At 39.4% G+C, this 71,114-nt stretch overlaps 4 protein-coding genes across 5 annotated transcripts; 1 reads left to right on the top strand and 3 right to left on the bottom strand.

The window, feature by feature from the left end:
* Nucleotides 1-21,148: 21,148 nt before the first annotated feature.
* Nucleotides 21,149-29,052, bottom strand: brms1lb (BRMS1 like transcriptional repressor b). Its single transcript, XM_053336922.1, has 10 exons — nucleotides 28,883-29,052; nucleotides 28,501-28,591; nucleotides 26,339-26,466; nucleotides 25,933-26,012; nucleotides 25,626-25,722; nucleotides 24,294-24,383; nucleotides 24,097-24,161; nucleotides 23,951-23,990; nucleotides 23,488-23,617; nucleotides 21,149-21,905 (listed from the first exon to the last, which is right to left on the bottom strand). Exons 1-10 carry the CDS (start codon nucleotides 29,016-29,018, stop codon nucleotides 21,788-21,790), a joined length of 975 nt encoding a protein of 324 aa, XP_053192897.1. The 5' UTR covers nucleotides 29,019-29,052; the 3' UTR covers nucleotides 21,149-21,787.
* A 10,539-nt stretch (nucleotides 29,053-39,591) lies between these two features.
* On the top strand, nucleotides 39,592-42,064 carry nfkbiaa (nuclear factor of kappa light polypeptide gene enhancer in B-cells inhibitor, alpha a). Its single transcript, XM_053336541.1, has 6 exons — nucleotides 39,592-39,870; nucleotides 40,475-40,580; nucleotides 40,718-40,925; nucleotides 41,046-41,134; nucleotides 41,253-41,513; nucleotides 41,640-42,064. The coding sequence occupies exons 1-6, from the start codon at nucleotides 39,638-39,640 to the stop codon at nucleotides 41,667-41,669; spliced, it is 927 nt and encodes a 308-aa protein (XP_053192516.1). The 5' UTR covers nucleotides 39,592-39,637; the 3' UTR covers nucleotides 41,670-42,064.
* A 1,711-nt stretch (nucleotides 42,065-43,775) lies between these two features.
* On the bottom strand, nucleotides 43,776-48,091 carry LOC128376731 (proteasome subunit alpha type-6). The gene is made up of 7 exons (XM_053336545.1): nucleotides 47,939-48,091; nucleotides 46,618-46,712; nucleotides 46,066-46,147; nucleotides 45,228-45,383; nucleotides 44,587-44,765; nucleotides 44,276-44,370; nucleotides 43,776-43,977 (listed from the first exon to the last, which is right to left on the bottom strand). Exons 1-7 carry the CDS (start codon nucleotides 48,012-48,014, stop codon nucleotides 43,920-43,922), a joined length of 741 nt encoding a protein of 246 aa, XP_053192520.1. The 5' UTR covers nucleotides 48,015-48,091; the 3' UTR covers nucleotides 43,776-43,919.
* A 20,051-nt stretch (nucleotides 48,092-68,142) lies between these two features.
* LOC128377237 (protein FAM177A1-like) lies at nucleotides 68,143-70,513 on the bottom strand. 2 transcript variants are annotated; one of them, XM_053337154.1, is made up of 5 exons: nucleotides 70,445-70,513; nucleotides 69,975-70,193; nucleotides 69,763-69,829; nucleotides 68,483-68,580; nucleotides 68,143-68,385 (listed from the first exon to the last, which is right to left on the bottom strand). In XM_053337154.1, the coding sequence occupies exons 1-5, from the start codon at nucleotides 70,511-70,513 to the stop codon at nucleotides 68,173-68,175; spliced, it is 666 nt and encodes a 221-aa protein (XP_053193129.1). In that variant the 3' UTR covers nucleotides 68,143-68,172. The 2 variants fall into 2 exon arrangements, with proteins under 2 accessions (XP_053193129.1, XP_053193130.1); XM_053337155.1 differs by having other exon boundaries at nucleotides 69,981-70,193.
* Nucleotides 70,514-71,114: the final 601 nt, after the last annotated feature.

The raw sequence follows: 71,114 nt of genomic DNA, 5'->3' as shown, positions 1-71,114 counted from the left end.
CAATCCAAAGAGACAGGAAAGAGATGCAGGGAGAGAGAGAAAAAAGTGGGAATGAAGAAGGGGAGAGGAAGGGAGGGGAAAAGTGAGGCAGAGGGATGGAAGAAGGAGGAGGAGGAGAGAGAAAGCGCTGAGCTGGGATCCTCCTGCTAGGGATTTCCTCCCTCTGATGTATTTCCCCCCCTCTTTTTTTTTCTTTACCGCAACGTAATCTTTCCTGGGCCTATTGCATATTCCCCTGCCAATACCCGAGCACTGCACACCGCTACCTTTACTCCAAACACTACTGCTGCTGCTGCTGCTGAGCCATGTCTTGCCCTGTCCTGCCCCGTCTGCACAACAGTTCACTGCCAAGCCCTGCAGATTGGCACCAACCTGACACTGGGGAGAGGGATGACAGGGAGGGGGGGGGGCAGAGAAGGAGATATAAAAGGGCAAGAGAGAAGGGGGGAAAGGGAGGGTGGGAGTGAAAAGGGGGCCAGTCTTGCAGATGCAATGCAGAGGCAATACGATGCAAATGCAACACAATGCAGTGGTGCCGGCATAGGCATTGCAGATGAGACAAGGCAAGGACATCCAAGAGAAGGGTGCTACTCCAAGCCCCCTGGGGCAAAAGTGATGGTGTTTGAAATGCACCGCTGACCTTGATGGACGTATACTATGAATTAGTACACAATGGAAATGTGCAACAGTAGATGCAAATGAAAGTGAGAACGGCCAGAGCCTGTCCTCTCGTGTCCCAGACGGCAGATTTGTTTGACACAGCACCAAATTTCAACTTCTACCCCTCCCTCTCTCCCTCCCTCCCTCTCTGTAAGCACACACAAACACACATTCACAGACTCGCACACACACAACCCATAACAATCTACACACACGTGCCCCACTGTTCAATTATTCATTACCAATATACACCCCGTCTGAACAAAACACAAACGGCTCAAATGTACCTTGACACAAAAGAAGTCATTACTACGAATAGGCTTGGGTTTAGGTAATGTAGACATGGCAATCTAATGCTGACGCAGTTTGAGTAATGCGATTTTCAAAAGCAATCTTGTTTCGACTCTTGTCAGGCTGTGTACAGTCAGTCACAACGCCGAACCCCCTCCCCTCCCTCAGCGAACAAGTCTGGAGAATGTTCCTTTAAATGTTAACGTCCTCCTTTTTTTTTGATTTAATAATTCAATAAAGCTAAACTTAAAATGGTCTGCGTTCTCTCAGGACTACCAGGAACAATTCAATTATCCTGACAACGTGTTGTGACAGCCTGGTTTATGCTTAGATCCTTTATTTGTTCGTCATGTTTGTATAACCCCCTCAGCCCCCAACCACCTCTCTCTGTCTTTCTCTCTACCTCTCTCTGCCAGGTCTTCCTGCATTGACAGTATATTTGAATGCCAAGAAAGCTGAGTCAACTAGCCGACTCAGACCTTTTCTGTCCTGCTGTGACGAGCCGCGGGCCACATTTTGTGCTGTGGGGAGAGAAAAAACAAAAACTGCTGTCAAGGGGTAGTTGGAAGAGACAGTGGGGAGAAATGTGATGGGAATGGAGAGGCTCTGCATTTGTATAATATTATATGTGAAAGGTGCTGACAGGCGACAGTGTGGGTAGGGCAGAGCGTTCGTTCCCAGGATGGGTCGGTCAGCCAACCGTCAGCGCGGGCTAATCCAGGCATGTGTTGATTGACAGAGGGCAGACAGTCAGCAAGTGACAAAGCCTTGTTCTCCACATCACACAGAGGCTTTTCTACACAATAGCATCACTCTGCATGAATATGAGAAACCTCAGGCCTAGAGGAATAATAGGGAGTGACTATTTGCAGGTGAGAATATGGCCTCAAATAAGACCAAAAATCAACGTGGGCATGTTTACATTAATGGTAGTGCTTCTAAAAACAGCAACCGTGCAGTAAATCGAAATACAACACAATGATAAAGATGAAGCCAGTGGTCTCCAACCTTTTCAGCTTTTGACATCTTAGACAAAGCAGTGTGTAGTCAGGGTCACATTTCAGATGTCTTCAGCTCCACCAAGTAGTGATTTTTCCCCTTCATTTCAATAATTGTTCAAATGATCCAATATTTCACCAAAAATCAAAGATTACAGAAAAAGTCCAGAAACTGAAAACAGATTTGTGTATCAGAACTTTTCTTCTTTCTTCTCCCATTAATCATCTCATGACCCCTCAGATTTGTCTGGTGACCCTTTGGAGAGGCCTGACCCCTAGTTTGAAAACCACTGGACTAAACTAGCTAACGGTAAATAAAGTCGTTCAAACTAATGATGTCATAGATAATAATATATCAATCACAGGAACCAAACCACTACTTTTACTGCAATACTTTAACTACATTTTGCTGCTAATACTTTAGTATTAAGTATGATTTTTCATGCAGGATTTTTACATAGAGTACGTGTGCATACATACAACCACAGAGACAAGACTGGAAAGCAGCAGTGTCCTCTCCGCTGTGTCCACCCACACAGAGGCCTAGTCACCAGGTGGGCGGCTGGCAGTCCACTTTCATTGGCCAGCTTAGGCCGTCTGTCCACTGGAAACAGCAAGGAGGATGGTTTTCCCAGCCAAAAGAAGATGATTTCCATCTCCTCACCCCCTACACACATAAACGTACCCCTGCTGCAGATGAGCAGGGGCTGATTCAGAGCAGAGAATTACCTTGATATAAATAGTTATGCCATCATCCGCCTTTCGTAAGCCTTTGCTGAGGATTTAAAGTGATGGTTAAGATTTTTCAGAAAAGTGAGTCACAGTGAGCTTGGGAGGCCTGTGAGACTCATTCTTACATTGTTCAAGCGAATGGAAACTAACGCAGTTAATGTAAATGGTCAAAGTCAATCTGGTCACGCAAAGGCAGCATTAAAGACCCTCTCCCATGAGAACCAAGTTTTAAAGCTTGCTAATGTGTCCATGTGGTGTTTTTCATATGTTACAAGTCATATCAGGAGTGGAAATAAGAAGACAATGCCATGGCTGAACATTTCCGCTTTAAAACTGCAGACTACCAAGGACAGTCTCAAAAACACAGTTCATTCAGGCAGGATTTCCCATGTCACAGATCAGAGGAAGCAATCATTTATAATTAAAGATAATTATATGCAGTCTACTTCCTCAGGTTTTCCCCGACAGCTGATTCCGATCTGCACGGAAGAGTTTGAACCCAACGAATTGAAAAGCAGAGTCAGACATATTGGTGTTCAGCTAAGTTTCCTTCAGGAGAAAAACACAACAGTTCCTCATCTCCCACTAAACACTCAGCTTCAGTCGAATCAGATCTATTTTGTTGTCCAGTAAGTGAAAGTTGACCAGAAAGAGCTATAGGTCGGGTTAGCTTTAGCTTGGCTAACAGACAAGCCCACTAACCCCTCTTCTGCTTCCATTGTAGTCTGCTACGCTAGTCTGCTACGCTAGTCTGCTCCCATAAGGCCTCAGGAGCTAACTGCTAACTGCTAACTGCCTCTCTAAGATTTGGTGGATGTGAGAGGGGCAAGCTTCTTGGCATAGTTGCACTGGTCATGTTATCTGCATACTTATTCACATTAGGAGGGGAGTCCCCAACACTATCTATGCCATAAGCAGGAGCTACAGGCCGCTGCACTGTTGCCACCTGCCATAAATATATTTAGCATTTCATAGAATCTGGAATTTTTGATGAGGAAGAAGGGGAAGAGGTAATTTTAAGGATTTGAATTGAATAACGATATCAGACACACATTATTGTTCAAAGCAGAGTGTCTTTTAATACATGTCTGGAGAGGATCTTTAAAACACTTCGTTAAGTGGTTCACATCATATTAAGCAAGTGCTAGTGGTTGGACTGAGAATGATTTAATCAGACTTTTTTTTTTACCACTCTGAACACTCCTTTGAAAAGTTAAAAAGCATCAGTAAAACACACCACCACACACGAGATGAAATGCATGTATAAGGTTACATAAACACACATTCTCTCCAAAGCACTATGTAACACACTGTACACTTCAGAATTCATCGCCACGTCTAGATTTGCTTTGTTAAATTGCCGTTTATGAATTTGTTACTTAAGTGAAATGTTTGTTTGTTTCTTTTGTTGTCATTTTAAAAATACATCATATACTGTGGTTTGAGCAGCCTAATGAATGTGTGGGGCAAAGTGATTCTGTCTCTTTTGCTGTCTAGACTAAAGAAAACCAAACAGTCTCCATTTAAGCTATTTAATCAGTTTAGGTCTTTCAATGTCTTCTTTTAACTTTAACTGACTAAGGGTTAGGGTTAGGATTAGGGATTTTGTCATTATTTAATACATGTCTATTATTTTCAAAGACTGAAAATAACTGATTCACTTTATTAACAAAGATTTTATTCAAAAGGTCAATTTTCAGGTCAATTTTGTACCATAGATAACTCAATACTTTATATTTTAAATAACTGTCGATTCAGCAACAGTGGTCATTAAACCCTCGCTGACAGTACAGTGCCTCGTGCTGAGCAGAGTCAGTCACTTCTTCCATCTCTTTCCTCGCCCTCACTCTCTCTCTCATTCCACTTTCTCTCTAATTACTGCCTAGCAAACTAATGAGGAGGACTCGTTTGTTAAATACAAACAGCAGCCTGGCCCTTAATTAACAGCCTCTCTGGCATGTTTTTTGAAAACACTGTGGCAGAGAGTAGAGCATGTAATAAAGGCCCTGTCCTAGCTGACATTGAGACAAATAAAGGCCATGCCACTGAACATCAAAATGGTGGAGAATATTGTAGTGTATGAGTAGACTATGTGTGTGTGTGTGTGTGTGTGTGTGTGTGTGTGAATGTGAGACCTCTTCATGCTCATTACTCTGTATAATACATCATCATTTTCTGGAAAGTGAGAACAACATTCTGCACATAAAAGCATTAAAAAGTCAGCAAATTAATGATTAAAACAGCTATTTCTAGGTTATCCAATAAGCTCCTTACATCCTCAACTTCATTAAATATTGAAACATGAAGAGATAATTCCAGTCTAGTACAACCTCGGTCTTATTTACATAGTCTTGGCCATCATTTCTGTTGGTTGTGATAACTCTATATTAGATATAGTAGGCATAGAGTAGATGTTGTAATCTGGGAGCACAGAGACATTACCAACAATTCTGCTAGATTACCGACACCACAGAAGTTAAACCTGAAAGTGAGAGCGTTGTCATAGTGATTTATGTGGTTTCACCCATAGGTCATATAAAATATCTCAAATGAGAACAGTCTATAGTGCAAACATTAAGATCATAAATGGACTTTTAATGGCTATGTTTATATGGACACTAATATTCCACTAATAATCAGGAGTGGTGACAATCAATATTAATATATGACCTAATAACCTTATAAATGAATATAATTACAGCATCATTTACTGGGCGTCTTTGCTTTTTCTTCCAAATTAGTTTGGCAGAACTGGGAGTTTGTTTAGAGCAGAATTAATTGATTGATTGATTGATTGATTGATTATTGGTAGGGTACAGCAGATTAATCAGAGCCTTTTTGATGAAAACAGCAACTTGTTACAAATGGAAACTCTACTGATGAGGTAATTGAGACTGATTGAAAACAGTAAAGATGTGGGCTGTAAAACCAAGACAATAAGCTGGAAGATGCCACAGTGCGTCATCAAGATGAAGGGAACGAGAGACTCAGGTGATAATGGACAAACATACAGAGAAGTATCTACCATCAACACTTTTACATTTTGACATGTAGTCATTTAATCCATTTTTAATGAGTGCAGCTTTAAACCTGTATAATTTTTTTATGATGTTTCAGCATTCCCGGATGTTAGCACTAGACTTTGTGATTTCAATGTTATTATTACTAACACAAAAATAAGAACCAAGGATTGTATTTATCCTTTCAGGCTAGTCAATACAGCTGAATCAGATAAGGAACAGAGCGGGAGGAGTTATTATTAAAATGACTGCTTTTAGTATAGCAAGAATTTTTACTGATGCCAACTACACCATGTTATTCTTTGACATTTCTTCACACACACATACACACAACAAGCGATACAAAATCATCAAAGCGTGCTTTATCATGCTTTTTTTATAGCCCAAGGAAAACTGGGTGGCAATAAAGCTGCTGCATTTAGTGTCGAGAGTCCAATCTGAGCGGACAAAGGTCTGGACCAATGAAGCCAGTCCAGTGCTAATGTGGGGTCAAATTCTAAACACACATAGATACAGCTTATTGAACCTAAAAATATCCTTTTATTCTACATTCCTCCGGGTTATGGAGAGTTGCATTAATAATCCACATCTCACTTGTCTCTCACATCCACCCTGATCTTCCCCTACACATCATGACTGTTTACTAAATGCCACTCAGCTGAGTGCCTGGCATATGTGAGGGAAGGGGACAAATGCACTTCATCCATGGTTACCACGGAGACCTGTGTGGACTTTCGAGATGAAAACCTGAGACGACGGTAGTGGCCTGCTGAAACTCGCCACCATCGGCTGAGTCGTCTTTAGTTTCCGCCGCAGCACCTATAGTCAGGCTCTTAGACAAGGGCCAATCACAGCAGCTTAGTGGCGCCGGCTGGCGAATGACAGACGGCCAAGGATCAATTGGTCAGGTGAGGGCAGCGGTCCACTGAAGTCACAAAAAACAATATTTGAGGACGTTGAATGGACTGCTAATGAGACACTGGACCCTAAATGATAACAGAGTGTTTATGAGAGGTCACCTGAGATGGCTGCTGAATAATAGAGGGGCTGCAGCCTGATGAGGGCAGGTGAACTCACCACACTGTGGTTAGAGCTCAGCTCAGGGCCGCAGCAGTGACAGGCCAACATTTTAGAGACTTACACTTGGCCTCAGGAGAGGGGTAACAAGTGAGAGGGGCAAATAAAGGCCAATAGACACAGTGCCCGGGGTCAATGAGAGGCTCCCGGCAGGACCAGGGTCACTGATACAGAGCAGAGATAATGAGACCCATCAGTAAATGACAGCAGTGAGGATTGTGTATCAAACCTCAATACTTTGTGGTATCGACTAATATTCGTTCATAGCATTGAGTATCGAAAACTTCATGGGAGAAATGTTTATACAGCTCCTCTTATTTAGAGAACATTTAAAGTTTATTCATTTGTTATTAGAAAAAACGATATATCTATTTTAAGAATATAAGAATGAAGGACTTATCTATTAGTATTTATTAGCTACTGGAAATTATTCATCAACAATTTTGATAATTAACTTTTTGTATAAAACATCGCCAGCATTGTCTTGTTCATATGCCAACTTTAGCTCAGGCTCAAAAACACAGTAAAGTCAAAATACGGCTTTAACCCTTAAGAAATTCTAATGCACTTTTTCTTTATTTAACTATTTTTTCTTGATTCCTGATAGGTGTTATGCTTTTTTCTTTGTTTTTTTAGACAGTATGTATAATAGGAGACCCAAGAAAAAGACAGCACCAGTTCATGGCTGCAAATAGAGTGCTCTTATTCAACAGGTAAAATACCAAGATAAACTTTTTGATTATAACTAGAATCAGTCATTTTGGCCATTTCTGTGAATCAGACTATAAAATGCTGCCATGTGGAAAAGTTACTAATTTTAACACTGTGGAAATGGTAGCTGTATGTAGTGCTGTTAAAATGTATAACAGTCATTCTATGTATAATATTGCCCATGTACGTTAGTTGTGGTACATGGTTTTGGATTAACGTGTCTAACTAGCACATATAGGTTGAATACTTAGGTGCAGACATACTTTTAGCCACATACTGTAGGTTTAGAATAGTCTATGTATTTAAATTAACAGTAATAGTAAAGGTGAGTAACACAAAAACTAGATAACTTTAATATTTTATTTACTCATTAAGCAAAAATAATCATAATAATAGATAATCAACATTCACTCTCAACTCTATGCAAGCACGCTCCACACAGAAAGGTTTGATTCCAGGACCGTCTTGCCTTTTATATGCGTTTTATCAGTCCTGATGCTCCTGTTAGCCCGATGAAACATTAATGAGGCCAGGTGTACTCTTAGTAAACCCACTGCAAAATCCTGCACTCACTCATACGCACCATTTTGGAAGTGCTCACTCATATTATTATTATGACATAATAAGGCGTAGTTGTACAGTTATAATCGCCTCAGAAGCGGAGCAAATTTGTGGCTATAAAAAGCCTATTGGAATGATTTGGACTTGAAAATGATTGGATGAGGGTGGTCCATTAGGGCCTCCTCTCACTTTTCTGTGCATCTCCCTGCTCCTGTAGTCTCGCTCTCTCACTCTCTAACCCATTAAAGGGATGCATCCATTTCACAATAAAAGCCCCCTTTTTTTCCTAGCCTTCCACAGACCCTTGCATTAGTTCGCTGACAGATAAAGGGAACAGAACGTTTCCTTATAAAGAGACGCATCAGCCTATTCATTTCCACTTTAAACATGTATGTGGATGGATGGATGGGTCAGGTAGAACGGCCTGCGCTTTGCTCTGAGGATGCTCTGTCTTTATATATGTTCCAGTGCGCAGTCTGCAGGGCTTAACACGCACCCCTAGGCATCACTGAGGCTCAATGAAGCCAGCACATAAAGACAGAGCGAGCCTGCTCCACTGCTTGCCCTCCTTCTGAGGGTTACATAAGAAAAGAAGATGCAGGCATACCGGCGCAGTTGCAGCCGGAGGTGAAAGTAGGCCTGTTAAGCCAAAGGGGCGATAGGTTTGTGTTTGTGTGTGTATGTTATAGAGGACTATGTGAGGTGAGAAAAAAAAAAAAGAAAAAAATAAACAGCCAGAAGCAGTGGGCAAGGCTGAGGCAAATGGAGTCACTGCTGGACAGGAAATTCTATTTACTTATTCATAAATAGAGAGCTCGAGGGCTGGTTTTCAACACATTCACATGGTGAGTGTTGTTCAGCTTTGTTGGGCTGTGTGCACATTTTTAAAATGTAAAGCAGAGATGGAACTTGTGATATGTAGATCACACAATTACCAGTGTCCATGTCTCCTCTGTGTCGCTAAGTGATTTTGACAGACAGAAACACGAGTACAGACATGTATGCAAAAAAGCTTCAGCACAGTCTTGAGTGACATGACGACCCTGCGGCTCTCCCAGATGCCAAAAGGTGAATTTGCAATGAAACATTAATTCACGTCAGCAGTGCACACAAGCCCCCCCCCCCCTCCTAACCACAACCCTCCAACCCCTCCTTTCCCTCCCCTGTGGACCAACACAAGGCTTTTACCAAAGACATGAGGAACTCATGAATATTCATGTTGCCAGCTCTGCTGGAGACGCAACAGAATTCGCTGAGATCAGCACTGAGAAATCCCCATTGTGCGAAAACACACAAGTACACTCGTGCTATAGAGTATGCATGCGTGGTGGGACTCTCTCTCTCTCTCTGTCTCCTTCTCCGTCTTCCTCTGACATCCTGCCCGCCCACGCATATCCAAATGTCGAAACACATGCACAAACTCGGAACCCCCTACATGCTTTCATGTTTACATGGTCTGACCGGTGAATACAGTGGTTCACATCTTCACTTTCCCTTCATGGGGTCCTTAGTTCAACTACTCTGACAAAACTGAGTATGTTGTAATTCAGCATCTATCCAGCATATGACTTGTGTAAATGTTCAGCACAGTCAGTGAGTTTGTGTTGGGTTATTTGTGATGAATCCATATCTGGGCCGCTTGTTTTCTCTCACATTATTAGCCTATCAACCAACCCATCAACCATGCTAGAATTGTAATGACGCTGACCCCTGCAAAACCTAATAAATTGATTTGGAAAGGCATTGCAGCACTTTGGCAATTTCACACTATGTTCCCTCTTGTGTTCATGAGTCAGTGCTTCTCATCATGTCCTTGGATGGCTCTGACCACGTGTTCAACACCTGCCTTTAAACTCTGCAGCGAGTTGCTACTGTAGCTTCAACAGTACACAGACAGACTCTTGATAATAAATGGAGATGACAGCCAATCTGATGTCAGCTTTGGAGAGCTGTAACGAGGCTAAGCCTATAGGCCCAGACATTGACAAGTACCCTCGTGTTACTGCTGTACTCTGTGATCCCCTGGCAGCGTTGCTCAGCTCACAGCTGTGCATTTCATGTGGAGTAATAAGTGAAATATGGGTGACACAGGTGCAAGTGGAACTCAATTTTAGAAATCAATGACGCATTGTGTAGGTTTCATTTACAGTAATGGCTTTATCTAAAAGGTCTTTGTAATAGCATCAGAGGGCACATTCAACATTTTAACTAGACAGGAATTAAGTAAAAGTGTACTTCCTATTACTGAATCATATAGGAAGAATGCAAGCTTTTACACCAGCTGTTCTTAATACTTATAAGTGTGACAGGATGCATGGACTTTATACATTTTCAGCTACAGTGGCAGCAAGAGCAACACAGTAGCTATGTAACAACAGAGCTGAACCAATAGATCGATCAGTTGGCAACTATTAATAAACAAGGCTATGTTTCTACAGCTAAGCAAGTGGCTCTGTGAGGTTGCACTTTGAGTAACATGCTAACATTGTCACAATGACAATGCTACCATCCATTATGTTTAACAAAAATCATGGTTACCATGTTCACCATCTTATTTAGCATGCAAACAGATGCAGGCTAGCACTAAACACAGTTACATGTTGGTGAGAATTGAAATGTTAATGGATCACCAAAATGACTGCATCCTCAGGGAACATTCATGGCAATCAATCCAATACTTTTTGAGAGATTTTACAAAAAAAAATAAAGATGTCAATGTTGTGGTGGTGTTAGTGGTAAAGTAAGGGGATCACCAAAATCAGAGGCAATCATCTTCTGTGGATCATGAAAGTCTGTACAAAACAGTGACGCAATCCATCTAATATTTGTTGAAATACTTTGGGTCTGGACCAAAATGTTGAGCTCACCGAACAACTTTGCCATCCACAGAGCCAAGATACTAGCATGGTTTTCACTATTTTGACAGTTAAAGTACCAAACACTTTTCACTGAATTAACTGACCCAAGAAACAATCATTATTGATAGCACCTTTGCATGATTGATGAGCAAACAGAGAAAGGAGTATACCCCCCCCCCCAAAAAAAAATCACTTCACAAACAGATGGAAAAGGACATCAGTGCTCCCAAACATTGCAGCAACTAACTACAGTATACATTCTGTTACAAAATACTTGCTACAAATAACTTTCACTGAGGAGACACCTCATCTTAAATGCTCAGATACAAAGATAAATAAAGAAGCATTGTCATATATAAAAAGGATGAGTTACCTGTGGTGACCAGTCAAAGGCCAACTGAGGACAACTTCATTGGAAAACATGCAAAATGGTGGGCGGTACGATTCTGAGCCAGAGCATTTCTTCACTGCATCTCTGTGGGCAATGCATGAAATGTGTCAAATGGGGCAATAGTTTGAGTCAAGAAAGAAATGTACTGTTATGAGGAATATGGGACACTGTTAACTCACAAAGACAATGCACATTTATATATATATGTACAATACATCTATTACTTAACATATTGTTTCATTTTAATTGCATTCAACACAAGGTGTAATATCATGGGTAGACGCTACATAGCTGGTTGCTGTACATTCCTATGAAAACCAAAAACACAAGTCTCTAAAGAGAGAGAAAAAAAAGAAAAGGATCACACACGTCATATGCCATTTGCTCAGTTGGTAATAAAAGATCTGACGGTAGAGCTTTATTAAAATTGGAACATCACCTGAATATTTCAAAATGCTAAACCTATCTATAGTAACATGAGGTGAACTCTCAGTGCTTTAAGCATATTGAACTTGGGTGGTCTCCTGTTCTCAGTGTCTCTCAGGTCTGTTCCTTTCTATGCCATATTTTTAGCCGGTGAATTGTCCTCAACCAATTTTTGAAAGCAAAATACCCCAATAAAACATTGCATCTACAAGCTGCTGTTTATAATTGCTGTTGTTTGCCGAGAAATACGAAGGCGATTATGGGAAGGCAAAACTAGCACATGTAAGAGAGCCCAATTAAATGATTCATGTATCTACTAAAAACATAGCGACAACTTAGGAGTAAAAGAGAGTGAATGTGTGAAAGAGAAAACCTTCAGTAAGAAGAAAGTGATGTAACATTTAAGAGGCAGAGAAGGCACAACAGCAACAGAAGAGACCCAGACTGTACTTTAAAATGTGGGATCATCCCCTGATGGGTCTCAGATTCCCGTCTGCTTTTCTCTCTGCACTCAGCCCAACAGCAGTTTCACCTCTTCAACTCTCCCCCAAGTTTAAGGGAATTAAGGACGCTTCAGCTCAGCTAAATGCAGAGCATCCCATGGGCCTCGACTATCAGTCGCCCATTTTGTCCTGAAGATTCCTTCAAAGAGGTAACCAGTTAAGAATGTGCTCTGATCTGACATGATGATAATAATACCATATTAAGTAATTTCATTATCATTTAATAGTCTCAGAGATATAATTGTATTAATGGTGATACAAAATAAGAAGATTTTGAGTTAAGTAATGGCTAAAGATGGTTAATCAATTTACTAGCTATTCACTTCGGAGACAGCTGGATTCATGGGATCTTGACATCACAAGATCATGCGAGAATCTATCTGGTTTAGCATTTGTATCTGAATCACTGCCGGTTCCTGGCTTGCGGTTTTCCAAACATTTTCCGTGGATGACTTCTCACATGGTTCTATGTAACAAGCCATCTGGTAACAAAACAGGCTTTTTTGCAGCTCTGTGAGGCTGTACTTAGGCACTGAGTACTAATTTTGCAGATTTTTGGTCATAAACTGAAGTATTCAAAAAGTTAAAATGTTTCTGTGCTGGCGTGAAAAAATAAGGGGTTAACTAATCTTACTTAAGTTCATCATGAAGGGAACATTAATGTCTGTACCAGAGTGAATGGCAGTTGTTCCTATAGCTGTGACATTTCACTCAAAGCACGACTGAATGTGAACCTCATGATGGTTCTATCATAAGTTGGCATTACTAAAGCTACTGAAGCTGTAACACTGATACATGTCCCAAACTACATTCATTACGATGGTGTCAATTAATGTTTCTCATCAACTAATGACTTGAACACTACTTTATGTACAGTGAGGAGCAGTGAGTAAAAAGAAAAAGAATAGAAATGTTGCATAATGTGGATAAAAAAAACAGGAAACACATTAAAACAGGAACATTAATACATGTTGCGTAAAATCAGATTGTAAAAAATAGGGGAATAGAAAAAGACATCCAGCCAAAATAAAAAAGATGACACTGATTTAGTGAGTCTACAGCAGAAGCTCCACAACCCAGGAGACCCAATGATTAAAGCACAATATCTCCTTTATCCTCGAGTCTAGACTGACAGACGTGATGATTCTGTGTTATTCTTTGTGAATATGGCTGACTGGGTACAGCAAAACTACACCTTTACAAGGCCTACAGTATATGACATAACTTCACATAAAGTGTTCACAATGTAAAATACCTGAAGGGATCTCATATTCAGTAAGTGTATTTATGAATGAGGGGAAGAGAGAGAAAGAAGTGCATTAAGTGATATCATTGTGACCCATCAGAGTAAAGTGTTGGGTAAAAGCACCCTGAGGCAGCAATCTTTGCCGTCTTTAGACATGGTTCATTTCAAACGTTGCTCGAGTCCCTTCCCCCTCTTTTACTTGCATCCCAGTGGCCACTGCTGTCCATCAAAAGACCTGTGTGAGTGTGTGTGTGTATGCATGTGTGTCTCTTACAGTGGGATTGATTATCACTACCAACACTGTTTGTCTAATTTTGTAAGAGATCAGACTTTATTGATCCCCATAAGGGAAGTTCACATTAAATCAGTACATGAAACAGACTGGAATCATACATGAACATATGTAATAAACAATAAAATAATAAAATCAATATATTTAAAAACCTTTTTTTAAGTACAAAGCTAGCTGTTTGTAGCCATGTGTACTTCACACTCTTGTACATAAAGGGAATCCCATTATGTTTGTGTGGATGCTTATTTATGTAGGTGTGTGTGCATGTACATGTTCATATGTTTGTCCACACACACACACACACTCCAAAGGCCAAGCAGGTCACCGAGCAGTAAACCACCCCGGCCCGTCAAGCAGCAGAGAACAGTCTCATTAAGGCTGGCCTATCTCCAGCCTCTCCATTCCCTTTTTTCTCTATCCAAACACTGAGAAAAAACAAGCTTTGTAAGTTGTCAAAGGGTGCCACTTAAGGTTTTTTTTTTACGCCTGGAAATAAGTAATGCAAGGAAATTCCTCTGAGGAAATATTTTCACAAACCCAGAAGATGAAACAGAGAGAAACAGAGTACCTGTCTGTGCGATGTGCTCTGTCAGCATCCTGTCAACAGCACACAGCCAATTAGGACTGCAGCCAAATGGCTGGGTGAGCTTTCTGTTTCTCACTCCACTGATTCTGCGTCCAACACGAACATACACACCCTGATATGCACATACACACATGCAGTAAACAAGGCCGACACACATTCAAGTGTAGGCTACTGTACGTCCAAGTGAAACATGTATATATATGCCACCGTTTACACAAACACGCATACAGTCTATGCACATGATTTTATACAGTAACAAATACAACCTACATCCGGTGAGAAAGGAAGCCTGTATCTAAATTATGATGTAGGAGAATCACCCTGACTTCCAAAGTCTCTGTAGTCTCTTATCCTGTCGTTAATGCCAGTTGGCCATTTGGCTACATTTCCATATTCAGCCTGCACTAAGCACATGAGGCTGAGCCTGAGAGAGGCGGATAAGGTGTGTATTTTCATCTGTTTGGGGAGATGATGGCGAACTTGATACCCTCCCTATGTAAAATCATAGCAACAGTGCTGCCTCTGGCCGGGAAGCCCATCCAGACACACAGACAGAGAAGGACATTAACACACATCCGTTCTTATACACATCCACACACAAAAACATTGCCCCAGTCTGCTACTGCCATGCTACAGAGGTTCCCGGGGCTACTTTGCATATCAGATCTGACATAATGAGGAGATACTGTATGGTGTCTGAGGACAGTGGGTGTGGAGGTGGAAGGTGATACTGCCACCTCATCTAGGCAGCTAAATAAACCTGACACATACAGGCCTGGCAGGCTGTTGGAGCTCTTTAGTTTCAAGCTATCAAGTCAAAAAGAGTTATAACTCCAGAAATCAATTTTCACAGCTCAGTTATAGAATAGGGGTCAAGTCTAAAGGGAGTTTAAGGTCAGAACGTTTAAAATAAGTTTGCCTTCAAGTTATTAAAGGCAAAAGGTCTGTGTTTAAGAGTTCTACTGTCCTAGTAGTGACAATTCACAAACATGTTTAAATATAATTACTATCTGCTGTCAAACAGGCTGTGGATACTCTAGCACTTTGCAATGTGTTACTTCTGCTATTTTTCATCACCACACATTTAATTACTCATTCCACACTCAAATGAAAGATACACATTACAACCCAATGGACACTGACCCTCGATCAGTTTGACCACTTGTCTTTATGGATCTCCACATTGAAAATCTGCATGAAGACAAGTAGAACTCACTAGGTCCAAGGTGAGTGAGCATTTAACTCACACTGCTCACCTTATTGCCAAAAGGCCAAAGTAGGGCCTTTTGGCAATAAGGTGAGCAGTGTGAGTTAAATGCTTCACCCCACCTGTCCCTGCTCCTGGAAGAGCTGAAAAATTTAGCAACATGAAATCTGGTCTGAGTCCCTGGTAAAGTCTGCTCAACAGCAAGAACATAATGTCACTCAAAGATCATTTACACCACTACCTCCAATGGGTTAAACTTGTGTAGGGCTTCAACCATGATGTTCAACTGAACATGGCTGTCAATGCCATTGCACTCCATTGTAGAATGTACACAAACTGTCAAAGCGGTCCTTGTATGCCAACAAAGGTTTGCAAGATGGGCTTGCACAGACAATGGGTCAGCCAACCCTGTCCACAAAGCAGAAAAAGTGCTGCAAAGTGATTATCATGCAAAATCTCACACAAGGCATGTTGCTGCTTTGCGTTTATCTGTACTCTATAGGGTTGAGCATGAGTGAAGGTAGTTCGACTCAGGTCTTCTCAAGTAGCATTACGTTTGGGTCGCCCGAATGGCCAAACACGTTTTTCACTTTCTTAACTGTTGTTAGGGCAGGCAGCAATGCTGTCGTGATGGATAACAGCTTTCAAGGCGCTTGCCCAAAGGGTAAAAACTGTCAGTTTCTACTTTGGGGCAGAGAAGTGTATCACAGGATGCAGTCACCTCAGTCAGTTTCAGGAGAGGGTGGTTAAATATAAACCTCTCTCTCCAAACCCCACATGACAAGAGAAAATCTCTGATGCATACGTCTTAACAGTAGAATGTGACAAACAGGAAAGAAGGAACAGAACAGATAGGGTTACCCCCTCGCCTAACATGACTTCTTGAAGCCCAGCCATTTTGCCTTGTACACAGAAATGGTGGACTGCATTCTGGGATTTTTCACTGCTAGGGTTAGTCCTGTCTATCTCAGGATCCAAGGGTTGACAGACTGTCACAAATTACAAATTGTAATTTTAGCTTGCATTAGTTGAAAAACCTCAAGATATTGTACGGCTGGATTTTGGTCAGACATGTTAACAGATGTTTGATCCTGTATGACTCTCCCACAGCTGAAGAATCACATGGAGGAGAGGAAAATTGTAAAGCAGGGTGGGTGGATGACCCCGTGGTGGCAGGAACTGTGCATTCAGCTTTGAGGCACAATCGTCCAGACTGTCGCTTCTCTGCCATGCTGCATTCTTCGAGCTGCCTCAATGATCTGAGGGCCTGTAGGTCATTAAAAAAAAAATTCTGGACAGGACACAGCTGGGCACCCCAGAGGACCCCTGTTATTCCACTGCTGTAGGGAGTCATGCCCAGTCAGACATGTTATACTCCAACTGTGTTTTAGGACATGGATCTAGAGACAACTTAACTCAACATCAACGTCATTCATCTCATACACAATACAAGACAGAAGACCCAGTTGCCCACATTGACTATCTTGCCTGCTGTTTGAGACACATCAAAACAGAAACTATGGACTGGACCACAAGGAGCATACTGTCAGGTGTTGTTCTATCTTCTTGATTTTGGTCATCATAAAAGTACCAGGGCATATGTAAGAGGTCACAGGTGGGTCACAGATGCCCAGGAGGACGGGTGACATGGCACAACATGTAAGTTTTCCTGTTTATTTGTGAGGGCCACGATTATCATGGACTGAGACAAACTTGCAGGGGAGCAATGGAACTAGGAGGAATGGTGCTTAACGCACAGGGGCAACAACACTGAGGACACTGAAAATAGTCAAACCACTGTTGAACATCACTGGAAAAAGCTGGTAGTCGACCACACTACGTAGGCAGAAACACACTTAGGAGTAGCACGAAACCCTTTTGCTTACATTGTTATGGTAAAAAAAAACATATGAAGCATATGAAGTTTACTCTAACTAGCACTGCCTTATAAGACAAGACCTTTTCGTTAGCTGGAGTCACACTTTTTGGTTTTTCTCTTGGTGACTCTCAATCATGAATAACATCTTAAGTTGACTAATGGGCCTATTTCCTGAAACATTCTAAATGTCGTTCTGTGGGATGTTCTATTAAGTGACTGTTCAACTAAAATTTGAACATTTTATTCAACAGACAGTTGTCACTCTTGCTGTTTATGCTTGAGTTTTGTGAAACATGAATCACCTATCTTTACTTGACAAATGGACAAATTGTGTGCAAAATACTGACATGAAGAGCAACATGAATGTGAAAGAAATTAGTAACTACTTGTCTTCCCTCTTCCTTGGACCACCATGGAATCGTTTCTGGAGGATATTTGTCTTTTAAAATTAAAATTTGGATTACTACATTGCTTCAGGTAATGAAATAAATGTTACATAAAATATAAAGTGTTACTTGCACAGTAGGCTGCATTTAAAGTTAATTCCATGTGTTTTCAGTGCTGAAGCCAAATTAAACTGTTTTTTAGAGAGGCAACCTGATGCAAGAAGAGTCTAGACGGAATAAGATGAAGAAATGGCTATACCCTGAATGCTAATGGCGAATTCTAGGGCACTGCTGCTGACACACCTAGGGAGGTGATACCAGCCTCATCTAGAGCACAAGTTGCAGGCTGCAGCACTGTCCATTTGAATCCAACTCACTCTCTTGTTTGTCTCTCTCCCTCTCTCTCCATCTAATCTGATCATGAGAGACTTGCCTCGTCCCTTTGATGTTAACTTATGGATATATGCATTTAACATTCTCTTACACAATCAGCATCAAAGGTACACACCCACGCACAGGCCTGGCGCACAGCACATGCAAGCATGCACAAAAAGATCCACATACACAATCTCTCTCTCAGAAACACATAGCGACACGCACGCACATACAGTACATCACACAGAGGGACAGGGATAGAAGTAATTCAGCACAGTGTGACACTTTCACGGTCTAATTAGCCCCAATGTTGCAGTAAACATGTCCCAATGACCCTCCAGTTCTGGTTACTCATTAAGTATAGATGGGACTGATGGCCAGCCTCTCATCCATCAGGACCTGACTCATCACAGTGGTAGCTTCCTAGAACCCTCCAGAACCAAGCATCCAGGATCTAACAGCATCGCCACAGACCATATTAGACAGATATCTAACAAGGAAACCCTTTCTCTTCGCTGTTATGAATGTGTAGGTGCATGTTGGGGAGGGTAAAGCATTTTCTTTTCTGACTACGGACAAGGGCGCATGCGTGCATGTGCACATTCACATAAATGTGTGGAGAACAAGCAAATCCAAGGAATGCTCTAGAGAGATGCTGCATGGCGTGTAGGGAAACAGACATCCCTGTTGCTTGCTGCTGCTGCTGCTGCCTTTGACGCGGTGATGGGGATTTTCCTCTTTCGCTCTCTCCCTCTGTTGCAGTAGCAGACGTGGCCAGCGAGCTGTGATCAAACTGTGCCTTCATCCCTCCTCTCTCTCTCTCTCTCATCAGCTGGAAGGCTTCAGCAGCAGGGTGCCCCAGATTCATAGACCACCTCCCTCCTCCCATCTAGTGCAGTAGCTGCCTCTCCACTGTGGAGCATTACTGCCACCTTCTGGCCAGAAGCGTGGTAGTGCAACACAAAAGTGCAAAGAGGCATGGGTGATTTCAGAGATTTGTAAATTTGAAATACATTCCTTTTTATAAACTTTGCGTGCTTACCTAGTGTGACCTTGAGGTTTTTTTTTTTACAGAAAGAATGTATTATAATATAAAGCTTTATCTAGAGTGGTACTTTAACTGATTAGCCTTTCATCTGATTCATTTGAATTTATAGCTACACTGTCACATATGATCAATATTTTCAATAGATCAATCAAAGGTTCCAGTTGTTCTACATGGAGTGTGTCTGCACAGGCTTGAGGGCAGGCAGATGAACAGTGAGGGGGGCAAGAAAATGGCACATCAGCGTAGATCCTGAATCAATACATGTGGTGTTAATCTAGTGAGTGGCCCTCTGGCAGAAATAAAGGACTGAAAGGTTGAACAGCACAGCAGACCAAAGAGCCATTATCAAATAGGACTAGCTCAGCATTTTTCTCCAAAATAAGCCACTTTTTTTGTCACAGAGGAGGGTAGCCAGGGTTCAGCGAATCTCAGGGGTGACTTTGGGTTGAGCACTGTCAGGGACTTTGTTCCTTAGTACACTAGAGCATTATATAAGATTGTATCTGGGTTTTTTGTGCATGCCAGGCCAAATCCAAAAGGATATTTCAGTTCTATGGAAAGCAGAGATATTTTTTTATCCAAAGCTTTTAAGTCATAGAAAAAGAAATTAACTTGAGTCAAGCTACACAGGGCAGGTTGATACTTTAGTCATCACATATATCCTTTTTGCTTTAAGTGTAGCCAGATAGCAGAAAAGCACAGTAGCAACACAATTCCACTTATGTTAAAACTCTCTTCACTGTATTGCATATGGAATATAAAAAAATGTATATGTGCAGGTCAGAGTCTCTTCAAATGATACAAACAACTTTAATTAGCTGTACATGCATTGGCACAATGTCACTTTTTCTCATTTTTTTTACCTCTAATGTATAAGAGGAACCATGATGCATAAAAAGATAAAAAACGAAGTAGAAATGGAAAAAAAAGACTTGCAACAAACTAAAAACCAAAGTTCTGCTCGGTGGATGCCACATTAGGCTTCACAGACACTTTCACATTTTCTGTTTATGGTATTATGTTGCAAGGACCTCTCTTTTGCAATACTGTTGGCAGGTAACATTTTTGAAATATGTATGCAATGCTGAAAATTTAAAGCACTGTAAATACAAAGCAAGACCTAATAACATAATATACAGTTACACAAAAAAAAAGGTTCACTTGGACGGATTGTACATACAAGAAAATCCCTTAACCTTGCTTTCGCTTTGTAATGTTAATACATGAATGTTGAGGAACATGTTATAGGAAGACAAAGGTATAGGAAAAAGAAATGACAAATGAGGGAAATGAGACAAGAGGACACAAAACAGGAGGACAAAAAAAAACATTAAAATGGCATTGGGAATAACAAATTTAAGGCTGTCATGATCGTGTCACCACAGAAGAAAATGTAGTCCAAATCTGTGGAGGTGAGCTGATCCATCTAAGCCTGGATCTTGCCTTAAATGCTAAGTTCTAGGCACTATCAGACACATGGCAACATGACAGAAAACAGAGGGAAGAATCACAGTGAAGTAAACACAAAAACACACAGTTGTCTCTATGTACAGGTCACCTCCCATAACCGTATGTTTAAAAAACACAGTCGGCTTCTATCTCCAACTTTGATGCTTTGCTTAGTGCACAGGGCGGTGGCCTGGGTTCGAACTTAAAATGTAGTGCTGTGAAAATTACACTAAAACATCAACACATCAAGAGATCATTTAATACAGTGGCTCCCCCATGTGGGTTTCCAACGGGGGGGGGGGGGGGGGGTGTAGAAAGGTTTTTAATCTAATTACGTTCACAATATAATCAGTAACTCAAAAATTGATTATTCATCACTTTCACCCTCCATCTTCATATTGACACTTGTGCAATTTATTATTATTATTTTTTTTTACTAAATCATTTTTCTCTAACTTGGGTCCCGAGGGATCCTAATACAGATTTATTAGGCTTTGTGGAGCATGAAATTCAAGTCTATCTGATGCGTCTGGAAAAGGCAAATCAAACACACCGCTGACAACATCTTCACCTGGATCGGGGGGTTTCTCACTCACTCATTCATTGACCCGCTTTGACCTACTTCCAGTCCAGAGTAAGGCTTCGCTGCATTGATAGTTCCAGACTTTTTTTTTTTTTTTTTTGTCTTTTTTTACAGTCGAGGCATCGTCTTTGTCTCAGTAAGGCACGCGACTGAGATCCATGTTTCACAGTTCGCTACTGCTCCGGTTTTTCCTCCCTTCAATTTTTTAGCAGCACTTTGCATTGATCTCCGTTCCAGAGAAAATGACACTTTGTGACCTTATTGATAATATACATACATACATATTTACAGAGAAGATAGTCTCCTTAAATTAGAAGGGATAGTTGATATTTGTTTGTTTCTGTACAGTATTTTTTTGTTTGTTACTCAAACACAGAGAGAGTGGACTGAGGTGTGTGCATACTTATGGCAAGCATGTATAAAGATACAACATGGAAAAGAGACGGAGAAATATGTCAAAGATGATGGTTTGGTGTTTGTGTGTGTGTGTGTGTGTGTCAGTGTGTTTTTATGAGTGTTTGATCGTGTATTTGCCTTTCTGCAGCTGGGAGATGTACAGCTTTGACTTGGTGCCATCCAGTCGTTTGAACCACACCTCATCGTTGTTGATAGTAGTGATGATGGCACTGCAAAACACAGGAAAAAAAAAAAAAAAGACAGAATATTAGTGAAGCATTGAACCACAATCCTCACAGACAATACAGAGTGTATGGATGTGATGTAGTTGTACTCCATGGTCACAAGCTCAAAGTGGTAAATGTGCACCAGTCACAATCTGCCATTGTGTGTGGGATCTTGAAAACAAGGCTAAAATGGAAAAAGAGCTGTTGTGCAGATACAGAAATAATTCAAGTTTTTTTCAGACTGCTAACGGCAACAGAAAAGATAAACATGCGCTGATATTTTCCAAAGGGTTGTGTATCAGTGAGCGCACAGATTTCATTAAACATGGAAAAAATGAAAACCATAAAAGCCTTTATGAGAGCAATCAGTCTAACATACCACCAATAGCCAGATGCAGGCACACATACAAGCACATTGTTGGTCAGCTACAGACTGGCCACTGCCACTAATGCTTATGTATTGTCACACTTTCTAACATTATCATATTTGTATTTTTACACTGTCTTTATGTGTGTGTAAATGAATTTGTATGTGTAATGTTCTTTGTAAACTCCTTTCCCTCAAATTGCGCCTTGAGGGACAAATAAAGTATTTTGACACTAATTTGATGAATTAAACAAACAACATGCATACAAACGGTTTCTATCTAGAGCATTACATTGGTGTTAAATTGAATTAAAAAATATATTTGACTTTACTTTTTATTTACACTGGCAGTGTAATCTTATTTTACTGTGTTTATGGTGTTTTATCTTTTATTATGGGGCACTTTATGACGTCTGTTGTCACGTAAGTGCTCTAAACTAATCTACTGCTTACATTTCTGACATTTGATGGTATGACAGCCTGTAACAGCTGATCAAACATCTGCTTGTGACAAATTAATAACACAGGTATCCGAAAATTAGTGCAAAAGTGGGTGTAACACAACTGGTGAAATTGAGCTTTTTGAGCCATTCCTTTAACTGCCAGACTTAAAGACTGGTACAGCTGGCAGAAGTATTAATATTCAAGCAGATGTTCAAGCATCTGCATTTGTTGTCCTTCACTCATTTATTAAGATTTTTCTTTTAACTTATCACCTGTCTGTTTGTGCATATAAAGAATATATACTTATGTGTCTAGAAATTCCTGGCTTAATTTTAATGCTCGCAGACTACTGACTGTCTGGTAAGTTGTACAAATCCCGGTTTCCGCAGCTCTACCCATTCATAGCAGCCACCTGTTGTGTTTGTTTTCCCACTCAGCGGTGATGAATGCATACCTCTCTATTCACTCTGCATCCTGTCCTGACTACACACAGGGCGTGACGCACAAAGAGCGGAATGAGTAAAAACCAATCATTCAACCTCATACTCACATCATCTCCCTTTTATTGTAATGGTCATTTCCATTACAAAAAAAAAAAAGAAGAAAAAACCAAGCATGTGACCACCTCCTCATCACCACACAGACTCACACAATGCGTCAGAAAACACACATTTGCAGATGAGCAAACACATTGTTTAGCGTTGAAACTTGCTCACGCCAAGCATAAGCAGCAATTCAAAGCCATCACTCACACACACTCACACACACACACACCTAGTCGGGTACTCGTCCTTCCTGTTGATACAGATGGCCTGTCCCCTGCAGTACCACTGGTTGTCATAGAAAAGCCGACCATCCTCGGAGCGCGCCACATGGTGATGTCTGTCAGGCTTGGTTGCAGGGGCTGGGGGAAGAAAGAGAGAGGGGGAAAAGGGGGTAAGTGAGGAAGACATGAGAGAGACCACAAAGTGAAAAAGACAGGTGAGGTAGTGAAATAAAAGCAATTCAGCACAGAAAGTTCAAAAAAAAAAAAAAAAGTAGAAGTAGGAGAAAGAGTCAAAGCTCATTAAGAGGAAGAGGTGAAAAAGCAAAAGGTGTAGTGAGGACACATTTTCGACACTTGTCTCCTATTCTTCTATGAACTTGAGCACTTTTAGCTGAAGGTAACTGCAGGTCGATCGCTGCACTCAGCCAGATATTGACTGTAACCAAGGAAGAGGAGAGGAGAAACTCTTACCATCCACCTTCACCCTGTGTGGCCCCAGAGATGCCATCGCCTGTGGAGGGAGGAAGCACAAACAACTCAAAAGGTCAAATCACAACTTAACATCTACATCCACTATCAATCTGTTGTTCTTTTTTTTTCTGTTCTCAATGTATTACCTTTCTTATTGCGGTCCAGTCTTCAAGAATATCCAGATCTTGCAGCATGTAAACGATATAAGGCCGTGATAGAGAGGTTAAAGAAAGCTGTGCGGTGAAGTGGCAGGAAACATTTGTCTTAACTGAATGTCGCTGAAGTGCTGCAGCGAAGTGTCGGGAGGAATAATACAAGGATGGGGAAAGTGGAAAAAGGATATCAGAAACAACAACGGGCTTCTTCTTCTTCACAGGGCAGAACGGGTCTTTTTTCTTATTTTTCCGTGAGTGCAATCCATCATTCCACAACTCTGGAAAGCATAAAAACACACACAGATTACATTAGAGAAAGGAGAAGCTCTACATTTCATGTCATATATCTACATTTAATATTCTAATCTTCTTTATAGACTTTAAATGCTTGATGAAATTCTCAATGCTTATCTGACATTAACATCCCCAATCAAATGTTGCATTTAAGGCTTGTTTGTGATGAAAACTGAACAATTAAGAAAGGCAGATTCCAATTTTAATAAATGAATTGTTTTAAATATTTGAAAATACCAAATACTTACTAATTACTGCTTAATAACTGTTTCATATCAATACAAACCAAATACTGAGGGTTATTTTACCCTCTAAAGCAGAGGTGTCAAACTCATTTTCATTCAAAGGCTACATACAGACCAATTTCATCTCATGTGGGCCCGATCATTAAAAAGATGGAGGGAAAGAAGGAAGAAAGGAAGGAAATGAGAAGGGAAGGAAGGAAAGACAGTTGGAAGGAAAGAAGGAATGAAGAAAGGGAGAAAGGACAGATGGAAGGAATGACAGGACATAAGGAAGAAAGGACAGAAGGAAGAAAGGGAGGAAGGACAGATGGAAGGAAAGAAGGAATGAAGAAAGGGAGGAAGGACAGATGGAAGGAAGGACAGAAGGACAGAAGGAAGAAAGGACAGAAGGAAGAAAGGGAGGAAGGACAGATGAAAGGAAGGAAGAAAGGACAGATGGAAGGAAGGACAGAAGGACAGAAGGAAGAAAGGACAGAAGGAAGAAAGGGAGGAAGGACAGATGAAAGGAAGGAAGAAAGGGAGGAAGGACAAATGGAAAGAAGGGAGGAAGGACAGAAGGAAGAAAGGGAGGAAGGACAGATGGAAGGAAGAAAGGGAGGAAGGACAGATGGAAGGAAGGAAGGAAGGAAGGGAGGAACAAAGAAAGGATAAAAGGAAGGTAGGAAGGACAGTTGGAAAGAAGGAAGGACAGTTGGAAGGAAGGAAGGAACGAAGAAAGGAAAATAGGAAGGTAGGAAGGACAGATGGAAGGAAGGAAGAGAACACAGGAAAGTGGGCCGGATTGCACCCCTCGGCGGGCCGGTTCTGGCCCACGGGCCGCATGTTTGACACCCCTGCCCTAAAGTCAGTAACTATAGGATGTCACTGTGGGCTCAACTACTGACAGGATGCTTTGACACTATCTTGACTAAATGATGAAAATAATAAAAGGATCCAACAACTATATTTTAGACAAGTGTTGGCTGCGGCCCTGATATGTACCTGAGGTAATGTCAATACTGTGTCTGTCTTCCTCCAATCTTCTTATCTTCTCCTCCAGTTCACTCTGCACAGTGTCAAACAGCAGCAGCTTCTCACTCTGGAAGATAGACAGATGGGCAAGCAGGCACATGAGTCAACACAGGTAACAAAAAAAATCATCATTCATCACCAGAAATTCATCACCATATCCAATGTTTTAATGCATTTCCTGCACTGTAGAGTAGAGGTAACACAAAAATAGTATTTCTACTTGGGAAATACAAACCTAAACCTCACACAGCCCCTGACTCATCTGTTGACATCTCACCTCCCAGTGCTGGCAGGCAGCCTGGATCTCACACTCATACTTGTTCTTCACCGACTCCAAGCACAGCTCCCTGTAGATCCCTGCAACGAGCATTAGTGGGTAAATCAATCTGAGGAAGCCGGCAGGAAAGATGAGAATTTGTTTATATACAGTGACAAAGCAGAAAGTTTAATTTAGTCCCATATCTTTGCAGTTACTCCCATGGTGTGACTTTTTCTTAATGGGCAGGGGCATAGGGACTATAAGACCTATAAACAGCAAGAGTATTTCATTCACTTGACAAATAGTTGGTCACTTTAACACCTGCCCCCCTCTTAATGACATATAACAAGGTTCCAATGACTCCCTGAAAGTTCCCAAAATGTGTAAGCATGACTGCAATGACTGCAGGGCTACTTCGACCTACCGGCCACTTTGGTCCGGATCTGCATGTTCTCCTGCAGGTTCGCTAAAGGTTCCAGATATTCTTGGGCACAGCCAGCCATTACCTCCTGCAGTTTAATGTCCACTTGACTCAAACGCTCTTTATACAGCCTAAGCAAAAAATAGAAAAAAAATAGTTTTCCAGTGGTCATAAACAAGACACTTGAAAGGAACTCAGCAGGTCTTTAGAAAGTGTAGACAATGAAGAAAAGAGCACAAGCAGCGGGAAGAGAAGGGAGTTGCGAGGTGGTCTACAAATGGCAAAGTCAAGTCTTTATCCTTCTAGATCTGTGGCATGGCTCCAGTAGGAAGTTATTTGATTGATTTCTCAGATACACCTGGCAGGTTTGACATATTACCAGCCAAAGACATTTTCACTTCCATATGATGACATGTTATGGTGTTATAGAGCAAATGGCTGGTAAGGCAGACTGAGTCAGAGCAGAAACTAAGCTAATCTATTTACCTAATCACTAGCTAAGTAGCTAATGATTAGATTTAGACCAGTTTAAAAGCAGTGTGGAGTATGTGGCAGACCATTATTGTGAGAAGACTCCAGCTGAATGGTAGTCACTTTATTGACATTGTATAGAACAATGAAAATATTTATGTGACAACCCCAGAGGTGCATTTAAAAAATATACTAGATTTTTATGATATTGGATTTTTGGGGCCAATGTTGATACTGATATTAAAGAGTAAAACAATAGTCTATACTCTAATTTTATACATAAAGAATATATGCATAAACATATTTTTTGCAATGATCCTTAAAAAAACTTGTGACAAACATGTGAATTAAGAAAAAGGATCAAACATACATTAAATGCTGCCTATATAACTTAAAAAAAAGAAATCAGCACATATTTGACAACATATACACCAATACTGATATGTTAATATTGCCTAAATAGATACAGTATGAATAAAGAATAAAGACAAAAATTCACAATATGGCAATAATGTCTCAGAAGCACAGATTGTTATTGCACCAGTGTCCAACAGCGTCATTATTGGACATATGGTAAAGAGTGTATTGCACATAGCTTATTATCAGAGTTGAGAAGGTAGCTGGGAAGAAGCATCTGCCTGATGGGAGGAGCTTAAACAGGTTATGTCCAGGATGAGTGGTGTCTTTGAGGATGTTTTTTCTGCCCTTTTCACACAGTGAGTGTTATGGAGGTGTTCAAGTGATGGCAACAATGTCCTGGGCTGTTTTTCAACACACTGCAGGGATTTTTTTCAGCAGTTTTGGTGGAGTTGCTGTACCACAAATACAAATACATTACATTTTTAAGATATCAGGGGAACATATGACTTCTCAGCTACAGCTAAACGTGCATATATTTATGATGGACACCTATTATTTTATACCTTGATTAAGATGTTCATTCTCTATGTGTAGACTATGAGAGAGTATCCTAAGTAGCCAGATGAGACTTTAGTAAAAGTTTAAAAAGTGCAGTGTTTATAGACAATACACTCATCAGGCAGTTTTGTTCAAGAAATGTACACACAGATTAAAACATACAATTTCACATGACATTTTATACCTACTGGATTAAGATCTCAGTCAGTAGCACACTAATTGTAGTTTAGAACGGAGTGTCAAATTCATTTTAGTTCAACAACCACACACAGTCTAATTTGATCTCAAGTGGGCCAGACCAGTAAAAGCATTGCATATTAACCTGCAAATAATATAAAATACACATAGTATGTATTATAACTTTACTACAATAAACCTATTCTATTTTCAAAACAGATGGACATGTGGATATTGAGGGCAATTTCAACAATGTTATGTCTTTTACAGAGTATTTTGCACAGAAGCTGCTGATTGATGTTCAATATATGACTGTTTTAAATATGACCACAAGATATATTTTGTGTTTTTTTTCAGATAATTGTATTCTGGTCAGGAAAAAAATACCTGAAGCAGCAGAAAAATAGGATTAACCTCTCTGCAATTTTCATACTTTACAAATGTATCCAGTGGGCTAGATTGGACTATAAGTTTGACACCTACTGGTTTAGAAACAGGATAGACTGATTTATACTATATTAACATTTTCCAGCCTGTTGAGTTGGCCACACAGTAGTAAGGTGAACAGTTTGGGATGTCATTTGGGAAGAAGAACTTACTGCTCCTTCAAGTCTGTGAACTGCTTCTCCAGGGTTGTCATCTCATCCAGGCACTCCATCCTCCTCCTCTCACAGTCTTCATCATCCATCTCTGTTCACATGAAGACATGACAGCTTTTGGCATCACTTCCACATCCACATCAGCTGCTGTTGCTTTTCTTTTCTACCCAACAACAACAACATCACACAGCAGTAGCATCTCTACTCTCTCCCACTCCTCACTTCAGCAGCACGAGCAGCAGCAGCAGCAGCAGCTCACTTATTGTCAGTGACAGCTCATGTTTAACACTAACTACATATCAGGGTGGACTCATATCTAACAGACAACCATGTTTGATGTATTTAGCTGTGTGTAAGATATTTAAGGCCCTGCTTTTCCTACCCGAGCTGTCTCCATCTTCAGACACGGACGAGCTGACGGTGTCCTCCTCGTCTGTGCTGCTGCCGTCTTGCTCGGGAAAATCCACCTCCATTTCTTCGTGGTTACTCTCTTTCTTCTCCCGGGAGTGAACCGGCATTGCGACTCACAAATATCACGGTGTTAACAGGAGGGGTGGCAGAGCTGTAAACCTAATTTTTTTTTTTTTTTTTGCCCCGAATAAAGAGGCAAATGTAAGCTCACACAGCTAACCGGTTAGCTGGTTCGCATCTAGACAGCTGGATATGCAAACATGGCCACCGTCGACCAATCAGAGGCAGTTTTACTCAGGCTGGCCAATCAAATGCTTGGATTGAAACAGGAAGATTTTAGGGATTTGTAGTTTTTTCCCCCAATTTCTTCTAAACAGCTGATATGAACTGTGAGCAGGTATTTGAGGTGTATGGAAATTCCACTTAATGTAACCACACTTTATAACTCTCTTAATTTGTTAATAATACTGCTTCTAGCTTCTTAGTTTAGTTTAGTTTAGTTTAGTTTATTTGGATCCCCATAAGCTGTTACCCAGGCAACAGCTACTCTTCCTGGGGTCCATGTTAATACTACTGATAATAAGAATAAGAATTGTATTTGCTCGCAATAATCAGCATAAAATAATCACAACATATTACTAGATTAACATAAGAACAGCAAAATAAAGCACACAATCAAAAGACTGTAAAAACAACAAAACAACAGAGGTGTATTATGTCAGGTGAAAAATATCAATAAAGACATGCATGTTATGTAAAGCGGTGGCAAACAACACAAAGAATTCAAAACATATATAAACAGCCAGAGTTAATTTCTATTAGGTATGGTTACTGCAAACCAGAATCACAGGCTATTGGCCAAATTGTAAATTGTGTATAAGAAACATTGTATGATTCAGTTTTTCACTATTATTTCATTATATTTTTGTTTGCTTGCTTTACTAATTCTAGTTGCCTTTATGTTTTTTTCCGCATGCACAATTCTTTTTTAAAATACATTAATATAGTATATGGGTTGTACTCTCCAATAAATCAGCCTTTAATACAGGTTCATAAGCTAACACAGAGCTTTATTGATGGTTGATGACTCATCTACTAACATTGTATTAATCTGTTATAAACTATTAATAAGAACAACTTTTGGGTTGCCATAATGGTAGATGCTTGACTTGTCTTTGTTAGCTTTTAAGTTCATGGACCCCTGACCTTCCTGGAGGTTAGGGGTCAGTGCTGAAGGGCATCTGATGATTTTTGACTGCATACTTGGACTTTGTATGAAGCCTTTAATAACAACTTATTAACATGTATAATTGCACACAGTTATTTAAATGATTATTGAAAATTGTATAAAATAAAATAAAATAAAATACATGAATAAAGCTGTACAACTTCTAATCACTTTATAAAGGGTGACCTATAATTTGGACCTGTGGCACAAAATTATATTACTTGTGTAAATAAAGACTTAGGACTAAATAGAATATAAGAAACTGAATAAATCTGTAACAACAGTATGATGTGAAAAAGTAAGTTTCTTTGACAGGATTAAATCTACAGAAGACCATACATACTGTGGATTGTGTTGAGGAGGAAGGAATGTAGGAAGCATACCACAGATGTAGGTGGTAACATGCTGCCTGCTGACTCATGATGTGAGAATGTGTTCGTCCTGCAGGTCCAGACTGAAAGATTTTCTCCACATGCTGTCAGCAGCATCATCGGCAGTCAGTCAGGGTACTTGACGCTCTTTCTTCTACACTGGAAGCAGACAGAAGGTTTTCACTGTGAAGGCACCCTGTGCAGCTGCAGGGAGATGTTGAAGAGGTGCCAGAGAGTCTCTGCCAGCTGACTGGCAGATGAATCCCACCCCAGGGCTAAAGCTGTCACAGCTTGCTGCTTGACTCTCTTCTCACTTACCTGATGGACAGACTCATGAGGGGTTTGGAGTCTGGAGCCATGGTGTTGTTTACCAGTTTGATGGACAGTTGGATGTCAGTATATACAGTGTGTGTATGTGTGTGTGTGTGTGTGTGTGTGTGTGTGTGTGTGTGTGTGTGTGTGTGTGTGTGTGTGTAGAAAATATTTCAGTGCTTCAATTTAAAAGCAAAAGTTTACTTTATTCTAGCAGAGAGAAGAATTATTTTTTAGGTCTGAGTTCACTTGATGTATTAAGTTATTATAATGGATTACAACCAAAACGTTTCTATTATGAACATTTGGAATGAACCACCTCAGTTTGTTCGATGTAATATCACATATATTTAATGATATATATTTCCTTATAATTGGGCCAGTTAGTTCATTATTTGTATACACTAATGTACTTTAACTGTGATTCTGAATCAAATTCCCTTGTTAAGTAGCCTATATAAAAAAGCACCAAAAGTAGTATATACTATGTCTGGCAATTACTTAAAGCTTTATTTATGTAGGCTCTGGCAAAATAACCATGTATACCATGAGACAAAACATATTTTTTAACCATTAGAGATTTTGCCACAGCAAATATCTACATAATTATCCCTTTAATATCTCTGTGCATTAGGTGTGTTAGGTCATTGTTGGCAATATTTACTTATATATACTATGACAGAGGTTTTTGTCCTATTTGTGTGTATTTTCTGAATGTTGGTACAAAAGTCTTTTTATGCCGTGCACCGACAGGGAAAAGGATCCCATGATCTGCAATAAACATTTCAAACACATGAGGGTGATAAAGATCTTTACTAAGGGGCACAATTATAACTCAGGTCTTCAATTTTAAACCATTCCTGGAGAGTCTCATTTATGCTACAACTGAAACTGGGAACATTCATAATAATGATACAACTATAAAATAAGAAAATAATCATAATGTAACTATTAATAAATACATATATGAATGAAGAGTAGAAATGATAATGAAGAAATAATGAACATAACAAAAACCCGCCTGTGATGGCATCAACAGAGTCTATACATGAGCTTGGTTAAAAAATTACAAAAAGGAAACTGGATATTGTTCCTATAGATGTTATAGGTCAGGTTTTCGAGCTGGTAGAGATTAATGAGATACAAGCAAAGAAAATCATCAGCTCCTAAAAAGCTCCAAATGTAAAGATGCTTTCATATTTTTTTAGTTTGTTAAATCACACAAATATATTTGAACTCCCCCATTACTAATTTAATTAACTTTTTTTAAAACACAGGTTCTTTCCTTATGACTGAAAATGTGCCATTGTCCTGCCTGTTATTAGATCTGAAGATTGCCTTGAAGCCAGTGATCAATACTGTCGGTGCTATCAAATGTTGCTTAGGAAGTTGCCATCGAAGAACTAAAAATGTTTCTTAACACAAGCAATTTAGTCTACATCATATCCAATTTGACTTTAGACCAAATCTTTCCACTGAAACTGTTACCTTACACTTCATAGAGCAAATTAAATCAAGGCTTGATAAAGGGGGAGTTGTAGGTGTCGTATTTTTAGATCTGCGTAAAGCATTCGACACAGTCAATCATCATGTTTTAATGTCAAAACTGTCTAAGTTTAACTTTTCATCCAAAGCACTAGCATGGATGTCTTCATATCTAACAGGATACAGTGTGTTAAGGTTTGTGACACACTGTCCAGTAACATGAAGTGCACAATGGTTGTTCCATAAGGGTCAGCGTTGGGTCCTCTATTATTTAGCCTATATCTTAATGACCTCCCTCAACAGTGTCATGATGTAGAGCTGCAAATGTAGGCAGATGATACTGTTGTGTAAACACATGCAAAAACAGCAGCTGCTAAGTTAATAATTGCATTGGACAGGATCACTGACTCCATCAGTCATGACTGAGTCTAAATGTAAACAAGTGTTCTCTAAAACCATGGTACAACCTCCTAATACTGACATTCTCATCAAAGGTGAGAGGATTGACATAGTCACTTATTCAAAATATCTTTGTGTGACACTAGATCCAAATTTGAATTTTAAGAAACATTTTAAGAAAATGTTTTTTTTAGACATATTAGAAACTGTCTCTGGTTGGATACAGCCAAGATATGTATGCATGCTACGACTCTTTCCCATATGTCTTATTGTAGTACATGTTGGGGGCAAGCTGGAGACACAGCCGTAAGTCTTCTTCAGTCCTTTTACAAACTAACTCTGGACATTTCCATTATTGTAGAGTACTGGAGAAATCCAATTTCCACTGAGTAAATTATCTAAGATACTCTGTAAGAGATTGCACCATACAATTTCCTACTACATTTGGCAAGTGAGCATTCTTTGTGAAAGTTACAATTCAGTGGAAGGCCCTACCTTATTACACAAGGAACTACAAATACATTTGTAGCTTCTCAGCTCTGTAACTGACTCTACATTGCATGTGATGTGCATTGTATGTTTCCTGTGTGCTTTTTTGCCTTGTACTGTGTGTTATGTGTTTTAAAAGTGACCTACTGAAGGGTCTGCAGATGAAAATTAGCTTTAAGCTAACTCAAAATAAATCAAATGGTAACATTTATGTTTAACACTGTACATAATCCCAATGGTAAAACCTCCTAAATTTACCTCTACTAACAAGAAGCTACAGTTTTACTTGTGATCACAGATACACTGACAGAGAAGACAGGGCCTGCTTGAATCTCCTGAAATACATAAATTCATGTGAGAATATAAGATAGGTTGGCAGATTTTGCTCAGTTGATTGCAGTTTGTCTTGTGGCGTCACTATTTCCGTGGTGTGCAGCACCCTGCCAGTCACATCCATTCTCACACTGCTTTAAGTGTGTCAGGAAACTTTTCTGGTCTCATTTGTATTTAGGGCAGCAGTACACCGTGCAAGAAAAAAGTCTGAGGTGTCTTTGTGGCTAATTATTTCATAATACTGAGCTTTTTTTTTGTTCTCGTTATCTCACATGGCCCTGACTACGCAGACTGCTGACACTATAAACAATCAATACAGCTGCACATGCAGGAATGTACATAGGAGAAACGAAAGAAAACCAACAGAGGCCTGTTTTCCAACCTCCTTTGCAATAAAGCTGTGTAACACTATGTCTGCTCCCTGGAAGCATTTCTGAGCACAATATCATTTGCATTGTTTCAACCACTTTGCATGTGCACTCACATGACATGTCAGCACTGTGATAACAATGTGTAATCAATGTAAATCTATGACCTCAAACCATACTTGCTTACTTAGGCTGCAAGTTGTACCTCTTTTGTTCTGAGATGACTTTAGGCTTGTTGTTTCAAAAAGTATTTTATCCTTCCACATAGTTTCATATTGTTGAAGAAAGTCCTTCATCTGAGAATCTATGTCTCTGTACAAACCTGGTGGTCAGATTATTGACTTTGATTTGACTTTTGAAGATGATTTGCTTTTGAACAAGACTGGCTTCCTACAATTGAAAAAAATGACAACTCAAAACCAAGTGGCTGTCTGATGCTTTTATCTTTTCTCCTTTGAACCGCTGCAGCTCTCTCTCTCTATTCACACCTCACACAAGTCTCTCTCTTTGCATCTCCAACTAGTTCACAGAGCAGCAGGTAAGTATTTGAATAGGGGCCAAGCAATGCGTTTGAAAATCCCCAACATTAGCATTCCTCCTTCATTATTAAACTTTAATGATCATGTTTAAACCCATCACGTTGCATTACTGAGCTCTTGGTTTTAAATGTGCACAACATGAGATCCTCCGGTCCTTCTGGTTCACTATTTCATTATAATCTTTAACTGCATATAGACTTGTGTTTAATAGTTGTTTTTTGGTGAAATGTTAGCTTTTTCTCATCCCGATTTTGACTTTACAAAAAAAAAAAAATCCCGCCGTCGTCATTAGCATAAAAGCATCGTGGGAAATTCTAATCAAATTTTCTTGTTGTGACATTAGGAAATCAGTACAACTCTTGAAACTGTATGCTAAAATCACGTTAACTGTTTCCCCCTGCTTTCGGTCCTTATGCTAAGCTAAGCTAACGTCGGTGCTAGCTTCATACTCAACGTAAACATTAAAAAGTTGTATGGATCTTCTAAGCTAAATCTCTGCAAGAAAACAAATATGAGCATTTTCCCAAAATGTCAAACTATTTTGGGAACTATTATATCTCAACACATACAAACGAAACCAAAACTACCTGGAAGGAAGGAAGTCATTTCTAATGTTTTCATCCTTTAAAAAAAAAAGAAGATATTTCTATGTATAATATATAAAATGTAACCAACAGCTGTGGAGCAAATAGCAATAATATGACCGTGAGAGATGGCTGGTGGCAGTAGGGCAGTAGGACAACAGATCACATAGCATACAATTAATCCCACTGTGTGTGTGGGTGTGTGTATGTGTCTGTTTACCTGTATGTGTGTATGTATGTATGTACGTGGGAATGCCTGGGGAAGGAAATAAAGGTATTGCCCCTTCACCGAAAAAACACCCACGCTTCCCCGAAAAAAATATGCATTTGCACATTCAGCGTGAAACTGAGCCAACAAAGGGGAGGCTCTCAGAATTTTTTCACCTCAGTTTGAAAGTTTCAATGGCCTGTGTCTCAGATGTCTTCAGTCACCTTTTCAGAAGAAAGAAAGACGTTCAAACACTGTTTTCTCAGAATTGCATGACCATCAGATGTAACTTTATGGGAATAACTTTGTTCTTTTTATACGTATGGAAGCCTGTTTAAACACTTTTTATTTGTTCTGAAAACACACAGGGTTGACTGAAACTACACTCTTGTATTTTTCCCCCTTGCTTTTCATTAGTTGAGATCATTGAATAAGGTAATGAGAATAAAGGTCACACAAATGTCTATGATCTTCTTGTCCCATCGACTGTGACTGGCAAGTAGTAACATGTGATTAGATAACAACCCCCTATATAATGTTTTCTTTTCATAAAGCCTGCTAGTTGTAAACTCCCTCTGCAAGAACAGCTTAACTCATATCATTACACAGCATGCCTACCCATTATTTAATACAAGCCATGGAAAACAGCCATGTGTGAACTTGCCATACTAGAATACTTTTTTTCTTTTTCTTTTTTCTACCAAACCACACATTGTGAAAACATAACGTGGGTGTAGATTGTTCAAACTCTGGGTGTAGAACTGTTGTGTCACACTGAGCCCACACAAGTAATGGATTGGTTGAGGTTTTCTGTCCACTGAGTGATTACTGTAATAATGGAGTGATTGCTTCCTTTTGAAACAAAAGGCAAGTTGTCATGAGTGACAGGCACACATCTGGGAAGCTGACAGCTGAGCTATAGGTACAGATCACTGATACAACCTACTCACTGACATAAATCACATTCTCAAAATCAAATCAGATAGTGTATAACCCACACAGTGTCACACTCTGTTCATAGAGACACTATAATAATATTCTATCACTACTCTTTGTTTTTACTTAAAAAATGTACTTGGTCAAATAAATCATTTAAACAGCAAGTCTGTAAAGTTCTGTAAGGTCCAAGAATACACATAAAAGCACCTCTAAAGTGTCATAATTGATGTTATCATTTTAATTTGTGCCCAAACAGTTATAAATAATATACAAGTTTGTCTGTACGCTAATTATGGAGCTAGAGCCAGGAGCATGACTATTAGCTTAGTGCAGTTTAAAGACTGGAAGCAGACAGAAATAGCTTGACTAGCTTTTTCCAAAGCCCAAAAAACAGTAAGATACACAACTTTAAACATGTTGTATCTCCACTGTATCTGTTTGTGTAAAGTTTGACAAAAGATATATAATATGTCTCCATTTTAAAGGTGATTTATGCTAAGTTAACTGTCTCCAGGCCATAGTTTACATACAAGTGGAATCAATCAGCACATTTCCCAAAATATCATACAAGTCCGTTTAAATGTAAATAGTCAATGGTTTCCAGAAATGATACGTGTTTCAATCTCACAAGTAATCCATGATGTAATTTCAGTTTATTTGATCGCCCCCCTCCCCTCACAAGTCATGCCGTCACCGAAAGAAACACTTCATTCCTTTTGCATTGAGTAACTTGAGGTATCCATTCATTAAGTCTACCAAACCTACCGATTGGGTCACAGTAAAACAATTGCTTGGATGGATGACAGCATGGGAAATGATTAAGGTTGCTCCCTTTTCCTTAAAAAGCATGAGATCATTATATAATATATTATTATTTTTTTTAACATAGCCTACTTAGTGTTTTCTCCAAAATAGGTATACAAATATTTTTTAATTAATGCTTTTTGTATTTTATTGTGCTTGGAGATAAACACACATTGGCTTTGTTTATTGGGTACACTGAGTAAACCTAGCCTAACATACCTAACTAATACAGTCTAATACAACAATACTGCAATAATGCTACCTTAATAGGTTATAATGATAATGCTCTATTTTGTGAAAGTAATTTCAAAAAAGATGGTTGACAATGATGGTCATTTTTGGAGGCTGAAGGCTGAAGTAATTGAATTGTATTGCACTGTGGAAGTTGTTTCTAATGATTTAGCCCAACCAATATATATCAAGGTTGGCAGTCAAAATGTTAGAAACTGGGTGTTACTGGGTGAAGTTGGTGTTACTTGTCCATCAAGAATCAGGGGAGTGTCATGACACTTCACCAACAAGGTGTGATGCACCCTGAGGCTCTATTTGCACTCAGATAAGTGGTGCTTTACAAACACGCAGGCAGAGGGCAATGTACAGCACCTGACGCTGATCTGGCGTCAGTGCTTTCCCAGCGGTTTGTTCCCATAGCAACCAGTAATAAACACAAGGCATGTGAGGGCAAGAGCACTTGCACAGTCTTCACACAAAAAAAAACTCAGAGATGTAAAGTGGAAGTTCCACCATTTCCCATGTGGGGTAAATATCCGACCATTTACATACACAAGCACGCAATCTTGGCAACGGGAGAGAGAGAAAGAGAGGAAAAAAGAAAACACAGTGCTGCAAGAACAGTTTGTCCCCAGATTCCTCATTATGATACTTGGCGGACATGAAAGAATGTGTGGAATTCAAGGCGCACACACAGAGGAGACAGAGTGTGCATGTACTAGTGACGTTCTGCTGATGTGACGCACACTCACAGACTCTCAGACAGATACAGTAGCCTGACATCACAGCCCTGCAGGGTGTGTATCACTGTTTGTTGAGTATAGTGTAATCTCAATTGGCAATTGCCTTATAAAGGTATACTGGTAACTGGTTTTAGATACTGTTGCTATGTTTTCAGCAGCTTTACCTTTCACAAACAGAAGTGATCCTGGGAATTTTACATTAAATGTCAGGGATGGCAGCACTTGTCCCATACTGCGTCCATGTTATGCAACAAAAAATAATTTCCTCTTTAAGGCTTTCCTTAAAGGAACTAGGCTATGGGACAAATGCAAACAAGATTAAAAAAAAAAAAAAAAGATCACATGGAAAGTTTCAAAGAGCATTTCTTTCCACTCTGTATATATATATATATAATAAAGACAGAAAAACCATTCAAAATTCCAATCAAAAAGTCATAATGAATTTGTATATTTCCACATGACTTGACTGTGTTTTCCAGGATCAATGCCAATATATGCATTTGTCTCACCTCCAGAGATATGACGGGCATGTGCAATAAGTGATGGGTAAGTCCAGAACATCCTATTGTGGAACCTGCAATGTATTTCATAAGGGAGTCTCCATGAGGAAACTTATGAGTCTCCATGAGGAAATTCACAATCTTTTCCCCTCCTCTGCACTCAATGTTCTGCGTAATTTCACTTTGTATAAAAAAGAAGTGTGGAAATCCTACAACCTTCTTCTGACTGACACCTAAAAACACTTGGGGTTTTTTGTTGTTGTTGTTTTACAGTATATGCACTGTTTTTAAAAATCATTTTAAAAAACATATTGTGCTTTAGGGCTAATAGGACATGTTTGGCAGCCTCAATCAATAATAATGAAAATACTGAGGTGCTTGTCAACTCTTCCAAAACTATAAAAGTATGTGATGTTGGATGAGAATGCACATTAATGGTTGAAGGAATAACTTGATAAAGTACATGCATACATTTAAATATCCTGGAAAGAAACATCACAAATCTAAAAACACACTAGTTTATCTAAACACCATGTATTCTTTATATTTCATATTCATATGACTGTATCTAATATCAATGGAACAAAAATATTAATGTAATTAGCAGGTAGATATACTGGTTGTATATATAACAACCACATAATTCAGAGCAGTTATATGATAAGAGAATGTGGTTACTAGTGTAGGTGTTCATTATTAGTGTGAACCTTGAATATTAGAAACATGGCTTTAAAAAAAACAACTGACACAAAATTTGGTCAATTTAGGCCAGAAATAACGAAATGGAAACATGCAATGCTACTTTGGTTAGCCACTTGAAACAGATAATTTCCCCAAGCAGAAGGGAATTCTTAAAGGGCCTGTCAGGGGCTGTCTCCCTCCCATTCATGCACCATGTCTCATTCACTGAAATAAATAATGTCTCTCCCTTAACCTACATCACAGGTGAAAATAGGTGTCTAATAGGAAATTACAAGTTTTCATTCTGAGTCTCTTTGGGGGGGATTTTTCTCACAAAAGCACAGCTCTGTGTGATTTCCCTTCTTCTGCTAAGATTAAGTCAATTGGAAATCCCCACTGATGCCCCGCCCAGTGGAGCTCACAAAACCCAGTGCGCCTCCCTCCGCTCCACTACTCTGAACTGACCTCTGGATAACGACGGAGCTGTTACTTCTGACAGTCGCAAAGTCAACATGGACGTCCACAGAGTACCTAACCACGATCAAATGGATTACAACTTCGACAACATGGAGCCCAAACATGGGAAAATGTTGCCTTGCCATGAGGACCGTTTTGACAGCGGCCTGGATTCCCTAAAAGAGGACGAGCTGGTGAACGAGTTTGAGAACATAAGTGTGTCAATGGGCGAGGAACGCACGCATGAATACGAGCCCTGGAAAGCTGTAGTGACGGAAGATGGTGACACGTAAGTGAAAATTTTGTGGATTCATAGTTTTATTTATTTTTTGCATATTATTATATGACGCATTTGCAAGTGTGAGCCTTCCGCATGAATTAAGTGGATTAATTAAGTGCATTAAAGCGCGCAAACTAAAGTTGAGATGTAATGCATTGGCAGTCATTTGAAAAGGTGCAAAAATTACGCATGAAAATGTCGAGAGCTGCACGAAAACAAGAGGCCTTTAAAAGTGTGTGTGTGTGTGCGTGCAGCGCTTAGTGTACTCTCGCTGTGTGTGTGCGTGTGCGTGCGTGCAGCGCAGAGTGTACTCTCTCTCTGTGTGTGTGTGTGTATTTTGGCTGAGAGCGCAGTCTGGGCGGTGCTAAAGTCCGCTCTGCGCGTTTAGGAAAGTCCCTGGCTCGCTGCCAGTAACTGATAAAGCATCAGATGTGTCAAGCCACAACTGGTGGAAATAACCCGACAAAACTCCACTCTTGCGAAACGCTCCACTGCTTAGGCTTTGTCCTTTCTTATTTGGCTGGAACCACTTCCCCCATGCGTAATTTTTTTTTTGAAAGCACTATTTTAACTAACCTCTCTTTTTTTCTCCCCCCTCTCTTTTGACCAACAGGCTTCTCCACTTGGCCATCATTCATGAAGCAGAAGAACATGCCCTCCAGATGATCAAATTGTCTCACAGTCACCCCTTCCTCAATGTACAGAACCACCAGAGACAGGTAATTAACCAAATCAAACCCAATAATTGATTATCAGCTCAATACAATACATCACTTCCCCCAACATACACACACACATTCATTTTCACTGTTGATGATCATTAATTAAATATATCTTATTTATGTGCTTTCCCCAGACTGCCCTCCACCTAGCAGTGATCACAGAGCAGCCACACTTGGTAGAGAGACTCCTTAAAGCTGGCTGTGACCCACGGCTGGCTGATGACAGTGGTAACACGGCCCTCCACATCGCCTGCAAAAAGGGCTCCCTCGCCTGCTTCGGGGTCATCACTCAGAACAGCCAGCGCCACCTCGCCTCCATTGTGTCTTTCCCCAACTACAGTGGTAAGCATTATGTCTTAATAGCACCCATACATAGACACAGATGGTGATCTTGTGTTACTTTGGCAGATTGTTGAAGTTGGTTATTAACTGAGCTTTTTTTGTTTTTTCCTCTTTTTTTAGGACATAACTGCCTCCACTTGGCATCAATTAATGGCTTCATTTCATTGGTGGAAAATCTCATTCAGCTGGGTGCAGACATTAACGCACAGGTAAGCGTCAATTACACACAAATCCTACATGTAGCTTCTAAATAGACAGCTAGGTTATATGAAAAAGCTGAGTCTTATGCATGAACCTAACATCTCTCCTTCATCTTGTTTCCTATAGGAACAATGCAGTGGAAGGACAGTGCTCCATCTGGCCGTAGATCTCCAGAACGAAGCACTGGTCCGTCGCCTCCTTGACCTCGGCGCCAACGTGAACTGCTTGAACTACGGCGGATTCGCACCGTACCACCTCACCTACGGTCGCAACAACGATGAGATCCGCTGCCAGTTGTATGAGAAGACGGCAGAGGAGCTGAGGGAGCTTCCCGAAAGCGAATCGGAAGATAGCGACATGGATGACCTGGAGTTGTCTGAGGATGAGGTGAGTTTCTGAATCTGAACATTAGATTTACGAGTGATCTCAAACGCAACACGATAAACAAAAATGTCATATAATCGTGTCTTCAAGATCTGGGTTCTTAACATTTTTCTTTTTTCTTTCCTACAGTTGTATGATGACATAAAATTTGGAAAGTAAAGAAACAAACAACCCTCTTCTGGTGGTGTGAAGACAGTGAAGCTGCTACAGGGTTGCCCAGACACGGCACCAACGAGGGGACACATCAAGTCCACGTCCCGCGTACAGGAAGTCCACAGGTGCTGGCCCTTCAAAACAAGAATGAAGAAGGCGTCCAGTTTGGTCAAGACCAGTCCGGATCACAGGACCATGACCTCCATATAGTCTTGTGTCAAGATCCATATTACAGCCATGACCATGACCTCCATATAGTCGCTCTGTTAACTGTATAATTATATATATAAATGTGTATATATTGTAAATACAGAGATCATATTTTTGTACCTGTAAATATTTTGTGTGAATTTTAAACACTATTAACAAAAAAAGATGACGAGAAAATAAAAAGATGTTTATGAATATAAATAGCTTTGACTGGCGTGTTTCCTCACTCTGCATGAGTTTCATTTCCTTCCTTGTGGGCACTGTTTCGTATCATTTTCACTCAACACAAAAAAAACATAATTTCTCATTTACACAAAGTGACGAAGAAAGAGTCATCAGTCAGACTTATGAAAGATACACAGACGCAAAAAAAACGATCACACTCAGCCCCTTTGGAACAGTCTGGGATTTCCTTGTTGGGGCGAGGTCACTGGGTCTCTGAGTCACTGCGTTGAAAGTCCCTGGGCGGCATAAGAGGAACAAACTGTACTAAAAATTCCACCCAAGCCTGGAACTACAGTTGAACACTCAGGCAGCTAAGGGACATGGGTAGAAATAAAAAAAAAAGGACGTTTTGTAACAAGGGAATGTATCTTACCAAATTGGGAAAATCTTTGTTTATATATATATATATTCAGAAAGACAAGACTCACTGCTGTGTCATAACGAGCAGGAAACTTTGCCAAAGTCTGGGAAGTACATGATTTCCCTGTCAGCTGATAGATGAGTGTACACCAGTCAGGATTTTTTTTTTTTTTTACTCCAAGAAGGAATTACCTGAAATAACCAGCAACTGTTTCTGCTTACAAAGTTAAACAGAAGCCAACATTTAAGTGTTACTCACAAAATGTCCCAGGCAGGGTGATTAAGGCTAATAGTGGTGTATACTGCTCTTAATTGTCCTCAAGGCTGTAAACATTAACTGGGCTAGCCAGGGGGATTTTCTGAGAGGACTCATATGCTACCAAGGACAAAGTCTCAAAGATTCCTCTTGCTCAGGTGATGTGCTTCTTCCAGGAAGACAAAAAGCTTAATTCTTTCTTCTTAAGGATAGTGGAATTTTTTTTTTTTTTTTTTTAAACTGAGGCTTTAAGTATTCATCTACATAAGCAGGAAGTTCCACAGGTTGTTCTTGCATTTCGAGTAAGCAAACATGATTCTGTTTCTGCAGTAATTCTGTTTTTTTCTAATATCTATCAATCTATGAGAAGTAAGGGGGGCTTCAGAAATGATGTGATGACACTGATGGAAAGTGATCTACTGAAATGTAATTGGAAAGTGTTCTACTGAAGTGTAATTTCTGGTCATATGCTGATGACAAAATCACGGTAAATGCTGAGCTGGACAAGGTCACCCACTCAAATGCTTAGACAGCGTCCCCCAAACCCCCTCCCCCTAAAACACACTACAGCCCATTTGTCAGCTTTGTATCTGCTCAGTTACAGGAAAATCTTTCCCCTTGCAAAGAGAAACTACTTATGTTGTATGATACGTGTGGTTAAGTGAGTCTATTTATGACATGCTACTTGTGCGTAAAGAGAAAAAAAAGCCAAAATGTTGAGAAATGAGGTCAAGTCAGGTCTACATCACAGTGTAGTAAAATAACCTCTCCACAGTGCCTCTGTCAGTCATGTGATTTTAGTGCATAGAGAGCCACAACAGGAAGCTCAGGTAGAGCTGTGCACCGCTCATGTTCCCATAAACATTCTCCCCCCCCTGCTTCTAAATTTGTCAGATGAAAACAGAGCTGATAAGACAGGATGCATTAAATTACACAACTACTAGTTTATAGTTAAAAAGCTAGATTCATGTATGTAACATATAAAACAGACTCAATTCTGCAAAGTTGATCATAATCTTCACAATAAAGAGGAAAAAGGCATTGAGTACAATCTCTATTTTACTCAAAAACTTTTTTTTTATTATCGTTGAATGAAACAGTGGGGGTAAATGTACAGCAAACAAAGATAACACCAGTCTCCATATGGGAACTGCATATCCCATCATGCTCTAACTTATTCCAACAGGTGACAAGTCTCTGCTCGCTCAGTCCCTCTCTGCCAGGGACATCAGGTGGGTGTCCACTTCGTTCTCTGTCAGAATCCTGGAGAATGGAGACGGGGAGACAGGCGATGATTCTGATATCCAAGAACTACGTACTTTAACCCAAATATCCCATATAACCCAGATATGCAGTATGAAACACTAGAGTGAAACTGAGCATCAGTGTCACACATTACTGGTTGATCAGAGTCTAAATATTTGCTGAGTGGTCCCTTTGAGAAATTAGGCAAACACCATGCTGAATATGTGCGGCAATAACTGACTCATAGTAATCAAAGTGACACAACGACATGCTATTCTCATATTCTCTATTTTACAATCAGCGATCATATATTTACCTGAACTTGGTGTCCTGCGTTGTTACAACGCCCACCTCCAGCTCAGAGGGCTTGAAGTCAATGGAAAGAACAGTTGAAAGACAGGAGATTGCCGTCTATAGAAGAAAAAAAAGAAGCGGTAGGAGGGAAATAACATTAGGTTTATGATATGTTAATTTGATCATGTAATACTAAAACTAAATTGATGGTTATGAAATTAACAGCTACACTTCTGGAAACCACCAAAAGGTCGCACAGAAGTTACTTTCATATTCCTTCTTCCTTCTTATCAAACCTGTGCAAAAGCAACTTGATGTGTTTCCTGTTTGTACCTCAATAGTTTGTTCAAAGGTCCAGTCCAGTTTCTTTTTCACTTTCTTCTCCAGGAAGCTGGTGGCTTCTGTCTGCTTCACTCCAGCAGCAGTGGCCTTGAAGCCACAGTAGTAGCCTGCCGGGTCGCATTTGTACACCTGGGGGCCGTGCTCCTCGTCTACGCCGATCACTATCATACCTGCAGGTGACAGGATTTATAGAGAAGATAATGACATCCACATATGACTTTAGTGTTTGTTCTTAGAGATTTGAACAGCTTGTTAACAGTTATAATAAAACGGATTGTGTGTGTTTTGCTGCACATACAAATGAAAATCATGGTGTGTAAATGTGAAAAATGTATTTGGAAAAAACAATCACGAACCTCAGATGCTAACAAATCTGTTGTTGAATCTATTTTCAGTATCTGATATTCTAAGAAGGAGATATTGAAGATTGGATGCTTTTTTGACATATATGAAATCCAACTTTAATAAGGATGGTATCTCAGGAATATCATAACACACCTTCTTTTAACTATTTTAAATGCAAAAAGAAAAAAGTTTATATTTTGTATGGCAGTGTGAATGTTAATGATGTACACCAGGTGAGGAATGAGATCCCCTGATGACCGATTATAAATCAGTGAATCTATACTTACAGCAGCCAAGTGGTCGCATCTCAGCATTCTGCGTGTAGACTTGTGAGATATCAGCAATTCTCTTACACAGCATGTCCACTGGAATCTCATAACCATACTTGTACTGCCAGTTGGCTGCCTCGTAGCGAGCTCGCTGAACTTGGGACCTGCTATCAGCTGTGGAAGAGATCACGGAGAGATGGCTGTTGGTTTGGTTTCAAAGCATTAGTTACTGTCACATTGTCATGTTGGTACGTTCATTTTTTCATCCAATGTTTACCGAATATGGTGTTGAAGAGTTCTTAGGGGGTTATTTTTACGTGTTTTTTTAAAAAATTCAAACACGTTAAAATAACAATAAATACATAGACAGTGAAATATAGAAAAATTGCTTAGATAAACAACAAAATAATAACCATTCAATGTTCGAAAGGGTGTAGGATGAAGTAAGGAACATTCAAATGAAGCCAAAAAAAACTTTCAAAACAATGTTCTTAGGGTATGTTTCCAGGTATATGGAAAGAGGAACCTTCAGCTAGAGTAAATACTGTGACTGAGGAGAATAGTAAGACTCATCACTTTCTAAAATGACCACTTTTATTTTTAAAAATGACGCAATTTATTTGGAAGGGAGTAGTTTGGTTTGACCAGTTTGTATCCAGATTGTTGTTGAGAAAACTGAAGAAAATGTAAACAAGCTGCTCAAATATGCAGCCTTTAGTGACAATGTTAGTGTTAGTGGTTTTTTTAAATTCAAAATAAATTGATTGTTTTTTTCCCCCTGGATTTGTTTTTATACAACCATATTTTTTTCCATCCATATTTCTCATCATATTTTCCATCCATTTTTTTCTTTTACCTGTCATCCCAGACATTACGCATCCAATATTATCTGTTATTCTGAAAAGATGGGTCACTGTGGCAGCATCCAGAAGCTTGTCCTGTTTCAAAGAGAAAGATTTTAATAGATAAAACCTTTAAAATGCGATTTTTAACTCCAACACATACAAAAGAATATTTGAATTTGGCTTAACAATCACACACACCCACAAAGTAGTACAGTGGATTTCATCTTAAAAATAATGAGTTACTTGGTTCATATAAAATGTTTGTCCCACATAAATTGATGCTCAATGTGATAAATAACACTTACAACCTTATATGAGACATGTTTTAGTAGATTAAGTAAATTAAGATGCGCTAAATAACCACACACATACACACACACACACACACACACACACACATACACAAACAAAAGTCATTAACTACTACAGTCATATCCTCCCACAGTAAAATATGTAATAATGGGGTATGGGGTTTGCCACATAAAGGTTAAAAGGAGTAAGTGTCATCAGTGCAGGAGGATTCATTGCTCATTTTCACCGCAGCATGAAAATGATTAACTCACCGGTACTTTTTTCTGTGTTACAACAACTGCACAGTCCTTCCCTCTGACTGCTACTGATGTGAGCCCACCTTGGTTGATAGCCTTGAATGCATATTCTGCAAGAAGAAGATAAGACGGTATCTAATTATGTTCATCTGACAACAGAAGAAGCAAACCGTTACACACAGAGACACACTATGTTTTTTATACTCAGAGTACAGTCAGTAAATTCAGTGACATCTAATTAGCCCACTGACACTTAACGGTTGTGTGATTCTGTGGGTTCACAATTGTTTTGTTTGATCTTACATGCAAATGAGATATTCACCGCAATAAATAGATACCAAGTAGTATCGAAACATCTCCCCTCAGACAACACCTGCCATCAATACTTTTTTTGCACAGAGAGCTAGAAAATATAACTTAGTATTTGCCAGAGAATACGTCTATGCACATACACATATACATGGATTTAAGTGTGTGTGTGATATATGCTGTGACCCACATGCTGAGCATTTCATATTTAATAAATATTAACAATCTAGGTATTTTAGGCAATTTAATGCTTCAGTTCACATGATGGGTACCAAACAAAGCACTCTATTATACTTAGATTGTTATTGGCATCATAATTTTTTTTAAAACAAGCCCTAAAAATGAGTGTTATGTTTATGATTTAATGGTTATAAATCAATGATTATCTCAATATTTAGGTAAATTAACTGTTTCTAATGTTCTAACCTATGTAGCACCTTCACAATTAGTATTTTGGTGACATATACAAGTTCTGTTCGTGACTAGTTCGTCTTATAAGTGACAAACTGAATAAGAGGTGTAAAAAGTGGACACCACACATCTAATTACTGTCATTTGGGTTGATTGTCCCTTTAATCAAATCACCGCTTGCCGTACTTTATTTTTATTATTATGAAGAAAACCGTGACACTGCTATCATTGTCAGATAATGCTAGCAAAATACAAGCAGATTAATGATTAAAAACATTAATTTCATTTGACCAAATCGTAATATTACACTCAGCAGGAGAGCAATGAATCAGCTTGGTTTTGAATAAGATGCTAACTAGCTTAGCAGCTAGCCGGCTATTTTTGCATCCGCGCCGTTGTGTATTACTTTGTAGCATCAGCAAAGTAGATATAATATAACAACTCCGATACCCCCAACGACTCTTTAGTGGTTTGTATATATAATCCTACTTTCGCTTTGGCGGGTTATAATCTATTAGCTAGACGCCAAGCTAAACGAACCATGACAGAGCATTTAGCTTAGCTTCGGCTGCGAGGAGCCGGATTGTTTTTGTCTCAACAGATCCTCCGTACTGACCGACTTGATAGAGTCTTCCTTCGGGAGAGAAGATGGTAATGTGTCGATCAAACCCTGCACTTGATCCTCGGGACATGTTTTTTTTATAAGGTGAAGTTCGTCCAAACGACTTTTTAAGCAAGCAGGATTTCACTTCATGCACAGTATATTTCCACCCGGAAGTTTAACTGAAGGAATAGGAAACTACATCCGGTGTCAGCTGGAAAGAGAGAGAGCGAGAGAGAGGCCTGCTTCGTTTCCATGGCAATATGATTTTAATGGACTTTATTTTAGTTTATTTAGCACATGTTACATTTTACACAAAAAAGACTCAAATTACAGTTAATGACGTATAATATTGATTGATGGTTGGTTGATTGATTGATGGTACTTTATTGTCAGACAGGTCTGAAATTTTTCTTGGGTCCATCAGCAGTTCCATTGCAAACAAAAAATACGCAACACTAATACACAAAAACAGTGACAAAGCAGTGCAATTTCTTTCTCAGGTATAAGAAAAGCAACTGAATTACTTGGTAACCTACCCCTAAATATCAATGAAAATTATCCTCTGCAAGTAAGAACTTAGGGAAGATGATCTGAAGTTGTTTTGCACTCTTCTTAACCACTTAACACACGCCCCTGTTTTTTATGCTGTTAGCCTAAACGACATGCCCAAGTTGTGACATATCCCACATAGTTTGAGACTCAGAGATGTGTCTGGTATCATTGGAAAGGAAACACTCTCAGGATTCTTGTAAAAGTGTCTGTGTGATTCTGTGACTTACTGACAAAGAGTGGCAGAGGTTACAATGATGGGGTTGTTTACTCGCCCATAGGTTTGCCTTTACAATGACATGTGTACAGACATTCAGGGACCTCTCAGCAGGATATAGACACAATTAGGCCACAGCCACATGTATTGGCTTCATGCAGTCCAAATTTGGAGTCAAAAGACCAAAAGATGAATTTTTCAGAATTATTTTTCAACAGGTATGTCCATGCGTTTTCCTCAGGTCCTTTTTGGAGACTCCAAATGGACACTTGGTTACCAAAGCTGTATAACCGCAATCAAACACCTATAACTTCACATCCCCTTTGCCTACAATCAAAATCTTGGTCTCTAATGAAAGCTGACGCCATATTATTATTATTATTATTATTATTAATATTATTATTGTTATTATTATTACATATAACCATCTTTTTTTGTTTGGCCATATCTATCTATCTATCTATCTATCTATCTATCTATCTATCTGTTTATTTTGGTATAAGTCATATGTTAAGTCGAAGAACACCAACCGTGTACCAAAATGCCGAGTGCGTAATGATATATGGTTCAACTCTTTTACGCACAGGGCGCACGCCGGTTACGCTTGGAGTTTGTTTATGGACAGCTAAACTTAATAGCTTAGTGTCATACACCGTTGGAAACCTCTGACTATTGGCTAAAAGGTTATCAACTTCATTTCACCGAATATTTCCATAGGCTAGAACAGCAGTCAATCAAAGCCATGTCGTCATTGTTGTCGGTCACATGTCCTCATTGGCTTTGGAGACATGTACTGCCTAATCCTAAACACCGATTGGCTTGTGTGTGGTGTCGTCAGAAGCAGAAGAGGCTCACGGTCGTAAACATCTAGTCACGTGTACTCTGAGATGGACGTGCAGGTCAGGAAATAACGTAAACGGACCGTATATGGTTTGTTATTTGTGTTATTACGTTACGTGTTGGATTAAATACATGGACATATTGAGGAAAGTATTTCGGTTTTATGGAAACGGATTTCATATTTCACAAGAATGGACATTTGGCGAGCTGTACAGAAAGTGCTGAGTCATAAGATGATCGTTGTGGATAAAGGGAAGACTTTGAAGGTATGTAGCATTATAGCTTTTCTCACTTAGCTGAGTGGCTAGCCAAGCTAATCGCTAATACTATTACAGCTGTGAGCAACCATATAAGTCGTGAGTGGTCTTGAATGAATCAGGACAATCTAAGCTTTCCAACGATGTACGGCATGAATATATATGTTTAAGGGTTGGTGTTTAAAACATTCAGAAGAACTTGTGGCTACCTCCTAACATCTGTCCTGTCCCGTAGACGGAACAGCGTGCGTTAAGTGGTTAAAACAATATTTACAAAGTGTCATGCACACAGCAACACTCAGGGAAACAGTGATGTACAATTACAATTAAAATTAGACAATTAATATGAAAAAATAGGAATAAAAGGTCATACAAGGGATAAAACCAAATAAACAATGATAAACAGGTTTAAATTGACAAAAAACACAAAGGCCGCTTAGTGGCCCCAAAGCTCCCAAACAGCAGTGTATATAGGGAGTGATTCACATAAAAGCCTGTCTTTATAAGTGTGTTTTTACATGGAATTTAAAAGTGATTTAGCCAGCCTAACTTCCTAAGGCAGGTCATTAGGCTACACTGTGAAGAGCAAAGAGAGCCTTGCCTGAGGATCAAAGGCTATGTTCTGACTAGTAAGGGGGTCAACACCTTGAGAAGGAGCACAAAACAGGAAGTTGAAGCTGATGGGCAACAACGTGACTTAAGATCACAAGACTGGAGAGGATGGAGGCCTATATTTCTTAAGGGATATAATAAATATCTTTATATAACATCTCTAATCAATAATTTAATGATTAATCATTTTAACAGCACATATTTTAGCTTAGCTGTTCTATTCAAGTGTCTCAGTAAGTCATGACAGTGTGATTCTGGTGCACGGCTGAATCTACAATGGCAGGACCGTAACACTGAAACAGAAAAACAGATTTCAGCCATAATTGATTTTATTATTTACACCTGTGCTTCTCCTACTGTGACATGTCAAAATGTAATCACTCCCTCCTTCACTCATTCACTACTTCCTATAAATAATACACTCTCAGCATTTATTTGATAGAGAGCAGTAAATTGAAGTATAGTACAGTATTTGATGCTATAGATATGTTGTATATACGTGTTGCACATATAAATGGAGATGTAAACATAGATATGAGTTAATGTAGCATCTACATTGATAGATAAGCAAACGAGGGTTAGCTATGCATACATATACATTTGGTTGATACTGTATATTAAGTTGTCTGTGCAATGTCCTCCCTGGTTCCTATTTTTGTCATATAGGATGTATTTTATATTTGCAGCTTCCTTTTGCTTGCAGGTTATACCGGTTTCGGTATAACCTGCACTGAGCAGTTAAAACTGGAACTTTATACGCCTCTGTGTTACAAAGTGAAAACCATCAGATCAACATTTTCAGTTTCTCTTATGACACAACAGGTTTACTTTTCTCCTCACAAGAAAAGCTAAAGGGAGAATAATGCCATTTAAATGGAGCATGAAGAGGTTGTTTTTTAAACAATTCGTAGAACAAAATCACTGTCCAATCACTTGGTAAGCTCTCAATTCCTATTTCCTTGTTCCTTGAACAAAGCAAATAGAAAAAAAACTGCAAATGTACATATGTCATAAGGGATTTTCCCATCTGTCCCAGGTAACTAATTCAGCTGAAAAGAGGATGTTTGCTTCCTCTTTATAGGTTACTAACATGTTTAGATGGTGACTCATATGACACCTGTTGTGGTATTGTGATCGGTGATCAGCAGAAATTGAATCACATTAATGATGCCAGCAGGGGTCATATTGATTGGCTCTTTTGGCAAAAAGTCCCTGTCCTCTGTCATTATGTCACAATCATGTTTTAAAGAACTACACAGTGCTTATCTGACACACATGGGAGTGCTGGAAAACACATATTTTCATATCTGTATTCAAGTACAGTCATGCATTTCAGAAATATGTATACCACAAGCCACTAATCCTCTAAAAATGAATGCAAAATCCAATATTGCAAAAAGTTTGTCTACTCCGACACAACTCATCAAAAGCTGCTGCAGGACAAATAGCAGAGTTTCCAACATTTATTTTGCAACTTTAAAATAACGAGTGTTTCAATATCTCATCAGACAATGAATATACCTTACATCAATAGTATGAAGTGAGTAATTGGAAACATTTATTTTTATATAATCTGAATAGATACAAACACTTGGATTCATTCTGATATGTTTAGATTATGGATAACAAGAACAAGCATAACATATTCTGGGGTTATGTTGCAGAAGAGCAGCTGCAACCCCTTTGTTTTGATATTTCACAACGTACACACCAAATACCCCCCACCACTCACCCACCCACCCACACTGATGCCCCTCCATCGTAATACCTCACACTTTCCTCCCCCTTTACTGTGCTCTTCCCCGCCTCTGTTTTCTCTGTTTCTCCCCTCTTGCTTCTGTTATTACCTTATGAAAGCATGGCTCTTTCATACTGTATCTAAATAGCATTTGCACTCTGCATTCACATCTAAGGGGAAAAAGACCCCCACCCCCGGGCCTACTCGAAGAGGCGTGGGACTGAATTCTTTAAGTGCAGGGGGATCTCCAGCATCTATGAAAGTGCATTTTTATATTGCTAAGCCAGCCTGTCTAATGTTTTCCAAGTACAGAAGTTAGGCAATAAGGGAACATCACTATGATGAGGCCTTTCTCTGAAAACCCTCATCACGTCAAATGAGACATTTATAAGTTTGACTCATTTTTATTTTACTTTCCATAGCCGTGGACATTTCTATACAAGTAACAAGTATAAGCTCTTTTGCCACAATGTTAATCTAAAAAGCATACAAATATAAAGCAGACAATCTAACTTCCCTCCCAAACACAAAATATTTTTGTCATATGTTTACAGCACACAGTTTCTAAGAATCCGCAAAGCTGTGAGCAGCAACAACTTATCTGGAGTGAACTAAAAGTGATATAACTCTACTGAGCGTGTCAGTGATAACAATGTTTTGCGCTTACTTCCTTTTACCACATAGACCTTCTTTAGAATTTGTATGTTGTTCCTTGTAAATTGTCTAGTGGTTTGTCATGTTGCAAACACACATATAGTTGCACAGTTAATTCTAAGTATGTTGCAAAATTGCCTGTGCCACACTTGTTTAGAAATACCTTCCTTAGAATTAGCATGAAATACAAACTTGTTATTGGGGCATGGTTGCGTGGATGACGCTCTAAAAATGAAATCACCCAAACAGTCTACTTTTCACAGGTTAGCTAGAGATAATAGATAAGCTTTTACATGTTGAAGCACAAAACAGATGCTCAGCTTTTTAAATGGAATCACACCTGGTTTATATTATTGGATAAAACAAGCACAGAAACCATCCCGGATCTCCTGATTTAATGTTATAAATTCTTGGTGTTTAGCTTGTGAGCAAACTATCCTCACTTCACGTGACTATTGACACATAATCTGGAAAACCCAGGCTGGTATTATTTTCCACTGGATGAGTGTTGCTCCAGCAGCTCCTCTCTATCTCGTGCTTCAGTGAGTTGATCAGATGCCAGCTGTGTCAAGTCGACTTTAATGCACATTTTATTTACTGAAAGACTTGCCAAGGATTTTGCTGTTGAGTTTTATTTTTGGCATAACTTCACCATATTCCGCTATTGTTAGGGTAAAATGATTGCTTTTAGGAACAAATTCCCTTCGATGCTGGTGTGATTATTTTCTATAGCTAAATATTGGATGTGCTAAGCCCTTCTGAGACTCAAGAATGGAGAAAACAAAGTTTAGTACTAATGGAAAAAAACCCTCAGCACTTGCTTTCATCCCTGCAGATAAAATAGCAAATGCAAGTTCAGAACTGCGTTTCATAAATCACACAGACAAGAAGGAAATAACAAGAAAAGGAATAGAAATCATTACAGGATTCTTTCTTTATACCTCATTATTTTATTCTACAGTGGGGATTACATTGTGTGTTGATTCAGGGGTAAAACTGATCATAGAAATACAAAGATTTAATATTTAACTGGGTGTGCCAGCAATTTAGTATAGACTTTTTTATTTTTGACAGACACATTGCCCAAATTGAGATGACCCTGATGACATCATTGGGGTTATTTTGTAAAAGAAAAAACAAACAAACAAAACCCTTCAGGTGCACAAAAGACATTCTCCATTTGTTTTAATAGTATGAATAGTGCTCCTCAGGTGAGTAGAGTAAACTTAACTGTGTGTGTAAAATTGTTGTAGTGGCCCTTTAATATTTTACATACTGTATGTAACACTGTTAAAAGTTGCAATACTGGACTTCAACTATTTAAACCAGCACCAAGTTTAACCTGCTGCTGTGGAGCAGTAAATCAAAATACCTAATGACCTTTGGCGACACTGGTGTTTAGGGCCACATGACCAGGCCTAGTTTGTGATTCTTTAACAGTGTGAGGTAATTTTAGAAGCGTTTATGTAATGTGGTTGATGCATTATAATGCTTGTACAGTCGATCAAAATATTCATACCACAGCATTTGATTTAGATGAGTTTCAACTGGAAAATTGAGCATTTAACTTTGATAGTCATGTGGTGTATTTTTACTTTAACCAGAGCAAAAGGCAAGCAGCCTGCCAGTAGCAGAAGTCATCATGGTTGTGCAATTATGCCATATGCTTTGACATGTGGCTTTTTCTGCTATTCGTCAGACACAGATGTAGAGCTGTATGGGTTACATACTTTACCATGTGCACCTCTCGCTTTTTCTGCACAATTTGTTTCTTGCAGATTTCAAAAGTTCCAATGGTTTCTTTTTTGTTATGATGACGGTAATTTAAACTTTATTGTAAAGTTCAATGACTCTAAAGTGATGGGAGTCACCCAATCTTGACCCGGTTATCTCAGCTTTCTGTCACTTTTTCCAGTAAAAGTGAGTGTATGTATTGACTGCGTGAATAGTGAGTAAGAGCTGACTGGGACCTCATCAGCTGGTGTTTCTGAGTGAACCATTTAAGAGCAGGTGTCTGCGGTAACAATAGAGCCAGCATGGAGGAGGGGATATCCGTGGTTTTGTCCCACATAACCTATATATGTCTCATGAAAAAGAAGCTATAAATAACCTGCGCATAAAATCCCAGAGATAGACACAACAAAACACAAATTATATCTACAGACGCTGAACATCCTTTCCACAGCTCGTTATATTATAGTATAAAAATAACCTATAAATATGCAAATAAACCCAAATGACTGGATGTCAGAATGGTGAATGAGATCAACATACTTCCTCTTGTTCCTGTTTTTTACCACAAAGCTCTCCTGTAGGATGGATTCAAATTGATTAAATTTTTTAGCTAGAAAAGGCGTGTTACATCCACATTGTGACATTTGAAATGGATTTAAAAGCATAGAAATATAATTAATTCCAGCACTTTAAAGCATATTAAACACACATAGATTGAGCTTGAACAGAAGAAACATTTAAATGGGGGGGCACTTGACTACAAATCTATAGCTTTTCACATTCTCTTGAGTAACTACCTGAGGAAGTAAACATGTCTCACTCCGCTGTGCCACAGGGCAGCAGGAAACCCAAAACCTCTTCTTCTTTTTCACATTCTCCCTCTGTCTTGTGAGAACTTTGCTCAGCGTCTCTCGCTGCACACCAGGCATATTCAGACAGGCCTTAACTATCAGGTTCGGCTGGTGAGCTTTGTCAGCCATGCCTCATACCCTGCTCACTGTATCATCCTCCCGGGTCAATTATACCTCATGCCGACTTATCTCATTATGTGTACCTTTAATGGCCATCATTTGATAGCAGGCTGAAAACCAGACATGCAAGTTTTTGCTCACAAGGTGACAGCGAGCGCAACCTTACCCTTTGCCTTCAGGCTTTGAAGCAGTATCTTTCACTTTGTTCAGCTCAAACCAGAAAACAAAACAAAAAGCTACACCAATGGGTAAGGCTAAAAACAGCCAAAGAAAAACTAATTTATTTGCTATTATTTTGACATTTTTAATAATACAGAAGAGACAAAAGGTTGCTCATTTAAAGTTACTCATTGTTTTTTTTCTGTTACAAGCTGCAAACACAGCACGGACATTATCACCTAAAGTTAGCATAGTGAATGATATGGTTTGGTATGGTGTTAGCAAACAGTTGCATTTTTATACATCTAACAGACATGTAGCTGCATTAGCATAACCTTATAATGCTAGCTTCTAGCTTGGTTAGTATGTAAAAAAAGGCTGAAACCATTCAAACAAAATATTTACTTTAGAAAACTGAATGTCCGTCCCCTTAGAGAGTCTGAAATAAGCAACAGTAATAGCACACCATAGCCTATCTATTATCATCTATTTTACTATAAATGGGACCATAGTTTCCTTACTTCACCAGCTACTTGCTACTACTGACAAAAGGCTTCCAGTTCAGTGGCATTGCTAACGTTGTAACCCGAAGAACTGCAATGTTTTAATGTCCAGTGTTTCTCCTTAAAACAACTACAACAGTAAGTAAAGAATGATTTCATATCTATTAATATATTGTGTCCTAAATTATTTTACTGCAGTTTCTTGTTGAGAGTTAGCTATCATTAGCATCTCTCCTGTTCTAAATGTGTATGCTGAGCCAGCAGGAAACAAACATTATTACAGGCTGTACAAGTCATTGTGGGCTAATCACGAGCAGCCTCTTTCATGTGACCTGCAGTCATCTGAATCATTGTTATTATAGAAAGGCTCATTAGTGCAGCTTTAATGGCTTTTTAAAAAAAAAAAATCAACAGCATTACCAGAAAATACATTTCTCATCAAAGTAGCATATGGGCTATACAAAACCTGGAAAACCCATCTGACGGGTAATTTTGGAGACCTGTAGTTTTCTAGTGGCTTCAGTAATAACAGAGAGAAGTCAGTAATGTCCTGATGGCTTAAGAAGAGAGGAAACACCCTACTGCATTACAGCAATGTCAACTATACCTTGCAGTGGCAGCCAAACCAACTGTGCTTTGGACCATCACATGATGACAGTGATGCATCAAACCAGTATGTCAAAAAACAACAAGAACAATGATACTCTTGTAATACCAAATATTGGGCAATCTTGAATAAGTACCACTATTTGATGGACACGCTTGTGGCGCACCAGGAGGGAGACTATGAAAGATCCATGTCACCAAAGAACGTGACTCATTTTTCTGCACACTACTGTATACGCCTATAAAAATCCCCCTTTCCCACACTTATGTATTCATTAATTGAATGTCCACATTGTCCGCAGATGGAAAACATGCTCTCATCGATCTTATTTGGTTATACTAGATAGTCAAAACTAGATTAGAATTAAATAACTACATGCAGTAGTGAAATCATTGCGGGGAATAGTAGGGGAATTTGGAATGAGAAAACTGTTCCCAAAAATTAAACAGCTGATATGACTGAAGCTGATGGTTAGTCATGATGCTATTTTATGTTTCTGGCAAAACCTAAACTTTATTTAGAGATGAATCAGTTTAATTCACTGCCAATATCTCTTAGCACTAAAGGACTCATTTTCTGTTAAACCGTTTGGTCTCGTCCTCCTTCTCGTCTACTCGGCCTGTTCTTTCATGCTTCCCCACATTCCCAAAAGTGAACAGCATCCAGGAAATTTAGCAGGGATATAAGTTTACATGCAATATCCTCAGACTAGAAAGATTTATTGCTAGCTTGAGGGTAAGCTGGATCTTCAAAAACTGCTCCACAACTGTAAATTCGACTTTCATTTCAGCAGCAAGTTGTTATGAAAAACGCAGGAATGTGCACACAGAGGACTGCTAGAGTGGAATTTTTGCTGGGAATTTCCCACTAGTGTGTGTGCACATGCGTACAGCGGGCCTCTGGCCTATGTGCAGCGCCTGTTGTCTCTGAGTTAGCACAAACAAGCCTGACTGACTCAGGTGTAAGAAGGTGAAAAACAACAAGTGTATGCCACGTGAGAAGTGCCACTGCCAAAAATACCTCTTGTTTATGTGTGAGAGCAATTACAGGTGAATAATGAATTATTATTAGTACCTGGAAATGTACTGTCTTCAGTAGGACAAGCTAAACTCAACCATTACAACAAACGTGCATGCGTGCTCACTCATGTCTCTATTCTAAACTTCTCCTTTTGCAGTTGACATCTTTAGGCACATATGTGGAAGATAGCTGCTTTCTTTGCAGAAGTAGTTTCAAGAAATGAGAATCAAACGTGCAAACCTGGCTATACTGTGCAGAAGTGCACTTTTGCAGAGGTTGCTACTGACGACTGCTGACCTCCAGTAGCACTCTTACTTGGAGGCTGCAGTTCTCCCTTCTAAAATCCCCCAAACTTTCCCTCCGCCAAATCTTTCCTCCCAGCCGCCAAGATAATGGCCTTTTCAGGCCTCCCATGATACACTCTCTGCTGTGGATCTGCCACAGCCAGTGATCTGCCTGCCTGGCTGGCCGGTGAATAGTAGTTTACACCCGCCATGTGTTCTCCTAAATTGCTTTTCCAGGGTAGAGCAGAGGGCAGTGTTATAAAGACGAGACATAGAGGAAAGAGGGAGGGAGGGAGGATGGAAGAGGAGGCTTGCTGGGGAAGCTTGCTGGCCCAGATGTGTGCAGTAGCAGCCGGCCAGGCGCACATCTGCAATCGTTTGAACTTACTGGGGGAATTCCTCTCTCACTGTGCCTCTCCATATATTTTGTCCCGCTGAATCCTCAACTTGGGACAATGAGTCGCTTGACTACCTCCCTCTGTTCTTCCTCTCATATTTCCCTCTGTGTGTCATGAACTGTTTCCCCACAGACAGACAAACAAGCTGGTGGAGTAGTGATTCCAGAGGCGTGGGATCCTTTGTGTTGAGGAAATTTAAAGGGAAGATAAAACAGCCAGGTCTTTCTGTAAATATACAGTACTGTGTATGAGGCACAGACATAACAAGCATTTAGCTATGAGGCTGTATTTGGTATAATGGGCTTTGAATGCACCTCACCACACATGCCCTCATGATGACAAAGGAGAAATGCAAAAATTTCGGCCACAAGTGGTTTATCAAAGCAAGAAGCAGCAAACAGGCTCCTTCTTACCTAAAAAGCCTCAAAAAGTGTAAATAGCAATTTCATTTTAACAGAACTGGTAAGTGGGTTATATTTAACAAAAGGACTAAAAATATCTATTGTTTTGCTGCTGCGTGGGTTGGCCAGAGCACAACAAAAGCGGGGAGTTTCCTTTCCTCCAGGATGTTGGGAGATTTCCTCGTACTAGTGTTTCAAGAGTTGGGACAAGATGTTCTGATTGACAGTGACCCACGCTCAGATACACTTGAATGCTCGACCTCCCCAGGGTCACGTTCTCCTGTGTCTCCAGGGACTGATATTGTGCGCACTTGAATGCATTGTGAATAAAATCAAAGTTACTATGGTTTTGAAATGGTCTGCTGTAATTCTAAGGCTTTAAATGTTCTGAGAGATGAAGATATGTGGGTGTATTGAAAATGAAGTAATTTGGGATGTGAAGGTCTGTTGATGCAGGTGAGTCCCCTCCATTGAACTATTTTACATACCACAACAACGTAACATCACCACTCCCTGAAGACTTACACAATTCACTTGTACTTTACCTCTTTTACTCATTTTCTACAGATCTTAGGTGGCTGGACAAACCCAAATTTGTCATATTCAGTTAAGTAGATGGAGTGAAGTGAGGTCATGTTCATTCACGCAGTATTTATTTGAAGTACACAGTCTTTTTAACAAGACATTTGAGACAGTGGTTCTGCTTTTTTTTCCATGTAGAGAAGAACCAGACAGAAAGCTCCACTATAAATACCATGGTGTGTGTTCTCATTTCAGGATTAGTCTGTCCAACTATTGAAATGGAAAGTCTTTAGGTTTCAGGTGGGTTTTTCAGTGAAGTTCATTTTGCATTAGTCTAAATGAAGTCCAAAGGCTCATACTGTGTATATATAGGGGTAGATCATTTGGGATCTGCCTGGCTCAATGACCCCTCTTTTCTCTAGAGTATATTGTGTTTAGAGCTGCACCAATCAATATTTTTATTTTAAGAATAGATCACAAGACTATGTTGAATGTGAAAGATAACACTCATAGTGATGATCCCACAGAAAATGATCACCTGACTCTGTAGTTAATCTTTATTTTTGTGAAGCATTTGAGTGTCTTTCAGTGTATGGTTTTGTTTTTTCTGTCCCACAATGCCACTATTATGGTTCAGTTTGACTGCACTCATTATCTCATCATTTCCAGCTGCAGCAAGCAAAAACGTTCTGATAAATCCACTGTACAGCATCATTGGACAGACAAAGTCAGTAGCCAGCTAGTGAACACAATGGAGCATTTAAAACAGACTTTTTGAGTTTGTGAAGACCAGAGATAGAAGAGAAGAGAAGAGAGAGTCAATATTGGACTTACATTTGAAAGCCAGACCAGACACATGACTCTAAATCAATGCAAATGTCACACTGTGTCTGGTGGATGTGTACATAGCCAAGTTTTTGCCGACGCATTTGCCATATAAATGTTATATGGTAACAATACTGTATTTAATATTGTATGTCAGTGTTATGTATACTGTTTGTTGATCTGCCCCCAAGTGGCTGAAAAAACAGTGCAGTTTTAAATATTATTTAGTTGTATTACACTATTTACTATAGATGTAGTATACACATTTCCTCATATACAAATTGCATTACCTGTATATCACATACTTGTCCATACACAAAACTGTAGGTATATATAGATTTATTGTATCATTATTGCCAGTACTCGATGCAATTCCAATATGACACCTCATGGCAGAAGTATTAAGATCTTTCACTCAAGTTAATGTACTAGCAGAACTATACAATTCCCCATTATAAATAAAAGTCCCACATTTAAAACCTAATTTCAGTGGTAGTACAGAGGTACGAAGTAAAGGTATTCTTAGTGCACAAAAATGTCCCCTGTGACATTATTAGGTTGTTAACACTAGACTGTGGTCTGATGCATGAATGCATTTTATGGAGGTGGGGCAACTTTTAGCAACTATATGGTTTAGGTCCCCACCTACGGGTCACGGGGGACATCTGAAGGAGCTTCAATATGATTAATGTTATAAGAGTAAAAAATAGTTTTTGTCTTTAATCTTCACTTGTAGGTGAAGTAGTGGATAATTTGGACCTCAAGAAATACTTAAATTAAACTATCTGAGAAGATTAAAGGGGGCAAATGTAATTTTATGTTACAACTCATACACTTATGTGCTTCAGTGAAACATTGCTTTGCTGTAAGGGTCATACCCCAAAATGCTAGAAATTGGTTTGGTTTAATGTTGAACAATTCACTGCATTTTATAAGCTTTGAAAAAGCTTGCAAAAAATATCATTGTGTATATATACAGAGGTATGTGAATTGGCTGCTGAGACAATGGCCAATTCTTTTTGTGTTTCAATTACACCTCCAAAGGGATTTAACATGAAATACAGAATATTGTGCAAAATATGCCCTTATGTCCTCCAACACTTATATCTTGAAATTCTTTTAATATTTTCTATATCTTTCTTGTTTAATTCATTTGTGCTACTTGGCTATGTTATGCATTACAATAAATAAATAAATAAATATAATAAATATGTATAGTCATGTAATGTCACACACCATTGATTGTCACTTACGCTGACAAAAGTTGAGAAAAACGTGCATTTCACTAGTATTCTAGTTTCCATAGATTAACACTTTCCTCCAATGGAGATGCTACAGCTGTGGGTTAAACTTAACCAGGCATATCCTCCACAGTGCAAATGCAAATGATCTAAATTGCCGTATTTCTTTTGTCCTGCTTGTAATAATCCTACTATTCTTAATACTATTTTTATGTGGTCTTGTTGTCAGTCAATTATGAAAATAAAACTTTTTCAAAAAGCACAGTTTCCATGCTGTTATTTATATCAACAGCAACAGACAACCACATGCTGAACTTTTTGTCATTGACCTTGAGGTGGGCTGACATATTTACTGCTTCCTTGTTTTAAACCAGAGTTCACACTGCTCTTGCTGTATTTCAATTCTGAAAGTCTGAGTGACAGACAGTGGGGTCTGCTCTTTACACAGGAAAGTACCTAAAACATACATCTGGACTTAAATGGCTTTTACAGTACTACACTCCACCCATGCAGGCGCGTTATTGTGTAGAGGATGTCTCACTACCGTTTTGGTTTGACCAGTAGTTACATAAGCCATTCTGAAAAAGTGAGCAGGCCTCCACCCTGCAAAACAAAACATCCACTGACCAGTCAAAGTTTCTCAAACAGTCATAGGCCAAAACAGTCTGACTGCTACTTGTTTCAAGTGGATATGACATAAGAGTTGTGGTCCAAGGAGTGAAAGGTTAATTATTTCACCTTGTGACTGTGCTTGTGTTTTTTATTTACAAATGTTAATACAAGTGCGTAATGGAAACATGTCATATCTAAAAAAAATTCTAAGATTTTTTAATGTCTTCATGTTTAAAATGGGACTTTTCACAAACCACTTACTCAGTCAATCACAGCTGGTGTCCAGATGAGGAGAAGGTGAGAGATTATGATCAAGGATACACTATCTCTGCTGCTAGTTGATGGTTGATGGGAGCCTGAGTCATAATGTGTTTGACAATCACTTGAGAAGACCTCGATGAAGTTGAGATACAGGTGCTTCCAATGATTGAGGAACTGAAATGACTCATATGTTCCATGTAGACAGTTTTTTCTGCTAAAATCTTTCTGCTGATAAGTGCATTTCCAGTTACAATTTGTCATGCTTAAATTTAATCAAATTCATGAATTAGCCACCACTCAGATTATTCTAATGTATAATTAAATCACAGTTATGAGATAAATAAAAACAAATTTAATAGCAAGCTTTTGCCCGTCTGACACAACTATCGGTGCGTTCAAAACTAGACCTGATTTTCATCCAAAGTAAAGGAGAATGAATGACACTGGACACATACTGGAAAACCTTACAAAGTGCATAGCTAAACTTGCTGTCATGATGCTGGCTGGTTTTCATTTTAAATACTGGAGACATTATATGGTGAGAAGCCATTCAGTTACATGCAATTTAACTTTTTTACCCCTTAAAAGGTAAATAAATTAAAACAGGTCAATTAATTAAGCAAATAGTGGGTATAATGTATTTTCATAGGTCATATTGTCTTAGCATTGTTGCTAGTGTAGCAGCCACCTGTACTATCAAACTTGCAGCTGAGATAGGAGGCCAGTAGTGCCAGGGACTTTCCAGAAACCAGTATGTGTGTGTGTGTGAACATGTGAGCGTTTGTGTTTGGGTGTGTAAAGGGCACAATGCAACGCAGACAGACAGTGTGTGAGTGTAGTGTAAACTGCAACAAGTGCCAGAAGACATGCAATGAAGCTTTTGCAGCAATGTAGAAGTGAACATAATCATGCACATATTGTAAAGATTAGAGATGTGTTTTATATGCATGTAAAGATAAATGTTTCTGTTTGTTTCGGGGGGAAAAATTGACACGTAAGAGCATTTAAGCATCCATATTCATAGATGCTAATATTGTGGGGCTTGCAAACTGTGAGTGCAATATGATTTTAATGCACCAAAGGATGCTAATGTTTCAAAGAGGAGTTGTATGAGCAAAAACTTGTTAATGCAAAGGTTCATGCAAAGGGAAGGAACTGTATACTACACTACTACACAAAATATTCTACTCCTCCTGATCTCTAAAGGGCTGTGGTAATAAGTTAATATGTTATCATATGTCATTACAGAGTGATGGTGTTGGTTGTAGAGGCTTTGTCTCAAAGGAGATGGGCTCCTTGTTATAGCCCATGGAAGAAGCGAAGGCTAAGCGGTGTGACAGTAGACCAAGCTCTGGAAATCCCCTTCCCTTAGCAGGCCTGCCTTGTTTTAGCCACACATAACCCTTCTGAGGCCCACATCAAAGGGGCTGCTGCTGTTCTCATCATCCTCCCTCCTTCTGTCTTTCTATATGTCTCACTGTCCTTCTGTCTGTTGCACCTCCTCACCGCTGTCTGTGTTTCCATTTATATACATATCCTTTACCACTGTGGAGCAGCTCTACTGTTCTTTTAAAAGCACCTCGAGGAAATTAAGTTGTAGAGGTGTAACATTCCACAAACCTGTCTGGGTATTTTAGTCTCACAACGTAGCAAGTTATCTGATCGTTCTGCAGGTAGCCATGCATATACGGTACAAACTGTAAATGTGTGAGCTATTTGTAAGAGTAATTTCCAAGTGACTAAAGAGCATGTATGCCCCGATTAATCACAGAGTAGATGTATCAGCACATATGGTAGTCAGGTGTGGTGTAGTAAGCTACATTTTTAGTACATGTGGTTAGACTTTTGACTAAATCAGAAGTGAAAATGCTTGCTAAACTGGTCTCCCCAGAATACTAAACACCTCTCCGCCCACCCCCACCACTCAAAGCCCACAAAAATGTCAGGTATGCTATAAGCACCCAAAAGACTCGAGGCCAGCGTGTGGACACAAATGCGTGGGGGACTGGTAAAGGAAACCTTAAGTATGAGTTTGGGACAGACCCTCTTGGGCACGCATGTGGACAGATGAGCACGTGTGCAGGCGACGATTCATGCCTGCACACTAAACACTAAGTCACAAGGAATGGCATTGTGAGTTCTCAACTCTGGATTTTCCCTCTTAATCACTGATTGCCTGATGACTGCTGTATGTGTCTTATGTATCCCAGAAGGAAGCTGTTTCCTCTCTGCTGTAACATTGTGGGTACAGAAATGACTGACAGACCCTCACAGTTAAATCTGTTTCTTATTGTCAGTTTCCAAGTTTGAAGAGAAAATAGAAACAACAAGGATTAAATTTCCTAACCAACCCCCCGCCCCCCCAAAAAAACCAAATCAACAAAAACACTTATTGTGATTTTCTGTTTCCATCTCCTTTGCTCTTCAACCACAATGTGCTAAACTTGTCCTACAATCATAAAAAAAAAAATCGAAATCAGTTTATTTGCATAAAATTTGAACTTCCAAGGTGTCATTGGCCAATAATAACCCTCAGTTCATCTGTTAAGTATAGTACTGCCCTCAAGTGGACATATGAGGAACTACAACATCGTCTTCCTCCAAATACACCTATTTACATAGCCTAAACAATAGTTTATCATATGGGAAATATGAGAAGAAACACATGAATTCCTTTTTAATTTGCAGATTTTGAAGATGGATACAGCCAATTATTTTATAGCCGAGGCAGCTGACCTCAATATGAATCAACAGTGTAGATTTAATTCACAATTTGGTACACAGACAACATAGCAATGTGCTTCAAATAAGACACAATGAACAGGTATTTATATCTGTATTTACCCACTTCTTAGAGTGTATCAGCAAGATATAAAACTGTACAAAAGGTGCATTTATGAATTTATTATAATCTTATGAAATAGAACATAAACCGTTATAGATCTTAATCAAGCACTTACCACAGTCGGGAATCTCATGGGCCCAACAGTAAAGGGAACGTGTCTCTTGGGTTCAGTAAAGTATCACATTATTGTGCTATTATTATTCCCTTCTCATTTGGCACCTTAAATCTATTCAATTTTATGAACAAACAACTCTTGAAGAATCTGTTCAATCACTAACAATCAGTCCCATCTAAGGCTTTAAGTATGTACATAATTAAATAAAAAGCGAATGAATAAATAATAAAGATAAAAACAGCCAGGAGCTATTTTTCAGGAATTCCATGAGCCTCTTTCGATTACAGCACATTTGGGATCATATTTCCTCTGATACTGGAGCAGCTGCTAATAAAAAGGGTTAGGGTTTATCTGTGATATCTCAGATTGGGATCTATCTTTTTTCTGTGTCTTGGAGTTCTTTTACCACCATGATGAATTATCAACAGTGTTCCATGACTCTGTGTGCTTGGCTGTGCAGGCTGTCAGTGGGTGGTATTGTCCGTCAGCTTGGATGTTGTGTAAGGCTGCCTTGTGTGGCCTGGCTGTGGTATGGATTGACTCTGCAGTCTGACTATCACAGATGAGCTGTCTCATCATGGCACCACCATAATGACGTGGTGCGACATCTAAGCAGCCACCATATGGAGCCTCATCTAGCAGCAGGCTTTGCTTTCATATCTTCTGTGAAAGTTTGTACAGATGACAAGTGGCTGAGTATTTAAAATCCTTTTCTAAATATATACTTACCGTGACTGTGTGACCAGCAGGACAAAGTAAAGGCTTCCTTTACTGGTTCCAGAAAACATCTAATGGGAACATTTCTGTATTGCTGGCAAACATTGCCATGATAACTCATTTAGTCTATCATTAACTCATAAAATACCGGAAAACTGGTTTATCCTGACTTGTTACAACCTCTCATTTTCAGAGAATGTCACAAAGAAATGCAAAACCAGTTTGGACAAGTTGAATTTTCTCAAGTTCAAGCTATTTTTGTTCTGAGTGTGAAAGATGACTCTTGACCTTAGAAATTGTAGTTCAATCATATCTAAATACATCATAGCTTAAATCCACTAACTAGCTTTTCCAGAGCTTTCAGCTACAGAATCCATCTGCTACTGATAATGCAAGACGTAGCTGAAATCTCTGGAAAAGCCTAGTAAGGGAGACCTTGACTGACGATAATTTTGTCAAACATTATCAAGCCTCAAAGTGAGGCCTAATAAGGAGGTGAATACAAGGAAGTGAATACAATCTGTCAGTGTGAGGACAATTTTAGTATTTTAGTATTACCCATGATCTTGCAATCATCACCCTCAGTTTTACTTTGAGTTCAGACACAGATGTGGACATAGTAAACATTATACCTGCTAAACATCAGCATCTTTACATGGTCACTATCAAACCTACCAGCTATCACTTTACACATGGCCCATTTTTTAGCATGATTGCCTGTCGTGTTTGAGGGTGTGACTGCTGTGGAGGTTGTTCTGGGCCACAGAAACCCACTCTGACCTGAGAATGGTGACATTGTGTAGGGAGTGGACGGGGTCCCTGACCTCAGAGCTGTCTCACTACAGAATGACACAGGCTCTTTGTTACTAGTGACAAAGACAATCCCTCACGTCATTCAAACTGTAGCAGCACTACAAGTCTTTCAATGGGCAGACAAGACAGCACAACTGCCGACACTAACCAGTGAAACTAATGAAAATGTTCCTGTTTAACTTGATACTGTGAAATGATTAAACTGTCACTCAGACGAGTTTAAAAGTCAGACAATATTTATGATTTTATTAACAATTCATTACAGTGTTACTAAAACAATAGAAAAAATGCTTAACTTAAGTGTTCAGTCAGTTCAGTAAAATAAATACATGAATATCAAAAATTGCAATAAAAAAACAGTTAAAAATGTAAGTTTACATGTTTTTATACAGACTTGGTGTAACAATGCTCCCTGCCATTATCAAAGGCTTACATGTCATATCTACTATGTATAATATCTATAGTAGATAAGGCAGATGATGAGAGCAACATAGAAAACTAAACCCTTTTTCAGAGTTTTTTTAACAAAATGTCAGTCAGTCTCGTGGTCCACAGATGATTTGATAACCCAGGATAAATCTGCTCAGTGCTTCCACACAGACATAAGTGCAATACAAGCTTAATAAGCATTAATACAGACAGCAAAGACACAGGTGAACGAGTGTTAAAATGGCCAGCTCTTTGGTGCAGCCAGGTGTATCGAGAATGCGCCAGTTTGACCACATCCGTTAAGCATGCAACAAATATCTGAAAAATGTTCTTGATGCAAGCAGTTTACTCAATACTGAGCATACTCAAGCATCTATCATGTTAAATCAATGGCTATTTAAACATTTCAAATGATTTTCGAACACATGCTTAGAACAGATCTGGCACTGACTTGGCTGTATTGGTGATTCAGGCACAGTGTCTGGTCCATTAGAGGCACAGGGGAGTAACATTTGACTTTCACTCCACAGCAAACGTTCAAATGTGGGAGGCTGCTGTAGCAACTGATAATGCAATAAATCTCAGATAATGTATAAATCCACCAAAATGCACATACATCAGCTAAAAAATGTAATCATAATGTTAACACCACTGTATTGCCAGATGACACAAACATTTTGTGACTGGTATTGTTCGTTTTAATGGCACACCTCTTGTTAATTATCTAAAGGACCCACAGATGTTGCCAGCTGTTTATTACTTTATCAGCTGCTATGCTGTATCCACGCCACAGCAGCACTGCCCATCTAAATCTGTGTTTTACACAAACCAAACGGTGCTTGGTGAAACAAGACAAGTGTTCCTTTTTTTTAAAAACTAACAAACAGACAGAAAAGCGCAAGACGTCCATTTCTAGGAATGGTTAGTTTGCCGTGACGATAGCAGGAACTCTGATGGTGTTTGAATGTGCCTTATTTTCATTCTCGATCTGATAGGTCACATCAGTGTGAGCGGCGGCTACATTTGGCTGTTCTGGCATGGTGATTGGCTCGTCCTCGATTTCCTGAGATGGTAGCTGGTCAAAGGTTCGTTCTGCCTCTTCTGACAAACAGTTTTCCTCCCTCTCTTCTTCTCGCTGACAAACAAAAGAGGATTATGGTAGTTGCTTAATGAATAAAATATCATTAGAAAATCACAATAATGTGCTCTCAGAACTACAACATGCAACACACCTCTTTCTTCATCCTGTAGTACTCATCGATGGCATACTGATATTTGGCTGACGTTATCCCGAAGAGGGAGGCCATCCTCTCCCCCAGGTAATCACATGCTGCAAGATGATAGTGAGAAACTGAGTATGCAGAATAAAGATGTTACAACACTGAACTGATGATGCAGCACCATGCATGGACTAATCAATGACTGCAATTCTAGTTTCCATTATGACTGTCGCAATATGTCTGTGTTTTAATGCATAGGTGAGCTAGGCATTCTCCTCAGGGGTCTCCAGCTGGAGGGCCGCCAAACAGGAGGAGGGGAAAATATTTGGTAATGCATGTCAAACATCCAATCTAAAGTTTTAAGTGTGAGCAATTAAAACCGGATTTCTACCTAGGGTGTAATTTCTGATTTATAGTTTAGCGTAACATTTCGCCTGTTCGTCACCACTGCAGGCACAATCCTGCTTTCATTATATTCCCCACAGTAACTATGCTCACATTCTTTCATTTACTTTATGATATAGCGTGATGGTGAACTACATGCATGCTTGCAGAATTAGGGTTACGTCTAAGTAACTTGTAACATATTTTTCAGCATGTCTCATTACTGAACAGGAGACTAAATCCAGCTGCTGAGCCACACACAGAAATAGCTACCAGCAGTTTTAAGCTCATTTGTTTGTCCAGACCTGCCTGCAACATATCCGCACTGACATCCAGATGTTACACCAACTACTGTACATCTGCACTGTGAGACAAGTCATGTTTTCTTAATGTAAAGGTATTCAGTTAGTCAAATATTTAAATTGCTCCACTAATACGCTGTAAGATGTATAAGGAATAAAATAATGAACATTTGAAAGCAAATAAATTATCACAATGAAGACTGGACCATAAAACCTGGTCAGGGCAATCAAAAGTTAGAGTGCGACCGTGATTATATCTGCACCTCAATAAAAAATGAAGTTAGAATTATGCCATTATGAATAACCACTTCTTTAATGTTCAATAGGATTTTTTGAACACACCATCAACCCCCCTCGCTAAATAAACACTGACAGTGATAGTGGCATCTCTCAATCAAATTTCACCTCAAATTTCTCCTAAATCATGGCAGTGTTTCCCAAAATACAGACAAATTTCGAGCTTTATTAACATATTATTGGGAAATATTTGAAAAAAAAGTAGGTTTGAGTAAGTCTGAGTGTTGGTATTGATTCATCATAACACATGTGCACAGGATTTTCTGTTTCTGTAGTTAATCACGTGTCTTTGGTTGTAAGTGAACAAACCTGAGATGGTGGATGTAGCAGCTCTCCACATGTGGAACCAGAAGTAAGGACCCCAGGTCATCTTTGACTGCAACGTAAAGGACGTGTAACAATACAGGGAGAAAAATTCAATTATTTTTGCTTCACAAATACACAACATAAAAACACAAATCCCACAGACACACACATACATACACAAACATGAATCTACCCTTCCCTCCCTTATTCCTCACCCTCACCGCATCGACCGGGGAGGACAGCAGGTCTTTCCTCTCCGGCTCCTTGTCTTCTTCCTCCTCCTCATCGGTGCTGTACTCCTCCATGGTCTCCCCACTGGAGAAATGGATGATCCTTCGAGGAACCTTCTCCCTCTGCTGCTCCTCCTGCTGATCTTCCCTCTTGTCCAGCTCCCCCAGCTCCACACTCTCAAAGTCCTTGGCTGCATTTGGACTCTGGACATCAATACCAAAGACAGTGTGTCTTAATTAGGTGTATTATTTCATGTAGGCTAACATGTGAGTGTGTGTGTGTGTGTCTGATTAGAAAACAATACACTGTAGCAATAAAACACACAAATAATCGGTGGGATATCAACAGACCGACATGACACAGCTGACAAGTGACAACAAGCTACAGGCACTGAGCGACATTATCGACCACATTCAGATAACACACGTAAAAGAGGAGAGAGCTGTTTACCGACCTGCTGCACATCCATGCTCTGTGCTATGGACACGTTAACGTTAGTGAGATACAGTGATATATCAGCCATTGTCGCCGTCTTCTTTGTATCTGTGGATGCTGCGCCCACAACAACGGAAGTGCCGTGCATCCCCGCACCGTGCGTAACGTCCATAAAGATATAACGCAGCCTTGTAGTTGTAACGCACAGAGATGTTATAGCAATATTTAAATGTAATAGTAACGCTATAGTAAATATATGTTTGAGTGAGCAAATATCACATGCACAAAATGTTTTTTTAACCCTATATATAGCCTAATGCAGGCCTAATTAATGCTATAATAGTAATAACTGAGCACTCTGGTGTTAACTAAAGGTTGCTGCGCATGCGCAATCCACTCTAGCTATAAGAACCCTTGTTGGATGTCTAGCCCTTCTCTCACCCTATTTATCTGCCATCAGCTATCTATTAAAGCCATAAAAATGCACAAAAGTATTTCTTAAAAAAAAAAAAAATTACCATTCATGCCACTGACTTGAAACGTTTAAAGAACAGTTGAATTGTTACTGTACTTCTAAGGTCTCTCTCTCTCTCTCTCTCTCTCTCTCTCTACAACTGTGTAATCTAATTGAATCCAAAACAACAACTCTTCCATAAATTCTACTGTTTTGAAGTTTATACATTTCAGTT

The sequence above is a fragment of the Scomber japonicus genome, chromosome 17 (genome assembly GCF_027409825.1).
Source record: "Scomber japonicus isolate fScoJap1 chromosome 17, fScoJap1.pri, whole genome shotgun sequence".
Taxonomy (NCBI): Eukaryota; Metazoa; Chordata; class Actinopteri; order Scombriformes; family Scombridae; genus Scomber; species Scomber japonicus.
This window is presented reverse-complemented; position numbering and strand designations above follow the sequence as displayed.

What these genes read in the sequence shown, in the direction of transcription:
- nfkbiaa (XM_053336541.1), top strand. Translation starts at nt 39,638, where the DNA reads ATGGACGTCCACAGAGTACCTAACCACGATCAAATGGATTACAACTTC. An exon ending in GTGACGGAAGATGGTGACAC is followed by an intron (nt 39,871 to 40,474) that starts GTAAGTGAAAAT and finishes TTTGACCAACAG; the next exon opens with GCTTCTCCACTTGGCCATCA. An exon ending in TGGAGTTGTCTGAGGATGAG is followed by an intron (nt 41,514 to 41,639) that starts GTGAGTTTCTGA and finishes TCTTTCCTACAG; the next exon opens with TTGTATGATGACATAAAATT.
- LOC128376731 (XM_053336545.1), bottom strand. Translation starts at nt 48,014, where the DNA reads ATGTCCCGAGGATCAAGTGCAGGGTTTGATCGACACATTACCATCTTC. An exon ending in AGGAAGACTCTATCAAGTCG is followed by an intron (nt 46,713 to 47,938) that starts GTCAGTACGGAG and finishes TTCTTCTTGCAG; the next exon opens with AATATGCATTCAAGGCTATC. An exon ending in GATGCGACCACTTGGCTGCT is followed by an intron (nt 44,766 to 45,227) that starts GTAAGTATAGAT and finishes TGTCACCTGCAG; the next exon opens with GTATGATAGTGATCGGCGTA.
- brms1lb (XM_053336922.1), bottom strand. Translation starts at nt 29,018, where the DNA reads ATGCCGGTTCACTCCCGGGAGAAGAAAGAGAGTAACCACGAAGAAATG. An exon ending in GATCCGGACCAAAGTGGCCG is followed by an intron (nt 26,013 to 26,338) that starts GTAGGTCGAAGT and finishes TGCTCGTTGCAG; the next exon opens with GGATCTACAGGGAGCTGTGC. An exon ending in ACTGGACCGCAATAAGAAAG is followed by an intron (nt 23,991 to 24,096) that starts GTAATACATTGA and finishes CTCCCTCCACAG; the next exon opens with GCGATGGCATCTCTGGGGCC.
- LOC128377237 (XM_053337154.1), bottom strand. Translation starts at nt 70,513, where the DNA reads ATGGCTGATATATCACTGTATCTCACTAACGTTAACGTGTCCATAGCA. An exon ending in AGAGCATGGATGTGCAGCAG is followed by an intron (nt 70,194 to 70,444) that starts GTCGGTAAACAG and finishes ATTGATGTCCAG; the next exon opens with AGTCCAAATGCAGCCAAGGA. An exon ending in ACTACAGGATGAAGAAAGAG is followed by an intron (nt 68,386 to 68,482) that starts GTGTGTTGCATG and finishes TTTGTTTGTCAG; the next exon opens with CGAGAAGAAGAGAGGGAGGA.